This window comes from Hemibagrus wyckioides, linkage group LG13 (assembly GCF_019097595.1).
Source record: "Hemibagrus wyckioides isolate EC202008001 linkage group LG13, SWU_Hwy_1.0, whole genome shotgun sequence".
Classification (NCBI taxonomy): Eukaryota; Metazoa; Chordata; class Actinopteri; order Siluriformes; family Bagridae; genus Hemibagrus; species Hemibagrus wyckioides.
Genome location: NC_080722.1, coordinates 24381703 through 24449803, shown reverse-complemented (window position 1 = coordinate 24449803; position 68101 = coordinate 24381703). Strand labels below are relative to the sequence as shown.

The window sequence follows — 68101 nt, the reverse complement described above, 5'->3', positions numbered from 1 at the left end:
TTTGAGTCAGGCTAAAATTGTTAATATTTTCCCAGGGATCTGTGTGCCCTGGATTTGAACTCGGATTCTTGGAAAATTTTAAATTTTGATTAGGCTGGTTCCTCATTATGTCTTCGATGTGTCTTCCACATACTATCTGAAACTGAACAAAGAGCTATAGGTTAACAAGCCTGTAAAGATGACCCGCTTCCCTCGTTGCAGTTAATTAATTTGGCCAGTGCTTTTAAGATGCTATATTGAGGTCATAGGAGGTGATATGGAGAAGATCCACATTTCCAAACGTTCCACTTGTGTCCCACGAGACTCTACGCTTGGTTTTCTTCCATTTTCCTTCTTAGTGATGCATTATCTTAACAATTTTTCAACTAGAATTATGCTGAAATCATTCAAATCATCAGATACAGCTTTGTACATCCAACTACAGTATACTGCGTTCACAGAGTGACCTGTTAGTTCTAGTGTAACGGAGGCCAGCGGAAGGTGCTGTGCAGGTAAACCTCACTCCCCTCATCTCAAGAGGCGCACTAGTGCCCGCCTTCCATGCTGGAGACCCGGGTTCGAGACCCGCTCAGAGCGGGTGCGAGTAGGACCCAGGGGTGGTTACACTAGTTACAATGCGTGATGTCTTTCTCATCAAGTCACCTGCTGTCCCCTTTGGCCCACCACCCCTTGCCTTCATGGTCAGTGGTTCTCCAGCTTATGTTGTGAGATCTCCCCTGAACTTCAGGTGTTGGGAGGAACTCCAGTAGCTGGTGGATCAGGTGGGGTATGGTCCAAATGGCTGCCACTGATGTTCTGGACCTACTTGCCAAGCTAGAATTCCATTAACACTTCCTAGCCTTTAGGCATATCTGACCGGTCCAGTTGCCTCAGAAGTGGCAAGGATGAAGGATTCTCCAACCACATCATCTTTGCCAGTGACAGTGTACACTCTGTACTCCATCTCTTCTGAGCATCAACATTTGCTATTCATTTACCAGATCAAAGTATTCACATTTGCTCAGTAATCCCCGTGTCACACAGACATTTCCTTGCCACAGATCCAAATATAATATTTTGTTTTTGATGTTTATTCCCTCTTCTCCTGTTCCTTTTAGTTAATGTTCTTGTACTCATGCATACAGACACAGTCTCTAAGACCAGATAACTGGTAAAGATGAAGATCAATGGGTTCATTGGCATAGGCCAGGGTTCTCCAGGCTTATTCCAAAGGGCACATGTGGGCACAGGTTTTTATTCCAACCAAGCAGAAACCACACATGAAAAGTAAACTGAAAGCCAAGATCATCTTATTAAACCAGTGGAATCAGGTGCTTGATTGAAACAAAAACCTGCACCCTCACCAGCCCTTTCTGAATAAGACTGGACGCCCCTGGTATAGGCTTTTGGATATTTTGATGCCACCACACCCCCTAGTCTCTCACATGATGGTAGATTCGTGTGCTTTCCTGTTGTCCCAGTGTAACCCCTCTCCTTTATTCTGTATCTTCTGATTCTCACTTCATTTTACCTGATCAAGTCTGTCTCCTCTGCTGTGCAAGAGCCAGATCCTTGTGCAGAACCTCCCTGTAGCAGGCAGGGGTAGGCACAGGTTAGTGTGGGTCTGCAGTAAAAAGGGGTTTGAGGACAAGCTCGAGGCACACCTGTGTCCTTTTATCCCATGTATATTTATGTGATTTTCTTTTTCTTTGTCATTTTCTGAGCAGTGAGGTGAGTATGTGAGTCTGTGGCTCATAGCAAAGTCAAAGCCAAGCAAAAAGTGAGTGAGTTGGAAAGGTACAGTGAGATTTATTTAGGGTTCCTGTCTAAAATTGTCTATGTATTGTTTTGGGCTGTATAATGTATAAACTAAACAATATATTACATATCGTAATTACAATATGTGAATATTTTTCTATTTGTACAGACAGGACAGTGTATGAGGTGCTATAAATAAAATCTATGCAATATAACGAACAAGGTATGTGCTTGAGGGATCTTTTATGAGTGAATAAATTAGCCGCTAAAAAAAAAAGAAAGAAATGTGAATAAAATTAAAGGGGATGCCATCTTATTTTATATCCACTCCACTTGTTTCCTGTCTCTGGCTATCGCTCATGCTGCTACACACGTACAAGCACACACAGATGTTTCATATTTATTGTTTTTTTGTTTGTTTTTTTGTAGTGCATTTACTTTGACCTCGGAATTCATATAGCTAAATAATGCCTAGAATTAATGCTAATAAAAAATATTTATTTTAATTAAAGAAAAGAAAGAAACCAATAAATAGATAGACATAGCCTTTTTGGTCCTGGAGTGCAGATTTTGAGTAAATAATAATAATATTAATAATAATAATAATAATAATAATAGGGATTTGTTTTAGTTTGTGTTTTATTTTGTTGGTTGTGGTGTGGATTTGTAATGGTGCTGCATGTGTCTTTGTGTGACTGTGTAAATGTGTGTATGTCTGTGTATCTCCTCACAGAGCTTCATATAGCTTTAGGGCATGCAATTTTTTTGGATCTCGTTAGTTCATTCCTGTCACCCTCTTTTTCTCTTGCTTCATCTCTTTCTCTCTCTCTCTCTCTCTCTCTCTCTCTCTCACACACACACACACATACACACACCATCCTTCTCTCCTGGTCACTTGGTCTGTTCCTATTGTTTCTCTCTTTTTCATGCCGTCTCTGTCTTTATCTGAGTTTTTTTTGTGTTGTTGTTATTATTAGTGACATCACAACCACCACATTTCTTTTTTATTTCTCATATATTCTGTCTTTCATGCCATCCCTCGTTCTCGCTCTTAAGCTACATCCGTTCCTCATTATCTCTCAGTAATTGCTCTCTCAATCTTTTACTGATGATTTCATTTTTGTTGTCATTTTATCCTGCTTTCTTTCATTCCATAACTTTTGCATGTGACCGTTCGAATGTCGGGAGCCGAGCGGTCGTGAAGGGAGGTGGGTATTAGGAGTGGAAGAGTGCGATCACCATGGTAACAATGCCATGACAAATATTCATCAAGTCTTTAAAACAAAAAACGAAGGCAATATTTCAGAATGTGAACAGTCACATCATGTGAAAAAAGTGGCATAAACTGAGTAAGAGCCAAAATGTGGTGCATCTGCAGTATGCTGAGTGTTCTGTGTATACAGTAGGTGTCTACGTGCGTTTGTGGTTCTTTGCGCTTCAGCACATCAGCTCACGTCATAAAAAAGATCATCTCTTTTCCTTTTTGTGGAAGGTTTCACAACTTTTTCCCCCATCTTCATTTCCAAAACTCATTCTTCCTGCTGTTGTTTCTCTATCCCTCTCCCTTTTGCTTCCTCTTCCATGATTGTGTTGCCGCAGGCGACACCGTTGTGCATCGTCCCTCGCCTTCCCCTTCACCCCCCTAATCCCCCCTGTCCCTGTCACCTTCAATTGGGTTGTGAAAGAAGATGCAGAGCCTGGGGCTGACAGAGAGAGAGATAGAGAGAGAGAGAGAGAGAGAGAGAGAGAGAGGACAGTGTGGAAGAAAGGCAAGCAGAGCCAGACAGATATACACAGCAAAGGATACAAAGAGAGAAATAAAAAGACAAAAAAACATACAAACACTCTTTGACCTTTTTCTTTCCTTTTTCTTTCCTTTCCTTTTCCTTCTTCTTCACTTACAAGGTATATCTACAAAGTGAATCAGTTACCTGATGTAAAGGCAAATCAGAGAAGCTAGGTATACCTAATTAACTGACCACTGAGGACAGAAAAAGAGAGGGTGAGAAAGAGCTCAGAGAGAAAGACGTGTGATGTCATGCAGTGGTCATCTGGACTGAACACGTTGGGCTACGAAAATTAAGGGAACTGGAAAGGATTAAATCAACACAACTAGCTAAAATTTGGGTAAAGGGTCATTATAAGATGCCTTCAGTGTCCTCACTAGAATCAGAATTCTTGAAAATATTGTAGAGCCAAAAAAACATTTATGAATACATGTGTATTAAGAAATTTGCCCCAGGATGTACTTTCGATGCAGATTTTCTTTCTTTTCTGATTTAGTATAGTAGATTTCGGCATCGCACAGGCGCTGCTTGATCATATAAATAACATTAACCAAAAAAATGAATATTTCTCTGTATTTTCTCACAGTCATCTACAATGTACACCATATGGCCAAAAGTTGTGTATGGACACCTGAGCATGTTATACCCAATTTAGTCCAATTTAGTTTAATAATGTCCACTCTAGGGATTAGTGAGGTCAGGCACTGATGTTTGGTGAGGAGATCTGGGGTTTAGTCTGTGTTCAATGTTCAGTGTTCTGTGTCCCAAAAGTGTTCAGTAGGGTTGAGTCACGGCTCTGGAGGCAGGACACTCGAGTTCTTCCTCTCCGACCTTGGCAAACCGTGTCTTCATGGTCTGCTGTCCCAAAGCTTTGATCATATAGTACATTTCATATAGTGCCTTTGTATTTATGATGGATTTTCATGCATGTCCATGAAATTGCTGGCCACCCTAATAATAATAATAATAATAATAATAATAATAATAATAATAATAATTATAATAATGGGGTAACACCCTTTTGAAACGCCTGCATTTTAATATTAGTAACATCCTAACCACCCTATATTTACCTTAGATGGACTAAAAGGAGCTTCATGCACTGTACATACAGTATGTACACTTATATTTCTTATTTCTGTTAATTACAGGAATAATTGAGTGAATTCCACCATAATACGGTCAAATATTCTGGGTTTGTGAAATAATCTGAGGTCGCCTCAAACAATTCAACACTTTGCTGTCATCATTAGATGCAACATTTAGATAAAATCATTCACACTGTCTCTGTCTACCCTGGATCCTCCCTGACATTTAAAAAAGAGAATACAAGAGAAATAGTCAGTGTAATCTGTTATTTAATGTCTTTGTGTACATAATCTGCGCTATTTGGGGCCATTAATGATTGTAGTTTAACACACACACACAAAATAGTTCATTGAGTCATCCATGCTATTACAAATTTATAGGTATTTAATACACAGTTAAATTGCCCTGATTTAAGCTCTGTGTTAAACAGTGTTAACAAGGAGCAAGGAAAAAGAAGAAAGTAGAAACGTGAAGAGTATGCCAAATGGGGGAAATGGAAGAGGTGAATGGGTTAGCCAGGGCCTGAGCTAGTCAGAGGCACCACCCAAAACCATAGATGTAAAAAGATCAGGAGATCAACAGCATCACCAACAACATGCCTTAGTGAAAGTCAATGAGATCCTGATATTTCCATCATACTGTATGCATCATCTGTATGCATTATACTGGCCAATGATTGGCTGAATAATGTGTAGTTGTGCATGCAATCAGTTTGATTTGTTTTTTTTCTATACACCAATATAATATTTTAACGATTAGTAACCTCTGAGTGAGACATATCATTCATTATGATGTTAGCCTCCTGGGAAAAATTGCATACTATTGAATCAGACGTCTTTCCCGGACAACAGAAGCTGGTTTCTAGATATCTATCTATCTATCTATCTAGGGTGTCTTCTCTATATTCTGGTTCAAGCATATGGATCATGCAGAATAAAGTCAGTTGCCCTGAGAAAATGAATAGTGCCACACTGGCAAATTAAAGCTCTGGTACCTGCAGTGTGGCTGCTGCCCCAGCTCATGTGCTCACTTAATAACTATGGGGGCCTAATTACGATGATAAACAAGCTAAAGAAGACCATCACAATCTATAAGAAAATGGCTGAACCTCCAAAATGGCTCAGCAGCATTGGGCTCTACAGCTAAGGCATCCTCAACTTTCCAGTTTTTTAGTGGTGCACCAAAGTTCTTGAGATTGATGCTGACAGTCTCACAATCTTTGTAAACCTGGAGGATGTGGGCATTACTAAAGGCAACCCAGCAGGCAAAGATGGCACCCCAGCACAAAGATATATTCGGCCAGTTATATCAAGGCCTTTGTCTTGTAGCCAACAAGCTCTGAGCACCACACTCTTGTGATCGAGGAACCAGCTTAAAAAGAACAGGCTACAATGTGTATAAAATCTGTGACTGAGAAGGTAGAGAAGACTTCTTGGTAAGATGCATAGTCCATGTAAGCATTTAGATCCAGCTTCATCAACAGAGCCACATATGATATCCTGCCATATCACAAAACCTAAACCAGTGATAAGGTGAAGATCCAATGTGCCCTCTATGCCCCCCGAGCAGCAGTGAAACACATTATAGTTGGTTGCAAAACAAGCTTGACACAAACCTAATACACCTGACAGCACAACATTGTGCTTGTATGCCCAACAGCAGTGTTGGAACCACAGCAGATACACAGTGTATTACCTACCCCTACCTCCTGAAGTACGTCAGTTAACATTTTTCAGGGACGACCAGATTCATTCCAAGCTACACACAATTATAACAGAGTCCAGGAAGCTGGATGAAGCATTGGACTGGAAGAAGGTGGCCGATCTGGGCTAAAAGCTCTGTTTCCAATCTTTGATTGCCTTAACAAACCTCAGACCTGACTTACTGTTGGATTCCCCTTATTAGATGCTAAAGTTTGTGGTGGACACTAAACAACGAGGCTGAAGATTCAGAAATCATTCAGTAGTTTAAAGTTTTATGTTACGTTCAAATAGCTATGTACATTGGTAGCAAGTTCCAATCTGTGGATTAGAACGTGTTTACAGACAATTGTGGCTTTAGATATACTTTTTCTGGGAAGTATCTGCCTGACTATATTGTTGACATTGACCTATGGCCTTGGTGTCATCAGTGGGTGGCCAGAGAGTATATAAATCATTTGTGCCTTTTGCTGGGAGCCACTGACTGCCCTAGCTATGATTAAGTAACTCCTCTAAGAATGGTATGTAATTGAGGCATCAGAGTCAAATTCTGTCTGTTGCTTTTCAGAGCTTGTTTTCTCAGCCATGGTGTTGTGCAGGGGGAGTAAAGCACTATAGCTGCTTCAGTATTCCTCATGTCTCTTGGTACAGTGCACTTTCTTTCCAGGTATTGTGTTCTAATTTGTGCAACTATCATGGAATTCAATAATTTGGGTTTTGTTTTAGCTTAAATTTATCACAGGGTATGCAGTTGCTATGGTTGCATACAGGGAGTACTTAAACATAAGGTTATAATCCAGGATATTGCAGCCAGTTTACGATAGTTTGGGACCCTTTCTCTGCTAGATTATGTTGATATAGTTCCGTATTTTAACTGAATATATCTCTATCTTGTGTGTATCGCAGGGTGAAGTGCTGTTTGTGCAGTGGGTCACCTCTGTTTTCATGTTCCTGTGTTTCCAGCAAACTCTGTGGGGCTGTGCTAAGTGTCTGTTTGGATGTCTGGTTAATCTATTTATGTTTTATGTCATATTGTGTGCCAGTTTTATTTATTTTTGTTCTTCTTTTATGGTTTCTTTTCTGAAAGCAGTGATTGAGTTTTTGATTGTTTGTTTTGTTTAATTTGTTTGATTTTTTTTCGTCATTTGTCTAAAAGTCCATGGAATATTCATTTAGGTTTGTTTACTGGAAATGTGTTTTGCAGATCACACCTTCCTTAGATCACGTTTTGTGCTGACCAGTATATATAGACTATACACGATACTGAAGAATCATGTCCAGTATGTGTAAATGGAAATTTGAGTACAAGAGTGCAGGAGTCATAGTGAGTATTGTTAATGGTGTATGGATAATCCTGTACCAAGACACATGATTCTAGAGCTCTTGTATGATGCCTCAACCTGCTTTCTCTATCCGCATTTGATGCTCAACCAGGCCCTTGCTGCCACATACCACCTCCACCCATCTGGCCTTCAGCTAACTCCCCCATGCCTTGGCAGTAGAGGTAATCTACCACCACCATCTGTTCCCTCAGCCTGTGGACCACCTCTAACTAACCACCTTTGATTTGCAGCGCCAGATACCAAAGAGTTATCCATGCACTGGCATCCTTTTTGAGGTAGAACCATTGGAGCAGGTTGTTATCTAAACAGACAGTAAAGGGGTGCCCCAACAGGTGGTATCAGAGGGTCTTGATGGCCAGACACTCCTTCTCTATTGTGCTGTGCTTATTCTCCATCTGGAAGAGCTTTTGGTTGACATACAGTACAAGGTACTCCTCCCTTCCACCATCTGGCTGTGCCTAACCGATCAAGCAGCTCCTCAATGCATGGCATTGTTCATGCAAGAATATTGGACACTATGTTTACTTTTCTAAAGTCCAAAAGGACCCAGACTGACCCATTCACCTCGAGCACCAAAATCACACAGCTGCTCCAATCACTGTGAAACTACTCAATAATGGCCTTATCAAGCTCAGTTTAGAGTACGTGTGACCTTCCGAACTACCTGTGTTCAGGTATATGATGGGGTGGCTGTGTACATCCATGACTAGAGAAGTCTCAATGTTATGCTTAAGTTTGTGAGACTGGCACATCTAAAAACATCCCCTTGCAACCTGTGCTTCCTGGCATAGCAAGGTATGGTCTCCACAAGGGAATGGGATGGAATGAGCTAAGTTTTTCAATCTCCACGACGCATTGTCTGTGTTGTCCTGGGGTCTGGCTGACCAGTTGCAGCACCGCTTTTCTTTGCAGCATGTGCAACCTCTGTCAGCTCTGTCCCTTTCTCATTCAGAAGGGTTCATTCACCTTTGTTTTTCCCTTGAATAGGTGTAAGTAAACTTGCACAGGTGAGTATCATCATGTGATACCTGTTGGCTCACTCTGCCTCCTCTCCCTCTATAGCTAACATTCATCCATTTTCCTGCTGCCACAGAAACATTAGGAACAACAGCTGTCAGTGCAACAAAGATCACAAAAGACAGTGGTAGGCACACTGCAGCAGATTAATGTTACATTTTATCAGTGCTGTGCAAATTGCATGTTTGGGTGGATTGTCCAGATTCAGATATAGTAATTAATGATTAAGGAATCAGAAGTTCTGTGGGAGGAAGCTTGTCCTGAAGCACTCTGTGCTTGCTCTCCTGCTGCACTAGCATTTGCCAGACCGCAGCAAGAAGCACAGACTGTCATGTTGGTCATTCGTGTCCTTAATAGTTTTCAATTCTTTGTATTTTCTTTGTTGTGATGTAAATGTCTTGTAATCTCTGGGGAGCCACTCCTGGGATGCATTCTACAGCCTTCATGACTCTTTGTAGGGCTTGGTGATACTGTTTACATACAACGTAGTAATGTTCTTACTCTCTCCCAGTGATGATCTTGCGGTTTAGCAATTATTTTTCTTAATTCCGACAAGACACAGGTACTTACTAGGATTACATATACTAGGATTACATGTAGCCAGAAGTAGGCTTTCTGATTATATAGTAACTCTGAACGTAATTTCTGTTGTTTCTTAGTGTATAGCAGTAAAAAACCTTGGTGTGATTAGTGAGTCCAGTTGTAATCCACCATGAATACTTTGATGAAAATGTGCGGATTATTTGTTGGTACATCAAATAGGGAAGTCTACAACAAGGGGAAGATCTTTCTCAGTTATTAGACGGCCTTCTAATAAGTGTTTGGGACTCCTGTCCCCTTTTGGGTCTGGTTCCTTTCAAGCCCGTGGCTTGCTCGTTAGTATATATGGCTTGCTCATTATATATGTATATAATATAATATTGTGTTAGTCCCCCTTTTCCAGCCCTGACCCATCATGCACTGTGTATTCTGACACCTTTCTATCAGAACCAGCATTAACTTCTTCACCAATTTAACTGCCCATGACCCTGTTGTCGGTTCACCACTGTTCCTTCCTTGGACTGTTCCTTAATAGATACTGACCACTGCAGCCCGGGAACACCCCGGGAGAAGTTTTGGAGATGCTCTGATCCAGTGGTCTAGCCATCAAAATTTGGCCCTTGTCAAACTCGCTCAAATCCTTACACTTGTCCATTTTTCCTGCTTCTAACACATCAACTTTGAGGACAAAATGTTGACTTGCTGCCTAATATATCCCACCCACTAACAGGTGCCATGATGAGGAGATCATCAGTCTTATTCACTTCTATATATATTGTACAGAGGCCAGTACAAGGTCATTTATCATTTTAACCAGTGCTTTCTCTATGCTATGATGAGGCCTAAAACCTGACTGACATTTCTTATTACCATGGCATCTCTTAAGGGATGGGACCGTATTTGCCAAGTAAATAGTCAGCTCTTGAACTTGATAAGTTGGATGCAGAAAAAATGGGCTAAACTGTAAAATTGTGAAATATTTTGAGTGGTGTTTAGTGTATGCAGTGATTAGTACCTATCAAAGGTGGTCCAAGAAAGTACAAGTGGTGAAGTGGTGTCAAGCTCATGGCCACCCAAATCACACTGATGTGCACAGGTGTGTGAAGGCTAGCATGCCTGGTCCAATCACACAAAAAAGCTACTGAAAATCCTAAAGATGGTCAGGTTTAGAAAAGCTGAACACAGTGCATCACTTAGGCTCCACCTTACAACTTACAGGAAATGCTGCCTGAGAACTGGCAAAGAAATAAATGAGGGCAGAAGTGTAAAATCATCCGGTCAATTGCTTTGTTGACGGAAAAAAAAAAAACTTTTAAATATTGCTTAATCCGACAACAGAGTTGTGTGATCATATGTTTATATAAGGGGTACATAGTCTTTGAGTTTTATAGAAATATTATGGACATATAGCGACATAAAATTACTTAATGCGCAATTTATACTTGTTTTTGTTGCATAAGCATGTTTTTGGTTTTGTAAGCAAGCATCAGTGTTTTATATCTAATGCAGGCAGCTTAAGGAAACTAGCAGATGGGGGCATAGCCATGAGGGTGGTGTGGGAAAACTTGAGAATGTTGAAAACAAGTCATACAGCTGCATTCTGGATACATTAATCCAGTCTTGAAATGACAAGTAATTGAACAAGCACCCGAATGACCCTGTGTGGGAAAAAAAATGTAGATCAGTCAAAGCAATGATCAAGGAAAAGGACGGTTGATTGCCAATGCTGACCAGGGGATGAATCACATTGGATGATCTGCAGAGGTTGGGATTAGGTTTTCATCTGATGATCTCCCATCCATGATGAAAGACTTGCTGAGATCTGAGTGGAAACATGAATGAACATCTGAGAAGGTTTTCCTTGCTTCAACACACCCACATCAACTTAATTAGATGATTAGGTAAGGGCTATATACACGCTGTTCTGGTATGTCTGAGATTTGCAGCACTGGAGCTGTGAATCTCTGCTGTAATCAATACATAGGCTGCTATTTTTTATCACTCATGAGCGAGAGAGAGAGAGAGAGAGAGAGAGAGAGAGAGAGAGAGAGAGAGAGAGAGAAGGGGAGTTTACAGGGAAGAAGAAAACAAAAGGGAGTGGCGAATAAAATAGGTGTACTCATATGACTTCCAAGAATGAAAGTCCTGAAACTCACAGAAACTGACCTTAAACAGAAGCAAAACAGAAACTAGAGATGAATAGTGACTCAGATATACAAGAGTCTCTTTTTAGGATGAATGTGTAGTGAACATTTCAACTCGAAATTATAGTAGAACAACAAGATACAACAAGACTGACTGAATCATCGCCATCACGGGGAAACTCGTTACGTAACCTCAGTGTCAGCAAACTCATGTAAGACAGACCCCTACTCTAAGATTGGCTAGATGTGCACAATTCAGTTATATTTTGCTGTGTATAGTTCTTTAAACAATAGACATTGCCTTAAGCAGCTTTACAGAAACTGAGGTAGATTTATATTGAGAGCAGACGGTGTCAAGGAAAATTACCTATGACGACATGAGGGAAAAACCCATTAGACGAGCCATACTCCAAAAGGAACCAATCCACTGCTGTGTTCACCTGACACAGTATTACATCAAACAACACTAAGTCTCTTGAAGGTATGCTCAGTATGTGCATCACAGTCTTTATGATAACAACAGCGCTTACTAGTTAGTCTACAGTATCTAGTGAGATCTCTGAAGCTAGTTTTGGCTCATATATTATTTCTGGGAAGTGCAATATTCAGGGTGTCCTTATAGGACCATTCACCAATCTTAAATGTCAAAGGTAACTAGTTGCATCATTTATAAAATATGATGGTCATGACTGTTTGTTGCTGGTCTAAACAACACATTCATTCTTTGTCTAAAGAGTCTTTTCCTACCTTTTCTGGCGAAATTTTCTAACACCTTTTTTACGCTGAATCAGAAAAAAAAGTTATAGGTACAAGTTATTTCTCATCTAATGAGAAACGGTCAGGGATTTAGGCTTGCTAACCTTTATTTCTCACAAATACACACTGGCTGCCTACTGAACTGGTTTTTCCTGCTTTGAAGAAGTTATTTTTTCTCTCCATAATGTCTGCAGATTTCTTGCATTGAGTGTAGTAGTATATATCTATACATATACCACATACACCAGTATGCAATATTCCCCCAACAAGCTGATGCAGAATATCCAGACATGCAGGTGGTATATACATTTATATATTGACTCGTACCTGCTTACCTAAAATAAGGCCTCTATAGTCACGTGTCATTAAAATGAGTGCTGTGGGCGGAGTTTCACCTTGTGAACCTGTCTCAGTACAGTTGGTATTGGCCCTGGGCTCAATCTCAAACGCCGTCCTCTTGAATATTTAGTGCACTACTGTAAGGCAGAGCCACACCCTGTGTAGTAAACCTAAACAGGTAGCAGGTAGATGTTTGTAATTTGGCCCTGAAGCCGAAACTCGCTTCGTTCTTTCTTGACTTGGTTCTTGAACGAAACCTGGACTGGTCGGAGTTTCAGTGAAGCTTTTTCAGACTTTACATTTCTCGCTTCGGATCAGTTTTTGGGATTTTTTTCTATCTTTCTGTAATTATTCACCAAAAGGGCTCGCAGCTTTTAACTCCAAAAGAAGTCGAGCTTTTTTTCGCTTTCGTGTGAAAGGATGCAGAGTTTCCGCTTTGCTTGGGTTTCTTGCTTGTTATTGCTCGGTGAGTAAAAGTCTGGTCTTAACACACCGGGTATGTGCAGTTTCATAGGTTTTTATATTAAACAAACAAGATTTATCCCTCATGAGAGGTTAAATACGAACATTTTTAATTCTATTACTTATTTAGTATCACACATGTTGCTTAAATATAGGTGCACTACCTGTACGTTACCTGGGGTGGTACACCTCTATTGGGGATTTAGGAAGGTGCACGTGACGCTACTTTAATAGCTTTTAGAGTAAAGTTTTAAAGAATAAAGACTAAATCAGCTATATACCTTTTAATAATGATGCTGTATTATAATTATAAATAATGTAATAAAATGTATTAACGTTTCCTGGGGAAAGAGAAAGACAAGTAGGCTACGGTTGAATTAATTAATTTCTTTATTTATTTACTTTCTTTCTTTCTTTCTTTCTTTCTTTCTTGTGTGCTAGAGGTTTGAAGTGTACATGATCCATCATAGTTATGTGAATGACAATGTAATTTAATCCAGATAAGATTGATATCAATAAAGAGAACGATCAAAACAATGCAAGCATTATAATCTATAATAGAAAATGTAAGCACATTTAAAGTTCAGGTTAGAAACCCAGCCTGGATGAAGGTGCGAATGCATTGTTATTTCTCTTCTGGACAAAAATGTCCGGTAAATCAGCAGTTTCTGTTTTCTGTGGTTTCCTTTAACATTTTCTTAAAGCTCAGTCTCTTGTGTGTTATATTGTATACACAAGAATGTGTGTTTATGTGGTAGGAATTGTTTTAGCCTGTGAGAATTGACATGTTTTTTCTATCCCCCCCCCCCAAGGTCTTTGGACAAGTAATGCACAAGGTAAGTTAATAAGTGTGTGTGTGTGTGTGTGTGTGTGTGTGTGTGACCACTGGTCTGCTTCGGAAACAATGTTGTACCCCACCCCCCTTTAATTCGAACACACAGGACACAAGTATTTCCATATCTCTTTTGAGGAATGACCACAACTATGGGTAAAAAGTGGATTCGTTAGTAGTCCAGTTCATTTGAATTTAGGTCGAGAGATTCTCTTTACATTTGCATGTGCGCAATGAACACAGGCGTCTAAGGAACATCTAACAGACATGCTGAGTTTCTGAGAAAGTTGTAGTTCATATATTAATAGAAATAAAATAAACATTGACATGAACTTGGGCTAAAGCTGAAACTTCTACTATGATTTTCGCTCACACTAGTTTTACCATACATTTATCACTTAAAGTTTTTTTTAATTGAAAGGAAACTACTCCCAATTCAGTTATTGATTTCAGTTCATAATTTAACACAGGAAATGCATTTATTAATATGACTTTTTTAATGTATTTATTTTTTATTTTATTTTATTATTATTTTGAGTCTTTTTGTGCTTCTGTCCTTGATTTCTGTCTTGTTGTTCAGTGTGTTTCTCATTGATTTTTTTTTTGTTTTTGGGGGGGTGACCTTGTTGGTTTCATTCAACCAAAACCCGGTCAACTGTTTCTTTGTGGAAGCTTTATCTGAGCTTAATGATTTTGTTTCATTCACTTTAAATACCTCTCGATACCGTATTGTTATCTGGCCATGTTTTTCCCACCCAGATATTTGGCTAAAAGCATTTCATAGCATAGTTACATTCTATTGAGGTATATAAATTATGTAAACATTTTAGTGTTGATTTCTTGTAAGAAATGATCACACATGGTGACAGGAGAAATCCAACTTTCACTAAGTTTCTGTCTGTTTCTAAAACAACTGATTGTCTCATACAATGACTAATAACTAAATACAGATAAGACGTTTAACAAAACAGATGTTAAATATGTCGCATTCTTGGAGTTTTTCCTTGAAGGATCTAAATCAACACCAAGGTATCTGAATAGCTGCTTTCATGATGCTGTTTATTACTAGAAATGCTACACAAAATAAATTGAGGTAATCAAGTAGCTCCTTCAGATGAATGGGAAATCATTTTTATTATAGCCACTTTAAGGTATTTTAACTGAATTGTTATGCCTAAATAGCCAAACTTGACCAACAATAGCCTCCCGCTGAATCAGCAGAGTCTAACCTGATTTATTAAATATATATATATATATAAAATTTATTTTTTTTAGTGGTGTGCTATGGCAGTAAAGTCACACACTGCTCACCCGATCCTGAACACAGTCAACAGTCTGTTCAATGCCTTTAGCCAAAAATCTCAAAAAATCTAATTGTAAGAATTCACACTAGAACCATACTTCATTCATATCCACTACCTGAACGGCTTTCGCATGCTTGTGTTGCATTTCCTCAACGTTTTCTGTAGCACTGAAAATTTAGGTCAAATGCCGATAATGTGATATGCATGCATCAGTTGTGTGGTCACAGAGCTTGTGAAGCTGCATACCACCACTAAATAGCTTCACCACACAGACTGGCCTAGATGAAAACTGTCAAAAAAGTTGCCAGGCTGCATTTCTACTTATTCTTTGTGTTACTCTGCCGATCGTGTGACCATGAACTGTAGGAACGATGGGCTATAAAATCATGCAAACGGATTAATCAAGACTGCAAAGCAAATTAGTGCAACTTTAGTCTGCATTCATGCATGTGCGTGCAGGTTAGTGTGTCCACAGGCATTGCTGCAACTGTAACCAGAATTACCAGTAAATGGATTATGACCTCATATGTGCAGAATACACAGTGGATTTGCATGTTGTAGATTTGATTTTGCATGGATATAATCACCATTTCTCTTTCATCTACACACCAACAGTGCTCACTCTTCAGCCTAAAGACTTCAGTCCAGACAAACTTTTTCCTCATATGTCTTTTAGGCTTGTCATGTAATGGCTTGATTTATGGAGTGCTACACAGTAGGTTGTCCGTCCAACAGCTTCTTGACTTTTGGATCTTTTTAGACTGACTCTTGGGTTATTTCTTGCCTTCCTGACCAACGATCTAATTTCACATATGCCTAATTTGGCTGGTCATCCAACTTTAGGAATGTTGTTCCATGGAAGGTGTACTTCCATTTCAAAATTACTGAGGCCACTGTGATCCTGGCGACACTCAAAGCCTTAAGAATTATTTTATGTAACTGTTATCATCTGTGCTTTACATAAATTGATCTTTGGCTTGGATTTTGTCCTGACGGTGCCATAGAGGGCCCTTATAAAACCTGGAGCATGCCTTTCCAAACTATGTCTGATCAGTTTGAACAAGTGGACTGTAGTTGTGTTCTAGCTAATTAAAGCAAACAGGATGAACACAATCTGGCGTGCCACAGCAGAGTCTGAGGCTTTTTCAGTGGTTGATTTTTAATTTATTTTTGAAACTATAAATATATTATTTGCCAACGGTTGGCAGCGATATCCATTCAAAAGCTAATCAACAGCACAATAAAGTCTGCAACAAGTCAAGGGATCAGAATATTTTCCGAGCCTTCTTTATGTTATGGGTCTTATTAATGTAGATCGTGGATGTGGAATGTGATGTACTGTAATACTGATATTGTGCTGGATTTGCTTTTCTGAAATATCATGGGTGTTGTAAGAGCTTTGATATACACTGATTTAGGCACATTATGAGCAGTGAGAGGTGAAGTACTAAGACTGATGATCTCCTCATCATGGCACCTGTTAGTGGGTGGGATATATTAGGCAGCAAGTCAACATTTTGTCCTCAAAGTTGATGTTAGAAGCAGGAAAAATGGACAAGAGTAAGGATTTGAGAGAGTTTGACCAAAAGGGCCAAACTGTGATGGCTAGACCACTGGATCAGAGCATCTCCAAAACTGCAGCTCTTGTGGGGTGTTCCCGGTCTGCAGTGGTCAGTATCTATCAAAAGTGGACCAAGGAAGGAACAGTGGTGAACCGGTGACAGGGTCATGGGTGGTCAAGGCTCATTGATGCACGTGGGTTGTGAAGAAGGCTGGCCCGTGTGATCCGATCCAACAGACGAGCTACTGTTGCTCAAACTGCTGAAGAAGTTAATGCTGGTTCTGATAGAAAGTGGTCAGAATACACAGTGCATGATGGGTCAGGGCTGTTTTGGCAGCAAAAGGAGGACCAGTAAAATATTAGACAGGTGGTCATATGCCTGATCGGTGTATCACTGAACAACACTTAGACTGACAAGCACATGATTGGACAATAAATCCTTTGTACTGAATGTTTCGTTTTTTTTCCATTTCCCATGATAAATAATTGTTATATAGATTTTGAATGAAAGTATGATGAACTTTTTATTTAAGTGGATCTAAATATATATATATATATATATATATATATATATATATATATATATATATATATATATATATATATATATATATATATATTTATACTGTGTATTATAAAAATGTCTTGTGATTTACTGCATGATTTGTTTTTATTTTACTCTTGTCTGCAGTTCATGTGTTTTTTTTTTTTCTTTTTATAATTATTTCACTGTATTGTATAGATGCCATGTAGTAATTGAGACTTAAAAGAATCAGAGAAGTAAAATTTTTTTAATTTTTATTATTATTTTTTTTAAACGTGTGTTGCAGAATGCGGCCAGCCGCCTCTCCAGAGTAGAATAGTGGGAGGATATGACGCTGGCATAGGTCACTGGCCGTGGCAAGTTGATATACAGGTACAGTAAATAATGCAGTGCTCTGATTAGACGTGTTTATATGAAATGTTTATTTTATGATGCGCGACATATCACAGTTTATTGTTAATTACATTATTATGCATTGCATAGCCTACATTTAGGCTACCCTCAGATCTAACCTGTATTAGTCATGAGTGTAAACAAATCAATAAACGCACCATACAGTGATTGTAAAGTGCGGTAATCCATGCAAATTATATATTCTGAAGTTGATCCAATTGAGTTTTGTTAGATAATCATCTTCGTCTGCCAAAACTTTGGACACACTTAGAAGTTTGAGTGGAATACGATCTTTGTTCTTTGTGAATTTCTACTCCTGTAGAAATGCTCTGCCTTTGTCCTCACATCACATGTAAAAGATTTGTTTGTGCTACTTCTATTTATTTATTTTGGTCATCCACGCTAATGAATTAGCTTTAGCATACGGTAAACACTGCCTCAAAGACCTGCCTGTTTGAGTTCATGCTAATAACAATAGGTGTAATGAGTATCACAGTATTTCCTCTAACTGATTGTTATCAAATAGCTGACGTGTAATAAAATACAAACTGGGAGCGTTATGGAAAGTTATTTGAGACTAGACCTGGTTATGTGGTTGCTTTGTTTTGAACAGGGCTCATGAAATCTCTCAACCAGTTTTTCTGCTTAAAGTAAGCAAATCTACACGACAGCCTTCATTTCTGTACATACACACATATATACATGTCCGAAAGTGTTGGAACAGCAAGATTCACCCTCACCATGCACTGAAGACACTGGGTTTGGAAATCAAGAAATGAATATGGGCAATAGATCCGAATTTCAGCTTTCATTTCCTGAAATTTACATCTTTACATCTAGATTCAGTACCTTTTGAACCCACCCAATATTTGAGTGGGTTATTTTCAGAAATACTGTAACATGTGACTGACGGGTGTTTCTTTGATTGTGGAACATCTTGTCCCTGGGACATGTCTAAGAAGACTGCGTTTGTTGTTTAAAAAAGGCCAACGTGAAGGCCAGAGAGCTGTCTGCGGGTCTGAAGCTGAAAATATACAATACAACAATTTGGAATGTCCTGAAACAGTAAGAAACCGGTGTACTGGTAAGAAACAACCAGAGGTCGAACTGATACAAACCTCTCAGCAGCAATAAGGAACAGAAGGCCAGATTGGAATTCGCAAAGGAATACAGGGATGAAGCATAATATTTCTGGAACCAAGTGATGGAAAGGGGGAAAGTGTGGTGAAAGTAAAGATCTGCGCATGATCCAAAAACATATCTGAGAAACATGGTGGTGGTAGTGTCATAGCTTAGGTTTGCATGGCTACTTCTGGAACAGACTCGCTAATCTTTACTGATGATTGAACTCATGATGGAGGCAGCAGAATGAATTCAGAAGTCAGAAACATTCTGTATGCCAATTTGCAGGTGGAACTTCATTATGCAGCAAGCCAAAAATCCGAAACAAACACAACAAAGGACTTTATCGAGCGGAAGAAAGTGGAAGTTTTTAGACTGGTCAGGTCAATCAGCAAAGCTTCACCCAACTGAGCAGCATTTCTAACAACAGCTAAAAGAAGCCGTGGTACAAGCCTGGAAAAACATCACAAATAAAGGATCCAGCATGTCAGTGAGTCACCAGCTTGATGCAAGCAAGGCATATGCAATCAAATATTCCTTGCTATTGAAGCTCTTTGTTCCAATACTTTTGCAACCCCCCAAAATGGGTGGAGTGCCACCGAATGCACCATGTTGTTTAACACATCTGTGTATAATCATCAGTTATGGAAGCTTCAATCTATTGTCATATTCATCTTTTGATCTCATACCCAAATGTCTTTAGTGTAAAGCAAAAACAAAAGAATCTTTTTATTGGAATGAACCTGCTGTTCCAATACTTTAGAAGGGGATTGTATATACAGTATGTTTCTACAAGGAAACTTGCCTAGCCTAATTTATGCATGTAGGAACATGTTTTATTTCAGGTTTGGCTTGACTAAATTGTTCATGTTCCCAGCATTTGGTTTTTTGGTTGCTTCTGTTTTCCCTCACAACTAGGAACAAGGTTTTATTTTAAACCACAGAAAAAAGTATTTTTTTCTTTTTAATTTCTTGTATCCAAAATCAAACACGTATAGCTCAAGAGCTTCACTTCATGTTCAAATCAAACTGACTGAACATGGCATGGATTTTGGTAGCAGAATTTTTCCACAAACTGTTGATCTGAAATTTTCACACAAAATAGTCTCTAGAGTTTACACAGAATGGTACAAAATAGCTTTGTATATGCTGATATGAGAGAGATGGGAGGAAATTTGTCTAGACTGGTTTAAGCAGCCAGGATGGATATAATAACTCGAATAATCACTCTTTACAACCACGGTGAGCTGAAAAGCATCTCGAAATATGCAACACATCAAACCTTGAGGTAAATGAGCTACAATAGCAACAGATTTCAGCCATGAACACTGATCTGAGGCTATCTGAAGCAAAGACTCACCCAAACTGGAAAGAAAAATCACCTGATCTTTTTCCCAGTTTTCATCTGTAGCGTGTTAATTTGTAATATACGCTACACAGCCAGAAGTATGTGGACACTCCTGCTAACTACACTATATTGCCAAAAGTATTCGCTCACCCATCCAAATAATCAGAATCAGGTGTTCCAATCACTTCCATGGCCACAGGTGTATAAAATCAAGCACCTAGGCATGCAGACTGTTTTTACAAACATTTGTGAAAGAATGGGTCGCTCTCAGGAGCTCAGTGAATTCCAGCGTGGAACTGTGATAGGATGCCACCTGTGCAACAAATCCAGTCGTGAAATTTCCTCACTCCTAAATATTCCACAGTCAACTGTCAGCTGTATTATAAGAACGTGGAAGTGTTTGGGAACGACAGCAACTCAGCCACGAAGTGGTAGGCCACGTAAACTGACGGAGCGGGGTCAGCGGATGCTGAGGCGCATAGTGCGAAGAGGTCGCCAACTTTCTGCAGAGTCAATCGCTACAGACCTCCAAACTTCATGTGGCCTTCAGATTAGCTCAAGAACAGTGCGCAGAGAGCTTCATGGAATGGGTTTCCATGGCCGAGCAGCTGCATCCAAGCCATACATCACCAAGTGCAATGCAAAGCGTCGGATGCAGTGGTGTAAAGCACGCCGCCACTGGACTCTAGAGCAGTGGAGACACGTTCTCTGGAGTGACGAATCGCGCTTCTCCATCTGGCAATCTGATGGACAAGTCTGGGTTTGGCGGTTGCCAGGAGAACGGTACTTGTCTGACTGCATTGTGCCAAGTGTAAAGTTTGGTGGAGGGGGGATTATGGTGTGGGGTTGTTTTTCAGGAGCTGGGCTTGGCCCCTTAGTTCCAGTGAAAGGAACTCTGAATGCTTCAGCATACCAAGACATTTTGGACAATTCCATGCTCCCAACTTTGTGGGAACAGTTTGGAGCTGGCCCCTTCCTCTTCCAACATGACTGTGCACCAGTGCACAAAGCAAGGTCCATAAAGACATGGATGACAGAGTCTGGTGTGGATGAACTTGACTGGCCTGCACAGAGTCCTGACCTCAACCCGATAGAACACCTTTGGGATGAATTAGAGCGGAGACTGAGAGCCAGGCCTTCTCGTCCAACATCAGTGTGTGACCTCAGAAATGCGCTTCTGGAAGAATGGTCAACGGTCCATTGGTCAATGGTCCATGGTTATGGAATGGTCCATAAACACACTCCTAAACCTTGTGGACAGCCTTCCCAGAAGAGTTGAAGCTGTTATAGCTGCAAAGGGTGGACCGACGTCATATTGGACCCTATGGATTAGGAATGGGATGTCACTTAAGTTCATACGCGAGTCAAGGCAGGTGAGCGAATACTTTTGGCAATATAGTGTATATTGAGTTCAGTTACTTCAGCTACATCTGGGCAAATGGACAAGCGTAAGGATTTGAGCTTTGAGTTTGACAAAGGGCCGAATTGTGATGGCTAGACCATTGGATCAGAGCATCTCCAAAACTGCAGCTCTTGTGGGGTGTTCCCGGTCTGCAGTGGTCAGTATCTATCAAAAGTGGTCCAAGGAAGGAACAGTGGTGAACCGGTGACAGGGTCATGGGCGGCTGAGGCTCCCTGATGTACGTGGGGAGTGAAGGCTGACCCGTGTGATCCGATCCAACAGACGAGCTACTGTTGCTCAAATTGCTGAAGAAGTTAATGCTGGTTCTGATAGAAAGTGGTCAGAATACACAGTGCAGGACGGGTCAGGGCTGTTTTGGGACCAACACTACATTAGGCAGGTGGTCATTATGTTATGCCTGATCGGTCTACTTATAACTGCTGATGTGATGAAGATGTGATTATCAGGTGTCCAAATACCTTTCAATACCATATAATGTAGGTGGACCATACAGAAATGTTTACTAGTGACATTTCCTTGCATCTCTTTTATTGAAGTGTTTTTTAATAAATTGGTTACAGCAGCTTTAAGACTATCAATACACCATGTGTTTCCAGAGCTCTACAGGACATGTATGCGGAGGATCACTCATCGCTGAGAACTGGGTTCTGTCAGCAGCTCACTGTTTCCCAAAGTAAGTTTCGATCTTTTTTCCTTGACATGATTCTTGAGACGTTTCCATGCGTCCGAATTCTTTCAAATCTACATTTTATTCCTCCTGAATGTACAGAAAGCTTGCATCTTTGCACAAAGCTTTTCCTCTTACTAATATACAAATGTGATCATGTTTAAGGAATTAAAATAATAATCACTGCTAGTGCCTTTCATTAGCAATCTGTTAGCTAATTTGGTGTGTTCCATCTAACTTTGAACTTATATAAACTCTTCTTGCCATCTTACATATCAGTGTAACCCTATCTATTGAATATCACCCTATGTTTTAACTATATTCAAACTTTTGCCATAATATAGCCATTGAAGCTAACATGGCATTAAAAAAAATCAATCAATCAAAAAAAAAAATCCATCTAACTTGTGTTTCTCGTTGTGTTTTCAGTCCTGCGGACACGGCCCAGTACATGATCTATGCAGGCCGTCTGCAGCTGAATGGCTGGAACCCACATGAGACGTCGCATCGGATTAATCGTATAGTGGTGCCATATGGCTATACGGACCCACAGCTGGGCCAGGATATAGCTTTAGTGGAGTTGGCTTCTCCGGTCAAGTGGTCCGATCACGTCCAGCCCGTGTGCCTTCCGAATTCGGATGTTTCTTTTCCTGGAGGAACCATGTGCACCATCACAGGCTGGGGAGACATTAGAGATGGAGGTGAGTGTAGGTTTTGAGAAGGAAAATATAAACCTGAGTGAGTTTGGTGCATGTTTTTATTACTCAGTGCAGTAATTGTAGCCATGAACAGGTAACAGAATTTCACACCTATCTTGGTGTAGGGCCACTGCTAAACTGAGGATTCGAGTTACTGATAGGCTTGTTGACAAAAGAAATTCTGCAGCTTAGGCAGATCTTTCAGTAAAGAACTTCTCATTACTAAGGTTTCATAATGCTACAAATCAGGAAGTAAATAGAGTCCCGACAGCTCTGCAGTCTCGCCATAACAGATCATCGGATGTTTGACTTTGGCACAGCTTTTACGCAAGATACCCTTCCCGACCAGCACTAAAAGCTAACCCCTCAGTGGTTGGGTTGGATCCCTGCCCTAGTATCAAACCCAGGAGACGTCAGTAAGAGCGTGCAATTTTGCTGCTGGACTATCAGGGACCCTGTATTGAGTCAAATTTTTTTGGAAGTTCCAGTAACAGTTGTAGAAGATGGTTAGAGAACACAAAATAGGAATGGGATGAGAAGATGTGGCTTAGTGTAACATTTTCCCATCTTCTAGTCTCTTTGCAGGGGGTGGGAACTCTGCAGCAGGTGCAGGTGCCAATCATCGATCAAGCCGCCTGCCAGGACATGTTCCAGATCCAAGCCACAGAGCAGGTTAATATTCGCTTTGACATGCTCTGTGCCGGCTTTCAGCAGGGCGGAAAAGATTCTTGCCAGGTAAGTGTGTGTGTGTGTGTGTGTTACGTTGTTTTTTAAAGTACATTATGAAAAATACTTCAATTCTATTACATAACCTTGTAACAGTTCAAGATCCTGGATTTTGATGAATCATGAAGCACTTAGTCATTAGACTAAAACAAATTATATATAAAGAATATAATGCATTGTGGGATTTTGTTAGTGAGCAAACGGTCCGGCATACTGGAAGGATTTTGCAATTGAGACAGCCTTTAATATGGTCCACTCCCTGCCCAGTGCCTTGACTACTGAACTAGGGAGCTGATGGAGATGCAGGGTGTCTGAAGAGCTGGAAACCAATTAGAACAAAACTACATGTGCTTCATTTTGTTTTTATTATTTACCACATACTTATGTTCTACATGTTCATGCTTATGCTGATTTGATTGATTTTTCTCAGCTGATGTACCAGGAATTTGGGGTTTTGCTGAACATGTATGGATGGACGTACATGTTGGGGTCTGAAGATAGAGTTTAATATGGGTATTATACGTTCCTGGTTGTTCTTGTGATAGACCTTACTGAAAAAATATCAATCTTCTCCTTAGGGGGATTCTGGAGGACCGTTGGTATGCCAAACATCTGGTGGCATCTGGTTGCAGGTTGGCATTGTGAGCTTCGGCCTGGGCTGTGCCCAGCCAAACCGTCCGGGTGTCTATGCTAGAGTATCAGCCTTTTCCAACTTTATTCAGAGCAATGTCAAGGGACTACAACTGCGTGGTGCAGCGGATCACAACTGGACCGGCTGGCTCATCGTACTCACCAGGACTGTAATCGTACTAACTATGGCACAGCTTCTGAGATAGTGACAACTTATCTAATGCCAAGGGAAGGATTCATTCACTACATTCACAAACCTCAGGGGACATTAATAAAAGGCAGTGCAGACTGTGATCACTTTTTTTTTAAACTGTATGTTGAATAATTTTTTCTACTTGCCTTTGCCTTCTGTAGCTACTCTGTGGAATGTGTATAATTAGTCTGATTCTAGAAAAGTAAAATAAAACGTTTAGTCATAAGTGATATGCAGTTTGCACAATTAAACTCGTAAGCATACTATTTCATGAATTCTAAGTAAAATTGCAAGATATGACAAGAATTGAGGAAAATAGTTAGGTTTTAATTGTGGGATTGTGTGGTCAGGTATTTATTAATTTTTATTTTTTTTTTTAAATACATCTTGCCTTTTTAACTTGGAACTTGTGATCGTGTTCAATAAAGAATCATGTACAGTGTGTTTGTGTATGTGTGTGTGTGTATATATAGATTAGTGATAATGCCGACTGAGAGAAAGGTGTCCGAACACACAGAGCATCGCAGTTGAATGCTCAGTGTGCCCATGCTGACCCCTGTCTGCTGCTGAACATGGCTACAAGGGAACTGGATCATGTGGATGGTGTGTGTGTGTGTGTGTGTGTACTGTTTATCTGGGGAAGAGATGGCACCAGGAGGCACTATGGTAAGAAGGCAAGCAGACAGGGTGTAAAATGATGATGCTCTGGGCAATATTCTGCTGGAAAACCTTTAGTCCTTGCATTCATGTGTGTAGGCTGAAATAATGAAACCATCTCCAATGTTTAACATTTTTCTTCCTTTATTGCAAACAAACATGTTATTTGTCATGCTGGTGCAAAATCTATGATCTGAACACTAATACTAAAAACGTATTCATAAAATGACCAATCGAAACTGCTCAGTAACATCTACCTAAGCTCTGAGGGGTGATCAGCCACCAGTTTGACATGTGCTTGGTGATGTTCATGTTCACACGGTTCCAAAACTTTTTCAGTCTTATGTTCTTCTGCACTGTGCTCAGTGTGCCATCGGTGCCACCTCAGGAACACAAGTACAGTCCTTTTATAGTGCTTTAACTTTACTGCAATTTGTCGTAGCTGCCAGTAGGCAAGTCTTAAGTTTCTGTCTCAAAGATTCAGACTTTCAGTTTTAATATCGACATTGTGGCACAAGAGAAAATTGAGATCAACCTACTGCCTGTGACCCAGTTTAAATCTTTTCTTAGCATATTTAAGATCATATACTTCATCTGAAATGCTTTGTTTTAGCACCAAATTAGCACCACGATGCTAACTAGGCCTCTAGTCTTGGTCATAAAAGGTAACAATTTAGAGCCATGTGTTAGACTAAATTAATCTATTAGAGAACCTACAGCATGCCAAACTTGTGAAGTCATTTGGAGAAGAAAAAAAACTACATCCTATAAACATGGACTTGTAACTTATTCAAAGTCCAAATCATGTCTGTAGTGAAGTTGGCACTTGTTTTGGAGGTATAGCACACAATCTTGAGTAGAATAAATTAAGGTGCCATATTGCCAAGATGGAAACCAGGGAGGAATGAAGGCTAGAATCTAGTCTAAGGGAGGTTGGAGTTGTCAGAAAGAATCATGGGAGATCCAAGCTGAAGTTCCTGCTGAAGTGATTCCAAGTCAGCTGGGGTCATGCGGTGTACTTCCAGCCAATCTGACAGCAAGGATGCGGAAAGGGGTGCAGAGTCGTTGTGACTGTCATGAAAGGAAAAAACACATTTTAATCACTTTGTAAGCTCACAGGAACCATTTAAATAAAAAGAACAACTACATACGAATACATTTGTTTTTTAAATGAGGCATGAATGACCTTTCCCTGAGGTCTGAGTGCTGGAGGTCAGACAGCGACTGAGTGAGGAGATCGTCGAGATCAAAGCCGACGCCATATCCAGCCCCACTGCCTTTGGGGGTCACAGAAAAAACAGGAGGCAAAATATCTTCAACCTGGAAAAACATGAGCAAAGGGGAGCTTGAACAATTCAGAAAATCATCAGCATTCAACAGATGCTCTTATTTGGGAAAAGAAAATATCCTCACAGTAGAACAAATCAGTAGGACCAAATCTTAAAATACCATTATTCTAAAGGTCCAAGCTAAAACTTTCATAATCACAACATACCTGTGACTTAGACAGCTGTAGTGTGACTGTGTGGATGTCTGGTGCTCTGCAGCTTCCTGGTAGCCCTGTGTCTGTGAGGCAAGTCTGGGCTGATGATCCAGGTGCCTCATGAGAAGGTTCATGTGAAGGAGTACCATTTTGCTGCTTGCCAAGTTCAGAACACAACTTCTCCAGGGGCTCAGAAGCAACTACTGAGTCCTGGGTAGGGAGAGACGTGCTGGTGCCCTGAATTCCATTCAGAGGTTTTTTGATGAAGGAGTCTGATGAGAAGAGTTTGACAGGCGGGTTAGCGATGGCCATTTCAACGCTAGGAAGAGGTTGAGTCTGTTGGGGGTGCGGAAGGGACTGGGTTTGAGTGAGCAGAAGTGACTGCTGGGGTAAGCTCCCATGGCTTAGCTGTGGAGGAGAGAGCTGGATCTGCTGAGACTGGTGCTGGATTTGTGCTTGCTGCTGCTGCTGTGCTGTTCCTCCACCTGCCTGGTTTCCTGTCCAGTTCCCTGCTGAGGTTAATACCGTCCCACACCCCTGGAACTGGGTCGGAGGTTGGGGTTTTAATGAGTCACCTTTGGCAAGGGTACATGGGGCTGCAACCACACCAAGTGTTCCACCTCCAACCATGGTCAAAGCTCCACCCCCTCCACCTCCACTAACTGCTACCATCCCAATATCCCCATTTTGAGCAGAGTCTACAGGGATTGGCAAGGAACTGAAGGTGGCACGAGGATGAAACATGCCAGAAGCCACACACTGGCCAATCTGAGGCATTTGTTGGGGTGGTTTGAATGCCTGCAACTCACTTCGTTGTTTGTCAGGCACTGATTCTACAGCGTCTGAAGACATCAGGCCTTTTCCCACAGTTGCCTGCATCTGACAAGAACCTGTCTTATTATTATTGGACTTGGTAGTTTTATTGTCAATGACCTGTGATTTGTCCATCATTCTTCCCCACCGCTCCAGCAACTTCTTGTCATTGTCACTCAGCACGACACCACCCAAGGACTCGCCTGATTTGCCTTCCTTTTTCTCTTTTTCTTTCAGCTTTTTCTTTCGCTCCATTGCTCGTTCATGTCTTTTCCTTCTTTTCTCTTCTCTCTCCCGCTGTCTCTCTTGTGCTGTAACAGGTCTCCTGTGTTCTGGACCAGACGATGAAACCAAGGAAGAAGAGTTCCCAGTCACGCTGCCTAGGTCTATACCCAGGGCTGCAGCACTGCCATCTGTATATCAAAGAAAAACAAATAATTATTTAGGGTCTTTAAAGCATTCAAGTGAATGCAAGGCAGTTTAAAAGCAGTTTTAACAACAAACACTGTCACAATGCAGCTGAATAGATAGGATAGCTAAGATTATATTGAAGGGCTGCACACCGGTACAGCTCCAGAGTCCCTGGTTTGATCCTGAGCTCAGTTTAAAGTCTGGGCGGGTTTCAGCTGGGTTCAAAAACAAGCAGACTGCCTAGTTTAAATTGCTATAGGTGTGAAGGTGTGTGCACACAGTGCCCAGTGATGGACTGGCGTCCCACCCGATGTGCCCACCTCAAGCACATCGTTCCGGTGATATGCTCTGGATCTACTATGGCCTTGACCAAGATAAAGCAGTTACTGAAGACGAATGAATGAATGAATGAATGAAAACTGAGCTTAATATTCACACCATAAATAGCCCTAGTCATGGTTAAAACCAAATTATTGCCATCATTGTAGATGTCCAATCTGGGACCAAGACACAAGAATTGACTTCCAGGATATAAACAACACCTTGAAGGTGCACTAGTGTAGAAAGGATTCTTATAATAATAGAGATGAAGACAAAAAAAATGTTGACGATATAAAGGAGTTATATTATGATAAAAAATTAGATTTAGATATTTGAAATTTCAACAATTTCTCTAAAGTTCCCCATCTGTAGCACACGTAAAATGGTTTATGTATGGTTACTGTATGGTTACACATACCTCGTGCCTTCTGTCTTAGTGCTGACTTGAGTAAAGCTGCTTTGAGTGCTGCTTTGGTATCATCAGAAATTGCCCCTTCCTTTCTAGTGGTTTCTCCAGAAGTTCCTTTCCCCCCTTTTCCAAGTGAACGAGAAAGTGACTGAGAGAGAGACTGAGCTTGTGTCTGTGATAGTGAAAGAGAGACTCTGGATTTTGTGATACTGGATTGAGGTGCTGTAGGTGCTGATGGCTGGTGGAGTGCCTGGCTCTGAATTGTCTGGATGGCAGGAACAAGGTCCTCCCTCTTGGTGCAATCTCCAGTTGGTTCACAAGGTGGTGTGCCTTGGCTGGATGTGGGAGTGGTAAGGTCTATGGTCTCTGGTTGTCCGTCTGAAGTTGCACTGGGCATGTCCACATCCTGACAATTTCTTGTGAACGGTGTCAAAAAATTGGCAAGATGTGCAAAATCAGGTGGAGGAGCTTGCTTATTTAAAGAAGGAACCAAGGTAACTGAGCTTTGTGGCATGGCCAAATTTTGACTTGCTTTCTGCTGCTGAGGGTGCGTCACATTTGGCTGGTTTTGAGTACTGTGCACCATTGGATAGATATGATTACCTGTGCTCCCTGCCACTTGTCCCAGTCTCTGGAGCGGTTTGAACTGGATCTTCCTGCCACCTTGTTTCTTCTGGTGGAAGTCCTGTATTTCAGCAAGTATTGCCTCTTTGATCTGCTCTCGCCCCATGGGCTGTCGGTCAAACTCAAAATCAAAGGCAGGAACACACACAGGCTCATCATCTGAGTCATGGTACTTGGCAAGGTAGGGGTGCTCTAGTGCCTGGCACACACTAATCCGTTCACGAGGGTCAAAATGGAGCATGGCATTCAGAAGGTCCAGTGCAACAGGTTCGGCCTGTGGGTACAGTTTGCTGAGGGGTACGGGTGCCCTGGAAGGCAAGCTCTGGACGTAAGAGCGCACCCTTTCAGCTCCAATAGCACCCACCACACTCTCAGGTGGTGTACCCAAGACAGAAAGAATCAGCTGCAGCTGGTGCACATAGTGCTTGCCTGGGAAGAGCTGCTTGCGACCCAGCATCTCAGCAAAAATACATCCCACTGACCAAAGGTCAATGGCAAGGCTGTAGTGGTGAAGTGAAAGCAAGAGCTCTGGTGCACGGTACCACCGAGTGGCCACATACTCTGTCATGAAGGAACGTGACTCCTCCGCATGGGCAGCACTCAGACCCCGGGCCATGCCAAAGTCCCCTATTTTCAGCTCACAGTTCTCGTTCACCAACAGGTTGGACGGCTTCAGGTCGCGGTGAATTACATTGGCTGAGTGGATGTACTTTAGACCTCGCAACAGCTGGTACAGAAAGTAGCGTGTGTGCTCAGCGGTCAAAGGCTGTCTTGAGTGGATGATCTGGTGTAGGTCACTTTCCATTAGGTCAAGGACTACATACCTACAAAAAGGAAACAAGGATTAACAAACAAAAGGCTGAAACAATTCATACATTTTCTGGGCTGTTTATCCCACACAGGGTCAACGTCCCCAATCCCCAGGGATTCAAGGTACAACATGGGGGGACACCCTGAAGAGAATGGAAACGCATCACAGGGCATAACTGCAAACACACGCCATTCACACACAGATGAGTTGCAATTTATAGATACCATGCCTTTGAACATGGTGCCAGAGGAAACCCCTGAAGCACAAGGATAACATGAAAACTGGAGGAAGGATTTAATCTCCCAGTCCCAGAGGTGCTAGGCAAACCTGCTAACCACTAAGACACTGTGCCTCCCAGCACACTTTATATGCAAATGAGACAATGCTCACACTTACACCGATTTGAAGGCTGAAGGAGGCACCACAGGCTGAAGGATGTCCTTAATTGCAATAATGTTGTCATGTTTAAAGTGTTTCAGGATCTTGAGCTCTCGAAGGGTGCGTTTGGCGTTCGTCACAACTTCAAATGCATTCGGGATCTTCTTTATTGCCACCTGTTGCCCTGCATAAAAACAATTAGTCAAAATGAATTGAAATGCAAATTATGAGGACCATATCCCTGCAAGTAAAATGCTTTAGCTTGACATCACAATCTGGCTTTTCTCACTTTTTTAGTGACCTATAAATCCACCAGTGACACCGTTGGTAAGGTTAAATTTACTAAATGGTGACTCCATCAGTTTTCATGTGGAACTGTTATCTCATCTAAAATAATACAGCACATGTGTGAAAGTCATGTTTCAAGCAATCAGATCCCAAGCTCAAAGTAGGTGTCACTGTAATATCAAAGAGATATTTTAAATATGCACAATTTGTATATAATATTTGTTTACTTTAACATTATATTAGTTAAAAAAAAATAAAAAATAAAAAACACTTTGGGGCCCCTACCGTTGTCCCGCCTCCTGGCAGACGACACAACACCATATGCACCTGTGCCGATGGTCTCAATAATGTCATACTCTTCACCGACCTCAAACTTCACATCTAAGGAAATGGCTTTAAGAAGTGCCAGGTTCTTCGCAGCCACAGTGCTTGCATCTGTATTGGTGGACACATCGTTGACAGGCTGGGAGTGATCCACATCAGGTACCTGTTGATTCTCCTCACCGTTACTCTCCCTCTTACTTTTGGCTATGGAGTCTTTTGATTTCTCAACGTCACTGGATGACATCCTGGACCTTTTAAATGCAGAAAAAACTCTAAAAATGTAACACCTCCGGACATGCCTTGCCAATTTATAACAAATACCGTGTTACTGATTTATCGTACACTGCATACAGAAGTTAAAGGCTACTGTTATTGCGTAATACCTGTGTAATTGGATAACCATTTTATTGTTCAGTTACAAAATAAAACAATCTGTTGTTCATATCAAGTTAATATTTCAGTGACTTTTAAGAATGGAGTGAATGATCAGCAGGATCTTTTCATCAAGAGTATTAAGCGAATGCATATAGGTCAATGAAAATATGTATAATATATTAGAGAAGACATTTTATAGTCATTTTTTAGTCAGAAAACGAAAAAAAAATCTGAATTATTGAAACTTTTTCTGCATTTTTTTCCATTTCATTCCAAGACACAGAAATAGAGACGCTGTAAATGATCTTCTGTTTAAACGTAAGGTCATTATTTAATGAAGCTTAAAATAACACAACATTATGGATAAACAGCAGTTATGCTGAAGATAATAACACGATATAGGATTTATTGGCTTCATAATACAAGGCAGGACGAGGCTTCAGCACAGGGGCGTGATGTGACTGCACAAGCAATCTGCGCTCTTTTAATCCGTAAAGAATTTAATAACAACCATCTTGTGTCTATTAAGTCTCGTAGTTTTAAAACACAACCCGTTTTACCTTCTCATTATCAGGATAGCGATGATCCTGGGAACGTTTCTGTCAAAGCATGGCTGCTTGTCTCTAGGCTCTCTAATCGCAAACCTGTTTTTACTTCCTTCTATTCTTCCGTGTTGTGTGTGAGTGACAGCGCGACTAGCCAATGGGGTGTAAAATGTGCATAGACCAGCCAATAGTCTCTGAGATATGTTCAAGAGGCGGGATCTTTTATCTATTGAATAGAACCATTGTTTGGGCGGTGCCGACCTGAAATGAGTCGCGGGTAAACATTTTCAAGGAGCCAAAAGGGTTTTTTTGTACACACTATATCGGACACGCGTTTTAGACACGTCAGAGAAAGCCGTGGTTAAACTGTGGCTATGTAAAATCCTCCCAAATCTAATCTGTTCCACTGTTTACATAGCCTGCGACTCAAACTACAGTGAAACGGGGCTCCTCCCACTCGTCTGCTGATAGTGCACAGTAAACACACTGGGATCAAAGGCTGCGCGCGCACACACACACACACACTGCAGAACTACATGGTATTTCAACTACATTAATTATAGCATGTATAACTGTCACAGTATTAAGACAATATCTTGTGTATGAAAACTGTAAGAAAAAAAGTTATGTTATGGGTTATTACATTTACATCTACTGATTTTATGCTGGTGAACTGTTACAGGCCTTACCAGTGATGGCAAATGAGCTCAAGAATATTTAGTTACTTTCTCAGAATATGTTCATGTCTTCATTGTAAATAGCAGTGATATTGCGGCATGTTTGATTTAAGCAGCCATTATTCAAAAAGTCAAACCCTGATCATTCAGACGTGAATAATTAAACAAAGATCTTAATCCAAGTCCTGTGTCTTTGGAAAGTTCTAAATCTATCATGTTTAGGTATATTGTACTACTAAGTCCAACCAATATGACTTTGTGACTGTGGACTTGAGAACTCGACAGTACTAGTTTTGCTCGGTTTTCTTCTCTACGCTTCATTATATCATTATCATTTAAAAACATAATATCTTTTAGCATTTCTGTACCAGTGATACACAGCTGTACTTGCCAACACCCAAATATATCTGGTGATAATGACCCTGTAATGCCTTATCATGCTAGCCTGAAATTTTTATTACAATTTGGTAGGCAATAAACTTCCTTCAGCTATAAGTGAGCAAGAGAGAACTCTCTAGGTCTTGTGTTCGGGTGTCTCTAGGTCCTTTAAACAAATTACTGTGCATCTTCTTCTTCTTCTTCTTCTTCTTCTCCTTCTTCTTCTTCTTCTTCTTTCAGCTTTTCCCTTCAGGATTGGCCACAGCGAATCATCTCTCTCCACCTATCCCTATCTTCTTCATCCTCAACACTTACACTCACTAGCTTCATATCCTCATTTATTACATCCATATACCTCCTCTTCAGCCTTCCTCTTTGCCTCCTGCCTGGCAGCTCCATGTCCAACATTCTCCTACCAATATACTCACTCTCCCTCCTCTGGACATGTCCAAACTTAATCTGTCCTCCCTAACTTTGTCCCCCAAACATCCAACATGAGCCGTCCCTCTGATGTACTCGTTCCTAATCCTGTCCAACCGTGTCACTCCCAAAGCGAACCTCAACATCTTCAGCTCTGCTACCTCCAGCTCTGACTCCTGTCTCTTCCTCAGTGACACGGTCTCTAAACCATACAGCATGGCCGGTCTCGCCACTGTCCTGTACACCTTCCCCTTGATTCTCGCTGAAATTTTCCTACCACACAGAACTCCTGACACCTTTCTCCACCCATTCCAACCTGCCTGCACTCACTTCTTTACCTCTTAAACAACTTACTGTGCATAACCATATGAAAATCTGATTCTAACTTATATTTTGACAAACAGATTAATCCTGTTGTCCATGCAAGTTTGTTTCAACTTTGAACCGTTCAGATGGTGAAATCTTTTCTCACATTTAAGGACTGATAATTGTCTGTTCATGCTTTCAGTTCATCCCCATACAACTATTATGATTCTCTTTTCTTCAGGCTTAGTCAGTCATCTCCATGGTTCAAAATGTAACTGATACCAGAAAGCCAGCCAGTAGAGTGTATCTCCTGGACTTGTGTCTCTTTGCAGGCTACAAGTTAAGTTTTAACCGGTTTTGTTTTCTAGACAGTATGTGTATTAGCACCAATTACATTCTACATTACCTTAAGATCTATAGATCAAGCTCAGTCAAGCTCTTCTGAATGTCCCATAATAACAATTAAGGGTAAACGTGCCTTTCCAACTGGAGCCCGTGGAATAGTTTATCCACATATCTACTGATCTCTGATATCTACTGAAGGTTGGGAGGTCCATCAAGCTGCCACTGCTGGGCTGCTGAGCAAGGTCCTTAACCTTCAATTGCTCAGGTGTATGAAATGAGATTAAAAAGAAAAAGTAATTCACTCTGGATAAGGGTGTCTGCCAGCAATGGAGTGCATCTTTTGTATTTTTCATTTATTTGATATATTTTGTCTTTCAGCAAAAGCAATTAATAATTTTTTTTATTCTCCCATAGTAGTTTTCCTATTACATTTTTCAGTTTCTTAGACAAATTGTACTTTCACACGTGGCGTTTCCCCATACCAGGCTGGGATGATGAATGGGTCCAGCTTTCAGAAGGGGTCTGCTTTCATTTTAAACACGATTTAACCATCAGCAAAAAAGATAGGATGTGAATATGGTATATGGACACACCAAAGGTTTGGATGTGAGGAAATTATTGGCTTTAAAAATCTAAACAACGGAATTTATTAATACCAATAACAAGAACGCATAACAACTGTCCAATCAGAACACGTGCCTGCACCGACAGCCAGCCAATCACATAGCGAGCTCCGGATTTTTCCACGTAGCTGAGAAGTCTCCTTTCCCTCAGCTGATTTATCACCGAGAGGAGTCCCAGAAGTAAATAAGAGCTCAGAATAAGTGCTCGTTTTTAGATAAGTCTGCATTTTAGCATGTCTGCTAGTAAATCCCAAGACATTGTTCCAAAGTGGGAAAGATGGGTTCGAGTCGTGCTTTGTGTTTTTGGTTTAATCTTGTCGGTTTATGCTCTTCACGTGGAGCTGTCTCGTGAAAGCGACCCGAATTACAGAGCTATGTGTGACCTGGCTGAGTCGGTGAGCTGCTCCAAGGTTTTCACCTCCAGGTAAAAATATCTCCAAATACCTTATTTAAGTAACTTATATAGCTTATATATATATATATGTATAATAGTATAATATGTATATATAATTTTGAGCTCCGAAAAATATCAGCACACCACAGCACTAAAGCTCATGCCACGTCTAATAGCTTTCTCACTTCATTTCAGGGGAAACTAGCTCATGTGTGCTCAAAAAGTCCAACCGACGTCACTGGCTAATTTGCATATTTATTATTTCGTCACACTCATTTGCATATATCACATCGTCTTACATGAAGAATGAAGATTTTCTGAAAACACTTTACATCATAGAACGGAGTAGGGTTTTATTTAATATGGTTTTTAATAGAAAATAATTCATATTTGTTTCGTGTATTCCAATAAAGAAAGAAGTCATGGACCCACAAATGAACTGTTTATGCGTTATACACATAGGAAACAGTTATGGGTGCAATTACTCATTGTTATTACTGTTAATAATACAATTATAGACACTGGGCTTCAAAGTTGGTGATTAGTGATGTAAAACTTTGTTGATTAGTGATAGAACTTTGGGATGAATAATGTTTGTTGATTGGGTTTTGGGAAAAACTGTTGAAGATTGATTGGGGCATTGGTGATTATGGTGGTTAGCATTGGAAACTGATGGACTGGGGATTGGGAACAATGGTGATTAGTGATTGGATAATGGTGGACTGGGTATTAAAAACCATAATGATAATTGATAAGACAGTGGTGGACTGGGAATTAGGAACTACAGTGATTAGTGCTTGAACAATGCTGGATTGGGTATTGGGAACTACAGTGATTAGTGCTTGAACAATGGTGGACTGGGTATTGGGAACTACAGTGATTAGTGCTTGAACAATGGTGGACTGGGTATTGGGAACTACAGTGATTAGTGCTTGAACAATGGTGGACTGGGTATTGGGAACTACAGTGATTAGTGCTTGAACAATGGTGGACTGGGTATTGGGAACTACAGTGATTAGTGCTTGAACAATGGTGGACTGGGTATTGGGAACTACAGTGATTAGTGCTTGAACAATGGTGGACTGGGTATTGGGAACTACAGTGATTAGTGCTTGAACAATGGTGGACTGGGTATTGGGAACTACAGTGATTAGTGCTTGAACAATGCTGGATTGGGTATTGGGAACTAAAGTGATTAGTTAATAGACAGTGATGTACTGGGCATTAGGAACTATAGTGATTAGTGATTGAACATTGGGAAAAATGGTGATTAGTGATTGGGCTTTGAGTAAAATTGGTGGTCAGTGATCAGGCAGTGGTGTTTAGTGACTGGGTGCTCGTGTATTCACAGCTCTTTGTGGCTTTGCACACTGGTGGTGAATCAACCAAACCTGCTCTCTCAACCTATATAACCATCAGCTGTGATGTGAGCTGGAGAGTTATATTGGACCGTCACTAATGCCTGCTCTAAAAGTCACTAGATATGTTGCTAGACCTTTTTTAAAATAAATTTAAAAAAAAAAACACTAAAGAAGTTTAAGACTCATCCGATCGAATGAAAAGTTTCTGAAGACAGGCTTGGTAAACATCACACCCATGAAAGTTCTGAAGGTATATTTCACAACTAAACAGCTGAAACAAAGGTGCTTATAAACTGTGCTAAACCACACATACATAATTAAACACAGGGTGACACAATTAGAATGATGGTGACTGGGATCGTGGGAGTGCAGCTGGTTGCTGGGAGTGCCAGTCCAAGGCGGCTATGTTTTTTGGTCAGTGTCACGTGATGATGTGACATGCAGTTACTTTATTGTACAACAATTGCACCTGCTTTGTACAGGGTATAACAAATATGTTTTGCTGTTCTATTTGTACCACTTACTTTGAAGCAGTTAACATTACTCGACTTTAAAACAACTGTCCTTAAAACGCAATGAATACAGAAAGGGTTCACGCCACTAATCTCAATTCAGACAGTTTCTGGAAATAACTAGCTAAATGTTTTTATTGTGCTTCGTCACTACTTGGTTAACAAAGTCGCTCATTCCTGGAAAAGCAACGTTATTAAAAAAATAAAAGCTCAGCTAGTAGTTAAGCTAATATCCTTGTTGCTAGCTTCTCTTCCACTCTGATATCCTGTGCTTGTTTTGGTCAGGTGGGGACGTGGATTTGGACTCGTCCAGCTGTTTGCTGAAAAGGACAGCATTCTGAACCAACCAAACAGTGTACTGGGCATCATCTTTTACACTCTGCAGCTAGGGCTGGGTGGGTCTTTATGTACATATAGAGCCAAGCGTTCTATAATATCGTTATATGTGCAGCTTTAAGATTATTGCTGTAATTACGACGGATCCAAAACTACTCAATTTTTAGCATTTAACTTATAATTAAAAGTTTTAACAAACATTGGAACCTAAAGTTTTATATCTTTTCACTTTTGCAGGCCAAATGGTGTCCAGTACAGCAGCACATTTCTTGGTCATGGCATCCTGGGTGTCAGTAGCTGGTTCCATCTATCTCGCTTGTATTTTAGTATTAGTTCTGGGAGATTTCTGCATGGTGTGTGTGTCGACGTACATCATCAACTTTGCTCTCCTCTACACCAACCAGAAGAGAAAGGCAGGCCTCAGGGGGAAGCAAAAAAGAGACAAGACAAAATGAGATTTTGTGTGTGTCTGTCTGTCTATCCTACTTTGTAAGTGATGCAAGGAACAGCAGTGATATTGGATTCCAATTGTCTTACGATGAAGCCGAACACAGTGGCAATGGCATTCCCTCATAACTCGTCCTGCCTGCTGAAACCTCTCTTGCTTGTAGAGCAGACTTTTTTGTTACACAAAAGCATGCAATCTGTTCACTTAAAAACTCTTTGCCTCTTTGAATAAAAGCTTATTTAAAAAATAACCATGTATTTCTTGTGTTTGTTTTTAATAAAGATATATATAGACCAGGGATTCTCAAACCAGGGGTCACAACCTGACATGATTTACTAATGGGTTCATGGCAGAAACTCCCCTCTTTTGTGTTTATAATTTAATATTAGAAATATCAAATATGGGTATTAATTTAAAATGTTACTGTCCCATGCATACAAATTACATTTCAATTAAGAGTGGACATTTTATTTTAGTCTTTTCACTATACTTAGCGTGGTTATACAAATACTAATGTTGTAATGCTAATCAAAACTCAAAACAATTACGTACTATTCTAGAATATATATATATATATATATATATATATATTATCAGGTCAGAGTAAGAGAAAATGGAATACAGCAAAAATAAATAAATAATTTCACCTGACAATAGAGAGTATATCTCTTTGAATTCATGCAGAATCAGCCTAAAAACTCAAGAAATATATTGTCTAATTTCGTACCATTAATATCATTAATACCATTAATAGTTCCCAGAGACCCTGTATATAACGAGTGGACAGGATGAAGGCTTAAATCCCAGACAGAAAACTAAAACTATTGTAAATGATTTATTGATTAACTTTCATTAATTATTAAAAGTTTGTGGATTTTGGATGGTGTGTGTAAACGTGATGATGATGTCCACTAGCTGTATTACTGATTCCAGGACTTGAAATAAACAGAAATAAAATTTCTGACTAGATAATCCATTCAAAAAAAAATATTTATTTTGTTTTTTTCCATCGCCACACATTAGGCTTTGTGTTTAGCATGTCTGAAAAATACAACAAAGTATAGTTAAGGTGTGAACACATTTTAGTAACTAAAGTTCATATGTACCTCTGATATGTTCTACATTTCCGTATCTGCAGTATAAAAAGGTGACGTCTGTCTACATGTAACAACAGGCACACATCATTGTCATCAGATCTGATAAGCAGAAAGCACTTAGTTACAAGAAATAATAATAAAATACACATGTTGGTGAATACAGCATGCCAAACATCATACTGTGTACTGCAAGCTTGCCAAAAATCACTCCAAGGTGCAGCAACTGTAAGAGAAAGTTAACACTATAGCTCTAAGCAGGTTTTCTCATTCTCTGAGAATTTCCATTTGACCACAAAAATGGAAATTGGTTTGATTTTTAGCATAGATTTTTAGAATAGCATTGTGTACTGTCCTGAAATATTTCAGGAGAATTAGGGTTAGGAACACCTGACTCTGACACTTTATATTACAATAATAAATCTGCAGTGTTAAGTGTAAAGCAGAGCGATCACTCTTCACTCTGCCCCTAAGTTGTCTCCGGCTCCATCGGCTTCTGCTCCGGCTCCTGCTTCCTCCAACATCTTCTTATAGTTGCTTTTGAAGAACCCAGCCTATGTGTGATAGATAAGGTCAAACTACATATTTACAAGACCCCAGAAGGTTTCTGAAGGTTTTTAGAGCATTATTTGAAAATATAAAAAATGGTAACTGACCTTGTAGAGAACAGCAGTGATAAGAGCCAAAATCACAATCCCTCCTACAACACCTCCGATTGTCTCCTTAAGTGGGAACTTTTCCTCATACAGCTCCACCTGGGTATTAATCTGCACACACAGTTACAATAACAAGTCACTCTGACAAGTAAACTCAGACTCTATTAAAGGATCTATTATTGTGTAGGATAATAATGTACCAAGAAATATATCAGGTTAGCTAGAAGCTGAGTCTGGCATGGTGGTGTAGTCTAATCTATTACAAATAACTTCCATATTAATCTTTAGAATGAACCCACAGTCTTCAAAGGCTTCCAAGGTTTATTTTGTAATAAAATCCTGAGGTTTCTTTAGTTTTACTGACATATTGCTCTATTTTTACGTTGGTTAACAGTTTCTCTATTCGACTACCTACTGATAATGGTTCAGGTGGAATTCAACCTTCACTACATCTTCACCTAAATAGAGCAATGCAGCAGATTTTCAATCCTTTATTCTGTCCAGCTGTCTATCTAGATGTAGCTCAGCATATTTATTGCTTGTACACCACCTCTCACCACCAAAGGTCCATGAAAGTCATGTGACTTCAAAGTTATTTATTTCAATGCCAGCATTACAATTTTCAGCATTGATTTACTGATAAATAGCTTGTATAAACAGCTTATTATGAACAATCTGATTACTGAATCTGAGTCTAGTTTACCTTGCCAACAGGTGCAACATTTACAGAATCAGAGGAGTAGTAGATATATGTTGTTTTGTTGTAGTCCAGTGTTGCTGTACTGACCAGCTCAAAAAGTGCTGATCGCAAGCCGGTCTAAAAGTGAGAAGGTGTACACGAACGATTAATAGTACACTTAATGTGGAAAGTGTGGAAATATCAGTGATGTGATACTAATTTACCTGTTCAATCCATCCAGCGCTGACGTTACCTGAGATGTTGTAGTATTTGGTTTGTTTTTTACTGAGCCTTGCAACACATTTAAACACTCTGCACACAGCTACGGAGCAATTCTAAAACCCAGCGAGTTTCCACACACCACAAATAAATAAATGATATGAATTCATTTCTGGGAAGAATCTCAAGAAAACATATAAAGATTCGCTGTTAAATTTGGAAAATGTTAGGTGATTATACTCACCACCTCTGGCTGTTTTTTCAGCGCTGCCACAAAATCTGGGATTTTGGGCTGCTCATTAGGGATCTCTACAACGCAGTCTTCAATCTAAGGTGATACACAGCAAGAAGTTTCAGAATTGCTTGACTTGACTCTTAAATTCATAATTCTAGTTTGTACAAAAATGCTTAAAAAAACAATATCAACCATTAAACGTGTCCACTTCATCCCCTGTGTAGGTGGATAACCCCAAAGCCACCATATCCTCAAACCATCCTAACTTCAGTCAGAATATTAGTTCTGTTAAACCTAACTTTGTTTGTATATCACTTTTATTAACAGACGTCACAAAGCTGCATTACAGAAAAACGTATGTAAATTTTGATCTCTAATTAACAAGCCAGATGTGATAGTATCAAGGTATAATGAACCCCTGGAAGCAGATGGAGTAGAATCCATAATACGGAGTTTATTAGTAAAATAATCCTTAGGGCTATAATACAAAACAAGAGACAAAAACCTAGTCAGGGAAACAGGCACAGTTCATGAAATCAAGCGCAGTCAGCAAGGCAATCAAAACAAAAACACAAATCCAAAGAGCAAGTAAGTAGTGCCATAGCTCTTGGTTGAGGCATTCTGCTTGGCCATTGGATTAAGGGTGGTACCTCTAGGCTAGGCTGATGTTTACACCAAGGTGCTTGCAAAAGGACCTCCACACCCTTGACGTGAACTGGGTCCCCCGGTCAAATACAATGTCCCTTGAAGGGCACTAGTCTCCAGGCCTTAGGAAACCGGTCTATGATGACTAGGATGCCTGTGTGCCCATGTGATTTGGGAAAGTCTGTGACAAAATCTACTGCTATGTGGAACCATGGACGTTGCAGTATCGTGAGGGGTTCTAAGAAGGGTAATTGACGGGGTGTCTTGGACTGTGCACAAACATTGCAGTCTAGGACGTAATTCTTGACATCCTGTAACAGTGTGGGCTACCAGAAGGTGTTCTGTATGAGTGCAATGTCCATCAAAAGATTCTTGCAATGGTTACGCACCCCTAGAATGGGACCCAAGGTAAGGAACCGGGGTCTTTTCTGCATAAGAAGGGTACAACGCCTGCAGTGAGTAACCCTTATGACCCTAAGGGGATGCCTGTGTGGATGAAAGCCACACCCCTGATCCAGAGCTGGAGTGGCCTCATGTGAAGCAGACCCAAAGGAATAAAGTTGGCTGCTGCCTCCATGAGGCCGAGCACTCTCTGCGTCTCGGCAACAGAGAGTCTTTGGCCAAACCGAATAGCTTTCACTGCTGACAGGATGGAAGCCAACCAAGCAGGAGACAGAATGCTCATCATGAATCGTGCTGGAATCCCAAACTACCCCCAAGAAGGTGGTTCTCTGAGAAGGAGAAAGCACATTTCTCTGTGTTCAACTTAAAGCCTAGAGACCTTATATGGGCAGGCACAGCATCTCAATGACTGGCCGCCATAGCCTTAGACTGGGCCAGAATGAGCCAGTCATCCAGGTAATTCTAGGGCTTGTCCACAAGGAAGAACACAATACTGGTATGTTTCACCCTTGAACGTGAACCTGAGGAACTTCCTGTCACAATGCCAATGTGAAAATAGACACCTTTGAGGTCTTTTGACACAAATGTCTTCAGTTCACAGTTCAGATCCCGCAGCCCATATCTTTCTTGAAAGCAGCAAAATACTGTCTGTAAAAGCTTGAGTCTTGATCTGGGAGGGGAACATGTTTTATGTGCAGAAGTTTACACGCTGCCAGATAGTATGAACGATAGGTCGACCTCTTGCTGATCTTCCTGGCACCCTGAAACAGCGAGCTGGCAGGCACTGGAAATGGCAGAGAGGGTGGACTACTCTACTTTGCTACAAACTTTTCTAGGATCAGTTTGATATTGGGTTATAGTTGGACAGCTAACAGGAGTCAAAATCAGGTTTTTAGTAAGGATGCACTTTTTTGCGTCCTACACTGGGGCTTCCCCCATCTCTCCTAACAGAGATCAGGATGAACAATACGTCACTCAGTTAACCACCATGAGCAATTCAACACAAAGCCACCAGAGGGTACCCTTCCACATAAATTCTTATTTGCACATAATTTCCTGTGTTTGTGCACACTAGTTCAGTTTCTCGCTTGATTAGTCTTCATGGTCTGTCACTTCCACACCCAACCGAACACCCACCCCCCCTGTAGTTTGTGACTACTGCTGTGAGTAGTCATTTGAGAGTAGTCAGGTGTTACGGCTGTGTCCTATATTGGAAATGAATGAAATAACAGAAGATCAAGTTCAAAAGTGGGAGAGTGTCCTGTGGTGGCTGGGCAGTGAATTCATCATGGTGGATGTGACATTTTATAATTGTAATAAATAGTCTGTCAAGATATACAGCTGCATATCAATTTACAGTACCTGCATGCTGTTACTGGTCCAGATGTCTTTAACTCCTAATTTTATGGGTACTCTGATGAAAATGTCGACGCTCAAATCTCTGAGGTCGTTCTCCACCTGAGAGGAAGTGAGGATTTAATAACCACACTTTGTTCTTGACAAATGAAAATGCCATATAAAAAGGCCATATATTTATATATACCTTGAATATTTGGTGGACTGGTTTCTGAAGGTCATTTTTTCCTGCAGTAAAGTTAATGTGGATAGTGGAATTCTCATGCCTTGAGGTAAAATCATAGAAAGTATATTACTCACAGACAACTAAACAAACATCAGAAGATGAAGACATATAAAAGCTATAAATATATGGGTGTATATGTGTGTTCTCCTGGCAGATTACAATATTTGACCATTTATTGTTAGATGTTAACAAGAAGATTGGCAGAATTTTCGCATTTATAATTACAAAACAAAATCATTTGCAAAACAAAATCAGCAAAACAAAAAAAAATCGACTAACCTGATCATTGCAACGTAGATGGCATATTTAACATCAATGCTTTTTTGTCTGAACAGTTCCTGGGCAGGTGAATGTTCGTCATTGTCACTGTAAAGGTCGAGATATTTCTATCAGATCAGTAAAAATCAGTGTTTTACAAAACACAGTTCTTGTTCAGAAATTCTTTGATGAGATCTTTTCTCTAGGTTTATAAATCAGTGCAAATAAATCAGTACAACTTTTCAGAATGAATGAAGTGTTATTGATCTTCTTTAGCCCAGACTTTATTATGACTCACTTATTTATCTTAATCTTATACCTACTTAATTCATAGATAAAAAAAAAAAGCAATTGCAAGTAGTGAATGAGTTGCTATGTTTAAATTATGTTTATATGATCAGACAGATATCTTTTTTCTTACAAACGTCTGCATGATTTTTTTTTTATTTTTAGATCTGTGTGGATAAAGATAAATTGTTTCAAACCAAAAGATTTGCAGATTTTATCTGATAAAGTGCAAAAAAAAAACCAATCAGTGTAGGTACTGGCAAATAAAGACACTCATTCACTTTCTCTTACTTTCAGAAACTGCTTTGTCTAGGTCAGGGTTGCAGTGGATCGAGAGTCTATTCTGGAAACATTTGGCGTAAGGAAGGAATACACCTTGGATATGTCATAGAATAGTGCCAATCCTTCCAATTGCTTATTTTTGGGAGGTGGATGGAAACTGAAGAACCCAGAGGTAGCCCACATGTAAACAGGGAGAACACGACACAAAAATTCCAGGCAGACAATAACCCAGGCTCAGGGTCGAACCTCGGACAGCTACAAATGTACAGCTCTGCAAATCCCAACATTCCCACCAATCACTGGTCTCACCATTGTTGGCTCCTGTCCTGGACCCACACATCACACGGTACAGCAATACCAGGTAATAGCTCCAAAAGCTAGTTAGCTGCTCCTTTCTTAACCTGTTTGCTGACCTCCAGAGCAAATACAGGCTTTGTTTTCTATCATATTCATCTGTTGCTTTCATGATGAAATAATTCTCATGAATAAGGCTCATGTTTTTAAAAATTGATATTGATGTTCGCCTGTGAGGTGTTTGGGTTAAAGGTGCGTTATGACTAAAGACAGATATGCTAATAAAAATAATATAAGAACATACCTGGAAGCATTTGCAGTGAACATTACCATCCTGTCAAAGTTACTGTCTTTGTTTATGCTATATGTAACATCAAAGGTAGCCTATAGGGGTAATACAGGAATTGAGAAATTGCATTATTTCAGAAGTTAATGAGAAAACAATGTAAATCCTTTGTAAATGTATTAACTCCAACTCCAACTTATTTTCCCCATAATTCTATTTAACCAGCCAGTAATTTCAAATCGACAGTACTGTCATCTTTCATCTTTCATCTTTGTCCTAGGCATAACTTAAAACATAAATCCACAGATTTTTCTTACTGTATTAAATGCCTATAAAAGAATACATAAATTATAAACTAATTTACACTTACCAAACCATTACTCTTGAAGATGGGCTTACTGATGTAACAAATAGTGTCCCCCAGTTTAGATCTTTCATCACTGTCCACAGATACACACTCCACTCTGCCCTGCTCAGACAGAAAACAAGTTTGCTCCAGTCATTTAGACTGAAATTAAACAGCATTTCTATGAACCAAATGCTTTTGCATTGTTTAAGGCATTGTATTGTAACCATTCCCATTAAAAAATTTTTACCTCAATAATTAGCACGGTTGTGGTGTTTTGTGGTGTCACTAAACAACTGCATAAATACTTTATATAGCATAATGTTTAAAGATTTTATGGCTTATCATGCCTTTAATATTATAAGGTTATATCTGGAGTACGGATCGAATGCTTGCCTTTATTAATGCTATTAATGTGTTCTACAAACCCCAGCTACGCAGAGAATAGTGGCGTTACCAAAATATCTCTTTGTGTTTATGTGCATGCCTGCTGAAACCACAAAATTGCAGAAGAACAATTGCTGTCCCCTGCAATACAAGCGGTTTGCTTACAGCAGTTGCTTTCTAGTCTAAATAGAACATGTACCAGGCATTGCATCAAACAAGTTGCATGGTCGCATGGTTTTTCATGTTGCTTTGCTACTCAACCTGTAAGTTGACTGACATAAACTTGGTGATATAAACTTTAGATAGAAATTCCAGACAGAAACACACGCTCACCTTACAGTCATCAGGCCACCAATGCTTAAAAGGCATGCCTAATGCCAGAGCACAAAAGCAGTTTTCAGAAATTCCCATTTCACTTCAGCATATTGCATAGGATCATAATGGGGTCCTTGGGGAGTTTATCAAAAGAAACAGCCCCACCCATGAGTCCTAGCGAATTATGGTGGATGAAGGCACCTCACCCTTCAAAAGGGTAACAGTAAAAAGTAATAAGCCTATGAGTCTCCAGAGAATTACCACCCACTCTCTGCAGTGGTGGGCTGTGTGATTGCACACATTCAGTAAAGATGGGAACTTTCAACTCTATACCATGAGGAAAGGGTAGTATCTAGACAATGAGCTCAGTTCAAAGAGCTGAGCACCATTCACAACCCTGCTTCTGTCTAAGGCACGCTTGTATTCAGGAGTGTTACATCTGAACAAGGGGTGAGATCAAGAGAAACCAAAGACCTGGCTGAGGGAGACAATCAAGAGACCACAAGCAGGAGAGTAGAGGTTCAGCAGTGCCTCACCAAACATTTCTCAAGTATTACTATAGGTGCATTCGCAACTCTCCTGGACTCATGTCTGGAGTGTCATGTCTTCAATGATTTGCACTCAGTAAGGGGAGATTCCAGGGACCTTTATGCTATTTTTTCTACTGACAAAACATGTCTCACAATGTTTCACAACTGTTCAGAAGAAGATCTACACTCCCTCTACCCTTATCACACTTCATAGCTCCCTAAAATCTACACTCCCAGTCATTAAGTTTTCTATATCTCCAGCAAGCCTGTGCTTGAACACATTTTCACATTTGGAGTTTATCAATGAGCGCTGGACCCCTGAAAAGTCTTGAGGGCCAGAGGTGAAGTTGTAGTTTGTATCCCTAAAACCTAGTCATCAGGACCATCTGATCTGATGTTCACTGAGTAATATCTTCACATCCGCTCACCTAGCAGCAATCTGAGGACATGATGTAGCCTGTCTAACGTTTGTTTGAAGGACCCTTGTGGGAGATGGTTCTCTTATGAGAGTTATAGGAGCCATAGGAATGCTTCAGTGATTGTGTTCACCACACAGTGTGGATTCTACACACAGGATGGATTATACTAAACACACAGAGTGGATTTTGATAAACACACTTTATATTTTGGCCTAGGTGTCCCACTGATAAATATGTTCCTTTACATGGGAGACCCACTGCAGATCGGAGAGATCGTCCCAATGCTGACAGTAAAACATTAATCAGTGCATATAGGACTTTGGCACATTTTGGACTGTTGAAAGTTACAGTCAGCGACCTGACACAAACATTTAGAAAAAACCCTTATCGAGAGCAACTTGCATTTACCTCACTTATACAGCTGAAGGTTAGTATAAGTGAGAGGCTTGCTCAAGAGCCCAGCAGTATCAGTTTTGGTAGTCCTGGAATTCAAACTCACAACCTTCTGATCAGCAGATCAGCACCATAACCACTGCACTAATATTTACCACAAGTGTATATGGTGAGCCATCTTGTGTTCACAATAAACACTAAATTAAAATCATGAAAATATACAAACAGACGGTAACCAGAGGGATCAGGGAACTCAAGAAGGGGCAAACTATCACTGTGTCACCATGCTCCTATCAATATTAAGCAAAAGTAGTGACTCATTGGTTAAGGCTTTGGGCTACTAATTCAAAGGTTCTGATCACAGCACTGCCACTAACCAGATCCCTTAACCCTGCTCAATTGCATTCTGTCTTTTATTACAGTCAGACATATGCATACTTATCTTTTATTGTAAGTCAACGGAACCAGGAGAAAACCCATGTGCACACAGGCATATCTCCACAAAGATAGTAACCTCAGTTCAGGCTCAAACTTTGGACCCTGGACCTGTGAAACAGGACTGTGCTGCACCACTGTTTTTTTTTGTTGTTGTTGTTGTGGGGTTTTTTGTTTTTGTTTTTTTTTTTATAATTAATCATTATGCATAGACAGTATAACTCAACTCTTCATGTGGCCAAAATGTACATTTTTTATGTGATAAACTTGCCTCTTTAGTGGTGGATCTCCTAAAAGACAGTCCAAAAGGGTACTTGAGAATTACACGAGTGTTGTAGGAATTTTCCCCTCTGTTCTCTATGAAGACAGTTACATTCATTTCTTGCATTATTCCAACTTGTATGACTGAGTGTCTGAAAAAGGAAAAGTTAGACAAACAAAGCAAACACAAGGTCAAATCATCTGTCTCAGGACTGCACTGAGTGTTTTCACCAATCATACCATATAACAGTGTTACTGTTTTTACCAATTATCTTACCCAGAAAAGTTAAAATCCACTCTGAGATTATCAGTGCAGATGTTATCATCTCCACACTTTATTTCAAAACCCAGCTGTGGAAATAGTTTACACAGTGAAGAGTCACATGCATGGTCTAATATTAAAAGGTTTATATGATTTATATAGTGAGTTGAGAAAATTAGATAAACAGAACTGAGGTGTAAAAGGACATTTAATTGTAAACATAATGGAAACGATCATTAATCCTTTAGACTCTCAGTACTTACGTTATAATCTGTGGTATTCCTTGTATTAGGAGGTAGCATCGGTCGTAAATTGTTCAGTTGATTACTAGGGAGACCCTCAAATGTATACACTAACTCATTAATTATTGGGTTAAGTGCATCATTAGGGCAAGCCTGTAAGGCAGGAGAAAACAAATAGAATAAAGTGTTCCAGGGATTGATTAAATAAATAAATAAATAAATAAATAAATAGAAAGACATTTCTTAGGCTGCAATAATGCTAACTGAATATTTCAGATTTTATTTCAGTTGTTTAAGACTGGATAAATCAATATATCATTATAGATTCTTCTAGTCTTGAGGAACTAAAAGGGTACAAGTTACAGTCTCTCTGGATCCTGTTTATTATTTATTAACCCTTTGTTATTCATACACTCTCATTTAGCTCTAAATGTGTGCAGGTAAATACATTTAAAAGATTTAAAATGAGCATTTCAAATACCTCTATATTAAATTCATGTTTAATGCACTTCACATTTAGGGACACATCTATCGTGTTAGATAGAAGACGGTTTTTCTCTGAAAAGAAGGCCCGGTAGCTTTGTCGTTTGGCATCAAGCTTTAATGAATAGTTTAACTTGGCAGACAAACCTAAACAAACAGAAACAAATAACAATCATAAGCTTCCTAAAGTCAACAATTCCCCTTGTTATTTTGTGGGAAAGGTCGATAGGTTATGCATTTAAAAAATGTAGGAACCTGTGATGCCAGTCTTTGTTGTCATTGTGAAACACAATGTTATGATGTTTTGCAAAGGACTGCTGCAGTCAGAGTCTTTGATGGGGATTTTGGATGGTAAGAAACTTACTGTGGTCTGCAAATCCACAATGGGTCTAGATCTGAACATTTACACAAAACACAACACACAAGGCAAATATGTAAAAGGAACATCAAACTAACAGTATGTTCACATTAAATGGGATTTGACCATATTATTACACTGAAAATCCAAGTTATTATGAGTGTTAAGCAGACTCCTAGCCTGCTGTTGAGCAGATACGTAAAACCTTAAATTAGTTCTGGTGCAGCCATTTGCTATTAGAAGCCACATAATTCGCTGATCTGTCTTTAATTATCTTCAGCGAGTTTCACATTATTTCATTATAAATATACCAGTTTGTGGAAGGCCCCTGGGATTATCAGAGAACATACCTACATAAATAGCATCATGTAAACAAAGTAGCTGTCAAAAAAGAAAAAGGACTAAGTTTGAAATGTTTTATAAAGAGCTTGCTTATCAAAAAACAAAATAAAAATTAAAAAAATTAAAACATCCGCTTAAATGCATCAGCTAAAAATAGAAGTAATATGGCACAGCAACGGGAGAGCCCAGAAATTAGACATTCACTGACATTCAATGACTGGGTAAGGACGGTGTTAGAAACCAAGGCATCACAATTGACCATGTAGTTCCTGGTGAGATCCACAGCGTAGGTGGAAGAAGCTGTTTGCCTGGACTCTCCACAAAGCTGGGTTTACTGAAGAGTGGCAGTGGAGCCCAAATTGGGGAAAATAGCCATAAGAAATCAAATTTGAGGTTTTCTACAATCATGTTGGTGATTCAAATGCGAAAAGATATTCAAAGATATAGTGGGAAAGATATCTAGCAGCTAAAGGTTGTTCTATTAAGTATTGACCCACAGAGTCAATGTTTGCCCAAATATATTAGGCATATTGTGTACACCAGATTTTGAAAAAAATCAATTCTCACTTGTACCAGGACAAAATGTGGAAAACGAGCAAGAGCGTGGAATTTCCGTAAATTTCATTGAAATTATACCACATACATGTTGACTACTTTATTGAACCTTGTTAGTCCACTTTAATGTTATTCATTGTCTAAGACTGTTGCTCTTAGCGTCGTGGCTAGAAAAATACTGTATTGTTGGTTTCCAGACTGCTGTAAACCCAGCAGTGACAAGGAAAGCTGCTGAACCTGATCATTTCATCCCAGTATAACCCACATTCCGAGAAAATGCCAAACCTTAAAAGCAAGACTGCTCCTTTGGAACCGACAGCAAGATCTGGCAGTTGGTCGTTACTATGGTCCAAAGCAGACTGACTCAGAGAAATACCAAAAAATTGCAGTCCACTGCTTACAGACGAGCCTGTGATTCTCTGTCAGTGGAGAAACAAGACAATATTATGATTTGTTATCATTTTTGAAATAATTATTTTTCAGAATTATTTAGTGTTTAGCGTACATAGTGTTTAATTTGTATTTTGTGTGTGAGTGAGTGAGTGTGCTGCGTTTTTGATGTGTTTGACTAGGATCTATTTTGACACTGATTTAGAATTTGTTATTAAAGACCCTTGTACATGGATTCTGACCAGAATATCTCAAGACCAGTTGTTGAGTGTATATGCTCTGCTTCACAAAACAAAGTGCCTCAGCCATACGGTTATCTCAGTCTGGTGAGGAAAGATACTGCCCACATACCAACATCTCAATGCTAGTGTGAGTAAACAAATGCAAAACACAAGACTGAAAGTAAGATAACACCCATATGTGGGCTGTCAATTTTCAAAAGTCTTAGCATGTTATAGAACTTGTATTTCCTTTTTACTGGAAGTGACCAAGGATGGTGTGGAAGATTTTAAGTGAGCTGCACAGAGCCTTAAACTTAACCAAGTCACATGGAAAGCCACGCATCCTTACTACATGCTGCAGAAGGAGCTTTGCAGTCACTTGGGCAGCGGTATAAATTTACAGGCCTTTGAGAACCTGCCCACAACTACACGTCTCACCCCATCACCTTGTCCAGGGAAATGTGTGGCCATACATGGGAAGAGGGACCCTGTTTCAGGCCACCAGAACCAATGCTGTAAGAACACCAAAGTTCTGACCTCTCTGTGGGTAGACAGACAGAGAGATTATAGAGCCTGCCTCCTCCTGAAGTGCCCTAGTGGACTGCTTCTTCCAATACTTCTTCTGATACTTCGCCCTCTCCATTACAGCCCCAAATGCCTCCTTTACCTCAGCCATACATGTAAATCTGCACTGTTTTGCCCAGTTTTCTTGGTCAGTGGACAAAGTGGGGTGGCCTCAGTACTGACATTCTTCACAAAATGCTGGAAGATGTTTGTAAAGGCCAAGAATCACTGGACCCCACCATCACACATTCATCTCCTGCCCTGATGCAAACTAAGATATAGACATTGTGTAGGTCTAGTTTAGAGAAGACCTTAGCACATTGTAAGTGGTCAAGTTCATCAAGGGCAGGGGGTGTATTTATGGGTCACCTGTATAGTAATACAGAATATAGCATATAGTATAGTATATAGTATATATGTTATACATATACTTTATATAGTAATCTCCAGTATAGTAATCTATACAGGGGCACAGGCTGTTGTAAACAACACAGAGACAAATCTGGGGACCAATCTATCTGAGGTTATGCTGCTGCAGCCAAGGAACACCCATGACAAAGCAGCTCAGGTGATGTTTAGAACCACACAATGTGTAGTGTCCAATGCATAGGGTGAGCAGCACCATAGTCGTTCCTCCTCCATGCCATGCGACTCTTTAACTCCACTCTGGGTGGGAGAAGTCAGTGCTGACACTACTCTCTGTCCTGAAAAGTCAGTGCTGACACTACTCTCTGTCCTGAAAAGTCAGTGCTGACACTACTCTCTGTCCTGAAAAGTCAGTGCTGACACTACTCTCTGTCCTGAAAAGTCAGTGCTGACACTACTCTCTGTCCTGAAAAGTCAGTGCTGACACTACTCTCTGTCCTGAAAAGTCAGTGCTGACACTACTCTCTGTCCTGGAGTTTTGCACAGGACTCATAAACACACAGTTTTTGCACATAAACGGTTTTTGCACATCACCTCACTACATCTGTAGATTTTTTATGCACATTACTTATATTGTATTCGTCTAATTCTCTATATTTATTCCTCAAATCTCTATATTTAGTATTTTTTGGTATATTTTGTTAAATGGTGTAATATTTTGTTATTTTGTTATTTGTTATATTTTTTGTTATATTTTTGTGCCCTTAATTTTGGGTATTTTAGTATCTTTTGTTATATTCCTTCTTATTTTATCTATGACCTGTGTTTGTGGATACTGCTGGAAACTGTGAATTTCCTTTTTGGATGAATAAAGTATCTATCTATCTATCTATCTATCTATCTATCTATCTATCTATCTATCTATCTATCTATCTATCTATCTATCTATCTATCTATCTATCTATCTATCTATCTATCTATCTATCTATCTATCTATCTATCTATCTATCTATCTGTCTATCCATCCTGGTGGTTGCATTAACATCAGAGGCCACTAGTCACCCATCCAGGCCATAAACAAGCAATGTGTTTGAAGCAATGTGTTAGACTGTGGGCCGAACGCTAATTAATGAAATTGCTTGTGACCCATGAATCAGTACAGAACTGCAGGCTCAACTGTCTGCCCTCACCTCAAAGTTTGGGTGATAAGAAGCCACAGGTGTGCGGGGTCACATTCTGGGCTGACCCAGACCCCTTTGTCTAGGAGGGTCCTTGTATTTTAAATTTTTGAAAAGGCAGGCAGCCTGGCTCTGGTCTAACTGCCCATAGTCCTGAGATGACAGTATATCAATGTGACAGGCCCTTCTTGCCAGAATAAGCAGCACCCAATTGTATGGGTTCTAGTGGGGTCTAAAAGTGGTTTGGATGTTAGATGGGTCAGCCTCTAAACACACTCAAGTAGTTAGCCCTGTTTGACTGGGTGCTCCAACCAGCACTCCTGAAGATGGTTATTCAGGCAGATGGGAAGGTTATACAGGTCCTCCAGGTCCCCAGGAGGATCACCCTATCTGGCTCTGGAAGGCTGGATCAGGGGCTCTCCATGGGGACATTGCACATAGAGGATGCAGCTTAGGTCTACAGCATTTTGAGATTCCCTACCTGAGTAAGATCTATGACTGCTTTATAATGAAGTTTTGCGTCAAATTACCCTCACTGTGTGTTCTGTTGTATGTACATTTCCATGGCAAAATTAAACAGTATATGAGACATCAGGGTACTGGGGCATTTATCAGTGTCAACTTGCTCTTTCACAATACAATACATTACAATGCATCTTAAATAAGTCTTAGTCATAACAGGATGCTGTACACTTGTTCCTGTCTGACCTGAGAGAAGGTGGGGGCAATGTCTCCATTTCTCCCATTAAAGATGTAGATGCTTCCCTGGTTATTCTCTTCTAGAGGTGCTCCTACCACTACATCCACCAGACTGTCTCCATTTAAATCCGCAGGGCTTGCCAACGTCAGGCCAAACCTCCCCCTTTGTCCTGGGATTCCTTTCACTGACCTTAGGTGTTGTACCTGTAAAATGTGCATAGAATATAACAGAAACCGTACCAGCCAATATTCTGGTACAAAAAACTACATGACAAGGTAGGAAAACTAATGCAGTTCACAGTAATAAAATATTCAACTTGGTTTAGTTTATTACTGTGTACTACACTTCATAGTCAATTATTTATATTTGTTAACTTCTGTAGGCATCTTTGCTTGTCCTGTTCTTACATACAGTATGTATTTTAATAAGTCTTTGGTGGCTCAAGATCACATGACCTCTAAATAGTAGTGTGAACATCAACTTGTAGCCATTTTATGCACTTTATCCAGTGTTGTGACCGTTTAAGGGTGAAGTTAGTTTTGGGCCAGAATTGGGTGAATCTGAACTCTTTGCAGGAAGTCCTGTTCTTATATATTGTGCTGAGTTTTTAGTATCCCAAGATGATTTAATCCCCTGTATGTAAACTAAGCATTTTATGCAACATAGCCAAGTACTTTCAAGAGCGGTTAAAAACAGGAAGCAGCTTTACTTTACTGATCAAATTTCTTTTACAAAGCGAAAAAAAAATGTCTAAATGGAGACTTCTGAGATGAACGGGTATTTTCAATAAGATGTTAAGAATAGCACTGTTGTGTTTACTCTTTACCTGGGACCCATACAATTCTGGAAAGGTGTAGATGAAGACTTTTCCTTCCTGATCCCCCTCATTATGCAGTGGAGCAGAAACAAGTAGGAGGTCTGCAGACTTGTCCGAATTCAAGTCCACCACACATAACTCAGCACCATAATAGGAACCGATCTGACGCTGAAAAAAAATGGTGACTGGGTCTGAATTTCATCTGAGACTGGGAAATACATAGCTGTTCACATCTATAGGTCTGAACACTGTGTGCAGGAGCTGTGAGGCAGAATTAATACCTGGGGAACCACAATGCAGAGTTTTTCTGTATGTTTGTTGCTAATATGAGCTGTAATTAAATAAATAAAATTACCTCAGGAGGAAACAGTGTCTGAATTACACTGTCTGTATTGTCAGATATGATCACTGCCCCCATGTGGTTGTCTCTTGGTGCCCCCTGAATGATGAATTGATTATTGACTGTTTTTGCTACGGCCATGGAATAACCTGTGAACACAGGGCAAGCAGTCAGTTTTCTTGGTCATGTTACATGTTTGCTCACAAATCCCTGCCTTATATTATCGCACTATGCAGTATTTAGAGGCACAACATATATGGCAATACAAACATATCAAATTTCTTACTTTTTCTATCTTTAACCTATCTTTAAAATTCATCATTATAAGGAACCCCACCAGACCCCCAATATATATTTTAAACATTTTAAATGCTTTAAATCCTTGGTTTAATTCATTCAAAGCAGAGGAGCATCTCACCTAAATAACTTTCATTACTGTTGCCCTTATGAAAGGAGTTTTGAGCTATCCCTTGTGTATTGTACTTCTGATAACCACCTTTCCACTGAAATGCTCCAACTGCACTCATTATCATGGCATCCTAAAGACAAACAAAAACAGCATCAAGCATTCAATACTGTTGTAATACATGGAGCAATCCAAGAATCACAGAGGTCCCAATAGAATAGGTCAAAAGAAGGAATTTGGGCAACACATAAAAACTAAATGTTTAGAAATGCAATACACACAATACATACCTACATATAGATAGATAGATAGATAGATAGATAGATAGATAGATAGATAGATAGATAGATAGATAGATAGATAGATAGATAGATAGAGTAGGGAAAATAAATATTTGATCCTTTGCTGATTCTCACTCACAAAGAAATGAAGGGTCTATAATTGTTATGGGTAGGTTTATTGTAACAGACAGAGACAGAATGTCAACCAAAAATCCAGAAAAAACACATGATACAAATGTCATAAATTGAGTTGCATTTCAGTGAGTACAATAAGTATTTGATCCCTTACCAGCCAACAATAATTCTAGCTCCCACAGACTGATTATGTGCTCATGTGGTACAAAGATTAGCCCTGTCAATTTAAGGAAGTGCTCCTAACTACAACTCATTACGTGTATAAAAGACACCTGTCCACAGAACCTCTATCTTCCATTCAAACCTCACCACCACCAGGTGCAAGACCAAAGAGCTGTCAAAGGATGTCAGGGACAAGATTGTAGACCTGCAAAAGGCTGCAATGGACTACAGGACCATCAGCAAGAAACCATCTGATGTGGAGACAACTGTTGGAGTGATTATTTCCAAATGGAAGAAATATAAAATAACTACCAATTGCCCTCACTCTGGAGTGCCAGGCAAGATTTCGCCTCATGGTGTAAGGATGATCATGAGAAAAATGATGGATCAGCCCAGAACTACATGGAAGGAGCTTGTGAATGATCTTAAGGCAGTTGGGACCACAGTCACCAGACAAACCATTGGTAAAACAATACGCCACCATGGATTGAAATCCTGCAGCACCCACAAGGTCCGCCTCATCAAGGAGGCACATGTATAGGACCGTCTGAAGTTTGCTAATGGACATCTAAATGGTTCAGAGAAGGATTGGGAGTCAGAGAAAGTCCTGTGGTCAGATGAGGCCAAATTTGGGCTCAACTTGTCGTGTTTGGAGGAAGAAAAATGCTGACTATAAACGCACCGTCCCTACAGTCAAGCATGGCGGTGGAAACATTATGCTTTGGGGCTGTTTCTCTGCTAAATGTACAGGCCAACTTTGCCTCACTGAGGGCCCAATGGATTGGTTGTGGATGGGTCTTCCAGTATGACAATAACCCAAACCATACCGCCAAGGCAACAACTGAGTGGCTCAAAAAAAAAGCACATTAAGGTCATAGAGTGGTCTAGCTAGTCCACAGACCTCAGTCCTATAGAAAATTTATGGAGGGGGCTGAAACTTCAAGTTGCCAAGTGACAGCCAAGAAACCTTAAGGACTTAGAGAAGATCTGTAAAGAAGAGTGGACCAAAATCCCTCCTGAGATGTGTGCAAACCTGGTAACCAATTACAAGATCACAAACATCTTACCTCTTTGTTTGCCAACAAGGATTTCTCCATCAAGTACCAAGTCATGTTTTGCTTGGGGATCAAATACTTATTTTACTCACTGAAATGAATGAAACTTAATTCATAACATTTGTATCATGTGATTTTTGGTTGATATTCTGTCTCTATCTGTTACAACAATCCTACCACAGCAATTATAGTCCCTTAATTTCTATGTGAGTGGGCAAACCTCCAATCAAATATTTGGGATCAAATATTTATTTTCCCCACTGTACATAGACACATTGATAGATCTGGCCATCTGTATTTGTTTACCCACCTACCAGGCAATCAACTCAACTAAACCAACTAAAATCATTTTAAACAATGTTCTTGCCCCATGTAGAAATCAGAAAATGAATCTGAACTGATGTGTTAAACATTATGTAGAGTAGTACAGAGGTGCCCAAGATTAGCAATATTTAATTAAAAGTGACAAAAGAACCAATGAAAGACAACCAGTGCTGGTTCAAAAATTGACCTACATTTGAAACAAAGTCTGCACTGAAGCCATCCTGTGCAAATTCCATTCTAGTGGCGTCTCCTGTAGCCTGAGTTCCTAATAAAGTAATAATATCAAGAATGACAGGTTACTGTGAACAGCACAAGAAAATCAAATCTTTTTTTTCAGTAGCTACAGTAGATAATTTTACTTGTATACCCTCAATTGCAATGATATTCTCTTCCAGTGTTTTTTGAATTTTCTTTAATACAGAAAAGTCATCCACTTTAAATACATGTGTATCGTCTGGATCCGATGCAATAGTTTTCAACTCGTCTTCTGCTTCTTTAATGTTAAAGGCCCTTCCAACCTAGTGAAGTAAAAGTTTCAGCATAAATAGATACACATATACAAATACACACACAATGTATTTTAACTTTTAAATCGCTCCTTTAAACTAATACATACTAGTACTTACTAGGTATTAACTAGTTCTAAATAATATCATAGTATGTTAGTAGTTGTCTTTATAAAAAATGTTTTACTGGGTCTCATCTGGATACAAAAAAATCTATTTGGAAATTGTTCACAGAAACATTTACATCATGTGGCATTCATGAAAACCCACTTAGTTCTTGTTATGAAATTCAGTTGTTTAATATCAATATATCAATATCAATTACTTACCCCTATAGCATAGCGAATAATTTTCTTTCTGTCTGCTTCATCAGCAGCAGAAGGCAGCTTTTGTCGATCATTTGACTGACCATCAGTGATGACCACCAACACTCTGTTGGCACTGTCCCTGGCCCCTGCCTGAGGGGTAAATAATTCATCCCTGTGCGAAATAAATGAAGTGTTTGTGAACATGGCATCCACTTACCTTTTTTTAATAACAAAGTTCAATAGAGAACACGCTGGCTTTTAGATGCATTCATAATACTTACACAACTTTTTTGATTGCAGTGGCTGTGAAGGTCCAAGAACGGAATTGTTTAATTATGCTTATTTGATCAGTGCTTGAAAACGTGTTGAATTTTATGTGTATTTCACAGATATCAGAATATTGTGCAACTGCAAACTGAAAAAGAAAACAACATTCACAATAAATTGTATTTCATTTTTTACAACAGAGTCATAAAAATCTATTTTTAATAATGAGTCCCATGAGTCCAGAAGGACATTTTGTTCAGTAAGTTTACAAAAATGAATGATTTCTTGAATGCTAGTGTGTTAGCCAGATAATTCTATTTTTTTGTTCACCTGGGCAGTATAACGATGAACATACATTAAACGCCAAAACAATTGTGGACACCTGATAAATCACACCTACACATCTATTCCATTATAGACATTTAAATCAATCTATTTCAAGACTTATTTGTTATATAGGGGACTTGGTACTGTGTTCTGCTCTGTGTTCCTTTCATGAAGCACTAATGATGGCCAGCGATTCTGCCACCTTAATAAGGTGTTTTTAACTATTTCTTCTTAACAATTTTATCTTGAAGTTGTGTTTAGAATGTTTATAAAGACATAAATTTGCTTTCATTATATTACCGTATAGTTGCATAAACATGTAGCTGTAGCTTCTGGCAACAGGATATTTATTCTCATAAGTATAAAAACATTCAAACATATCGGATAGGCAAAGATGTTTCTGCACATGCCTGAAAGTCTCTGTCTTTGAATTCGTTAATCATGCTTATAACAAAGTTCTTCATTGTAATAAAATCATGCCAGTTTACACTTCCAGAGCCATCCAACAAGAATGCAATGTCAGTTTTCGGGCAATCTAAAGAAAGCATGAGAAACAAAATATAAGAATAGAGAACATTATAAAACATAAAAGGTTATGAATGTTAATTGGTGCTAGCTCCTCATATGAAATACCTCTCAAAGTGCGTGGAATAGGTTCTGATGGCTTATTGTTGGAATTCAGAATAAAACACATGCCATAGTATGCAGTAAATTGCTTACACTGCTTGGGAATGGTTGGGCCACAGACCTGAAAAATAATGTTTTCCCTTTTACTTCATACCAGATTGATATTTTGAGTAATAACCACTAATGTACAGTTGAGCCAACTGTGATGAAACAATAATGAAAATGAGCCAAAAACGTGTCAGATGGTTAGACTCTTGAATGGACATTACACTGAAAAATTTCAATTTTGATATTTATATAGAAGCAAAACATGCAATGGGATATCAGACCTACAATTTAAGCTCAATCCTTACCTGAGTTGAAATACAGAGTTTTTCTGTACCTGACTGGAAACACCAGTGTAACTTACCGCTAAGTTTGAAGTTGTGGGATCTTTAGTCACTGACAGTCCAAGTGACATGTTGATAGCCTCAGAGGGCACTGTGACAAGATTTAGCATGAAGTCAAATGTGGGTCAAAGGAGTACCCTTTCTGGAATAAACTTTTGATGAAATATGGCATAGACTTATGATTAATAAATATTGTGTATGCATTAGTACCATTGATTCGTATTGGTGAACAGCTTTCGCTGCTAACAGTACAGCTGTACAATCTCCCTCTTTGATTCTGACTTTGGATTAAGGGATCACTCACAATCACACTGAGAAGAAAAGGGAAATGTTAGCCATATGAACCTGAATTTTTTTATAAACATAACTGACTGTCATTATCTGCTTCTTTTTTTTTTACACTTTACTACTGATTTTATTTACTGCATCAACAAAAACATATTGTATAAATCTAATAATAAAACTAACCACACTTTTATTAGATGATAAAGCAACAAATGTATTTTTTACAGTGATGACTTTTCAAAAATGAAATAACACCAGATTCCTGCTGTGGTCGGGGTCAGGAGTGCGCTCGGGTTCCCATTGACGAGCATTTGATGGCTTCAGCAGGAAAGAATTAATGTTAAAACTGTAATGAATTCAGTAATGATGCTCAAAAGCTTCTAGTTACACAACTGCACTTGAATGTATAGTGTACAGTTATAGAAGGGAATTATTTATAATTACACTCTGCGGTGTCACAGAGATAAGGATGGGTTCCCTTTTCACTCTGGTTCCCCTCAGGGTTTCTTCCTCATATTGTCTCAGGGAGTTTTTCCTTAACACCATTGCCTCTGGCTTGCTCATTAGGAATAAATGTACATTTATATTTGAAACTTTAACAACAACCTTTAGTTGTCTTTATTTGTCACATATAGATTACTGCACAGTGAAATTCTTTCTTCACATATCCCATCCTTGGGGGCTGGGGTCAGAGCTCAGGGTCAGCCATAATGCAGCACCCCTGGAGCAGGGTGGGGTTGGTGGCCTTGCTCAAGGGCCCAGTGGTGGCAGCTTAGCAGTGCTGGGGCTTGAACCATGATCTTTCAGTCAACAACCCAGAGGCTTAACCACTTGAGCTACCACCGCCCCATACAAGTCTATAAAATACTATAAAAGTGCTATACAGGTATAATTGTACTGAATTGAACTGAATATTAGCAATTGTTTCTTCAGGTGCATGTGATACCTTTCTTCCTAAAGAGAAAACAGACTTCTGACATCTTGATAGGGTTGCTTGGATTTTTCCAAGTGTTAAGGACAAAATGATACTGCCCCTTAAATACAGTGGAATAATGCAGTACAGTCCCAAATCATTTCTAATTATCGTAATTGGCCAATCAGATGATTCTAAAAGTCACTTTCCAAACTGCTTCGAAAGAGTCAACTTAGTGTATGTGAACATTTGACTAGAATTCGGGGGTGAAATAATGCTAAAACCAGTTGTTTTAAAATGATAGACGTTGTAATTCTCTTTTCACTAGAAATGTATGTAAATGTATGGGCCACAAAGTTCAGTAGAAGGCATGTGTCACTGGAGCATTGGAGTGTCATTATGTCTGTTGTGTTTCTCACCTCATAGAATCTTTCTGTATCACTTTGTAGCCGAAGGCTATGCTTTGGGGTTGGGTGAAATTTTTCCATGGATTTGTATCAATGTTGAAAGCCAACACTAACTGAGATACTAGAATAATTAAAAAAAAAAAAAAAACAGGATACATGAATTAAAGTTTTAATAGTGTACAAAATTATTAAATTATTATATAATATTATTATTTAATATTAGAGTACATTTGAGTATAAACATTTTATTTTTACTGAAATTTGAAAGAAACTAAGAATTCTGGTCCATGTTCAAAGTTGAGTTAAAAACCCCTTTGATAGTCGTCAATCATTCATAATTGTAGCACTACATTTTCCTCCAGTTGGGAGTGGGCTCTTCCACCCCATGCACTCCACATGGATGAGGGCTTACTGAACAACTTAATGAAGATGAACATGATATAGACCTTCAGGATATCTTATGGAAAAAATGTCCAGGACAGCTACAGAGATGTTTAGTACTGTTGCCAATGCCTTATTAACATGCTTTATGTTTGTTGAAAAATGCTCCATCCTACAGGAACCACCAGAATCTCTCACGAGCAGTCACACCCACCTCCTCAATTCCCACCAATCATACCCTCCCAGTTTATTGCCTAATAATTACACACACTTTTTCCTTGTTTTAATATGTAAGAATTACTTTGACCCTTGTACTTTTTTTGGACAACCTCACTGTGCTTATCGTTTTAGAATATTTGTTAAATAAACTTGCCTTTTTGGTTTTTCTGTACCCTTTCAGTCTAAATCACTCTGTTTTTTTCTTTCATTTGTCAACCCCTGTAATTAAAATGTGTAAATTTATACTTATTTATACTGAAAAACTCGGAAGAAAACAACCCAAGAATTGGATTCGGGTGTATGTTAGAAGTTTTTTTGAAATGGCTTTGAGATTGCAGAGGATCATTCAATCAATCAATGTGCATTAAAAGGCATGCTATCATAGCAGAGGTGTGGCCAAGAACAAGCAGTATAGTTCACATACCTGTGATTTATATTGCTAATGATTTGCTCTCTCTTGCGGTAATCTCGGGCAGAGATAAAGCAGGAAGAGAGAGCATACTGACAGAGAGAGGAAAACACTGCTGAGCTGTGCATGTGCACAAGCATGTGTGTGTTCCATAAAATTCTGAAAAGTGAAAGCAAAATAAGCTGCCTTGGCTGATTTGAACTTGTCTGCCTCCAAAGTCCTCGTTTCCCTCCTTCACCCACTGGTGCCAAAACCCGGGATTTTTGAGGACAGGTGAACTATCTTGGATTCCACTGACTTAGATGGTGAAATCCCTCGCCAGCCTCCATGCTGCCCAACAATGCTCAAGGACCTGCATGTGGACCAGGAGCAGCACTTCCAGGCTGTGTTCCAGAAACAAGAAGAGGATTGTCAGTTGCTCAGGAGCCTGCTCCAGTACAATGATATTCCAGCCACAAACCCAGCAGCCCCATCCCATTTCCTTCTTGCAAAAGCCCCAGCGATGATGGTGAGGCCTTCATAGAATTATTCAAGCAAACGGCTGATGCACTGGCAGCCATCCTCACAAAGGTCATCCAGTTGGTGAAGGACCAGGGCGGTGTACCCTGAGCCCTCTCTCGACTTCTCCCTATCCCATCAGTCTCTCTCTCTCTCTCTCTCTCTCTCTCATATCTCTCATCCTTCTTCCCCTGCTGTTACTCCCCGCTCTTCCCAGGTTCCTGTGCCTCAGAAACAGAAGCCTATTGCTCCAAAACCGGCACCGCAGACCACGTTTTTCCTTTTCTCCTCTCTGGATAGAGGTGAGGCATTGCAAATTTACTATCTCAACCTCCTAAAACTATGGAAAGAGATCCCCATGGCATTGGCCAAAAGGAAGGAACTGGGTCCAGAGCTAAAATTAAAAGCATCAAATTCATTTACTCTAGACCACTTCTTACTGTCCCAACTCATGGAGGTTGCCTAGTTGCAAAAAGAAATTCATGATGTGTTCTTGCCTCTCCCTGGCCACACTAACCTTATAGAACACCACATTAAGACACCCCCAGGGGTCATGGTGTGCAGCTGATCTGAACACAATAAAGGTGGTTTGGGATGAATTTCAGGCCATGTGTCAGGAATCACTGGGACAGTTCCCTGCCAGACCACTGGAGGGGGTGCTGGCAGGTGAATCGGCGGAGCCTGCATTTCTGTTTGTTCTCCCGTGTACTTTGTGCCAGGCCCTCCATATTTTTTATATCAAGGCCCTTGATGTGTTGCCATATTTATATATGTTTGTTTCTTCCATGTTTCTAGTGTTGTCAGTCTGTATGGCAGATCGTCACATTTTGTTTATGATTAGTTTTGTTTCATGTTTTGTTTTAGTCTTGTCTTACCCCTGTTAATAAAACAATGCTTTGTTCAATCCTGTGCATGGGTCTGACTTTCCATGGCATGGGGTGCATGTGGTTCCCACAGAGGTTCAGGTTCAAGCCCCACAAGGATTGGGGGACCCGGATGTTGCAACCTGTTTGAAACGCGGGTAATCAAGGAGTAGCACAGTGGGTGATCCAGCCCGGTGGTCCTGGTGCAAAAGTCTGACAGGTCAGTACAACTCTGTGTAGACTTTAGAAAAGTCAATGCAGTGTGTTAATTTGATGTGTATCCAATGCCTCCAATTGACAAACTGCTTGACCGGTTAGGTGCAGCTTGTTTTTAATCAACACTGGATTTACTTGACTCCAGTGTCCTGCAACAAAACAGCCTTTTCCACACTGCTTGGTTTACACCAATTCTTCACCACTTCCTTTTGGTTTGTTTGGAGCCCTAGGCAACATTTCAGTGGCTTATGGACAGAATGCTCTAGGTCATGGGCAGGAGCACCCCAAATTGACAAGACCAGAGCTATTGCGGCATACCCGAGGCCCAAGATCAAAACGGAGCTGAGACAGTTCCTGGGGCTGGCTATTATCTATACTCATTCTCTTGGCAAAGTTATATCCTCTCTCTTACCACAGCTATACTGTTGACACTCAATTTATCTTCTCCTTCTCTCCCTCAGATACCACAGCTTCTGCTAGGATCTCAGCATGTCTGGCAGACATATCATCATGGATGATGGCTCATCAGCTAAAACTCAACCCCAGCAAAACTGAACTGCTGGTCATCCCTGCTTGTTCAGTCTCTTGTAATTTCAAGACTGGACTACTGCAACTCTCTACTGGCCATGCCAGCAGGCTTTCACTAAGGTAAAGGCTGCACTCTGTGATGGAATGCTTTTGCATTCTCCTGACTTCTCTCTCCCTTTTGTTTCTCAGACATGGGCTGGGGGCCCTTTTGTCCCAGGTGGTCAATGGAGAGGGGCACCCTGTGCTGTATATTAGTTGCAAACTATTGGTGAGAGAGACTAAATACAGCAACAGTGAAGGAGTGCCTGGCCATCAAGTGGGTGGTCTTCACCCTCAGGTACTACCTGTTGGGATGGGCCTTTGACCTCTGTTCGAAACACCCCCAATGCATGAAGGATGCCAAGATCACTCATTGGTATCTAGCTTTACAGCCTTTTAACTTCCAGATAGTCCACAGGCCTATTGCATAGATGGCTGTTGCAGACTTCCTTCCCTGCCATGGGTGGAGTCAGCTGCAGACCAGTCAGTTCTCTAGCGTGAGGCAGGAGGTGGGGGTATATATGAAAGCAGAGGCGTAGCTAAGTGCCAGTTTTTGAATTGAATTTGAAAACTTGAAAGCAAACTAGAGCTCTCTTGGTTTTAAATTTAAGAAGATTAAAGGAGAGATGGGTAAAAATAAACCAAAAAATTGTAATAAAAATACGTCTGATAATGTGTCTAAAATGCATTACCAAAAGGGAAAGGAAACAATCTCATCTTTAAATGCAGCATATTAGTAGAAATGTATATGAACATTTTTACTATTGGTTTTACACTATTTTGCAAACTGTAGGAGTGTGCTGTTATAGAAAATTGTGGTGGTGTGATGTGGCCCAACAGGAAAAGACGTTATTACCACTCTGATTTAGATTACTTTCCAGTATGTCCTGATGTTCTATTACATCACAGCAATGCTCAAATGATTCTAAAAATAACGCATCATTTTTATCCACTTAATGTTTCATTTTTGTGGAACAAGTTAGTTCCTCATATCACTTGCTATAACAGCTATAATTTGTAGTTCCTTCACAAGCTTCTCGTTTCTCACTGTCCTTGTTAAAGTTAATAAGACCAACACTTGCTGCTTGTCGTGTTGATGCTGCTGTGTAAAGTCTTCTGTTATGAAGACTCCTAAAGGAACAGTTTTACCTCAAAACAGTAAGACCTACTGGTGCAAGGAAATTATCACTGGTTTAAATGATTTCCACAAGATGGCATCCCAGACCATCATGAATCCCACACTGTTCTAACTGTTAGACATGTTGTAGACACTACTGAACATAAATCAATCCTCTCTCTCTCTCTTTCTCTCTCTATTTATCTCTCTCTCTCTCTCTCTCTCTCTCTCTCTCGGAATAATCATAATAATCACTTCAAAACACTGCCCCTGCTGCACCAGATATATGTGCTGATATTATTTGCATTTGAGTGTAGCAGTAAATTATATGCTTACTGGCCACTTTATTAGACACTTCTATTCCATTAGAGAGTAGTGGTTCCTCACACTGTGGTCCAGTATCCCCAAGGGTGTGTGACTATTAGCCTGGTTGACTACCTATATCAAGGCAAACGCTTGGGACCTAAAATGTGTGGTACGTGTAAAAAGAAAAATATGTATTACCATGTATATTTAAATGTCATTTATGTTCTGTACTTTGGAATTTATTTGATAGTTAAATTGGTTACTGGTTGCAAAAAATTTAAAACAGAAACAGAAAGTTTCAACATGGTACACACTAGAACCCATTTAGTATGTTTAGGACCCTTATCTCTTTAGAGAACCACGGATGGAAGTGTGTTCCATTTTGGTACACGTTGTACAGGTAGAGAGACTGAGGTTAATCATTCTTTCCTGCACAGTTTGCTTATCAGTAGCAGACTAACTGGAGATTATTGGTTGACCACAGCAACCCAACCCAACAGTGAAACGATGTCTAAAATAAACTCAGTGCTACAACACTGCTATGCTCAATGGGTAAAAAAAAAAGGTAACCATGAGAGAACAGCTCAATATAATCTATCTGTATGTGTATGCATCTGACTATTTATGCATATCTGAAGTACTCTATATTGTTTATTGTAGATTTAGTCACCATTTTGTCCTATAAAAACCTTCATTAGGTTTAGAGGAACTGTTTGGATTTGTTTTATTTATACCGGATATCATAATGCTATATATGGTATATGTAATAAAGACACAAAACGTGGTGTGTGCTGTTAAAAAAAATGGTGTAGTGCTAATCAGAGTGCTACCGGCTAAACGTTTCCTGTAAGTTTTTTTATGCCACAGCAATTTGCCTCACTCTTCTCACTCTTCAAGATGAGAAAGAATAACTTTTCATGGTCAGAAACTGATTCGTCCTGAACTTTTTCTCGTAGGGAAAAATCCACATTATACCTTTACCTCAGGCTTGGAGTGGAGACTCCTTCCAAATATGTTCATCTAAAAATGATTATGTTGCACTCTAAAATCTGATTTCATGAGCCACGTCTGAAGCCATTGCAAAATGTATCCTAGCGATAGATAGCTATTTATATGGATACATGAACAAAATATGAAGGACGGATCGGTTAGGGAGATGCAGGCAGTGCTGACTGTGAAAGACTGTTCTGCGAAGAGAACATGCATCAGGCACTATTTTCTGTTCTGCATCTGTACTCTGTACTTGGAATTGTGTTGTCATTATTATTGTGATTACGTTTTAAACTCCCACACGGATAGACGGATGACTGAATTGGATTTTAGAGATCTGCATGAAAGCTTTCAGATTTAGAGGGGCTCCCACTACACACATCATCACTGGAGAATATTAAACGAGTGTGAACATTAAATCATTGTTCGTCCATGGAAATGCCCTAATATTTGTCTGTTGTGTTGCTTAGCAACCAAAGCTTACTGACCAGACTGTGTTGTAAGAATTGTTTACTGTGAAAACAATTCTTACAACACCATAAATAAAAGATTTATTAAACACAGGATTTATTTTGGTCATGGTTTTATAAAAGCAACAAGGTGTGCATGAACCTTACTTCCTGTGGTACCAAATAATACATATTCCCATTATAAAATCACTGTAACCCACACCCTCAAGTGGCATATTGTTTAAAAGAATCTCTCTGCAAACTTTTTTTTATGCTTTGTTGTGACTGTGAAGCAGTGAATGATGAAAACTGAAAATGAGAGAAAAAGAGAGAAGAAAATCAGGAAGTGGCTAAACCTTGTACATTCCATCAGCTTCCATAAAAGGGCATTCTGTTATGTTTAAATGCTGTGGTCAAAGCCTATTTACATGCCATGTCACCTATACAAAATTCACCAAACATACAGTATATATCAAAATTAACACGTATTACATGTAAATACAACCCAAAACCAGATTCAGCAAATCATTCATTGTCCTTAATGTGACTGTTTATGAGACCTGCCATAGCAATAGACGAGAACCTGAATTTCAGTATATTTCTTAGATAGAGTTATATCAGTGATAAAGATAGTTTGATCTTACCAGAAATCAGGAAAATGTACAATGCAAAAGTCCAGTCCATTGTCAGTGCTGTCATCAAGTTCAGAATGACTGTGGAGATGGAGGAAGTAGAAACACAAGAAGAAATTTTTTTTTTGTTGTTGCACAGTCGATTTAGTAAACCCTACACACCACTGTGGGAGTGGCATAAATCGACTAGAGGAAATCAGTAGAAACACAGTAAGAAACTGTCGCACACCATATTGAGTAGTAGAGTAGAGAGTACCTTTTGGGGCAGAAGACCATTCCAGTAAATTCTACACATACAGGTGATAACACCTGTGTTAACATTCACAGCATAGCTGTGACCTTGATAGTGGTGTGGATGTCGCCTGAGATGTTAAATGCATTCACACATTAATACCAACATGATAATGATGTTATTCTAAGTGCTGTAGGGTTTATCTGAAATATGCATATAGGTTCTTATAAAGGTTTACAGGTTTTTGCAGAGGTATTTGCACAGTATTATCTGTATTTTCAATAAAACACATATGGAACCCAAGTCAAGGAATTATTAATAACTGTTACTTTGATGTATTGAAGCTTTCGGATGTAACAATTCATCCCAGAGATGATCAGTGGGTTAAATCTTTGTAGGTATTGTTAGTCCA

General features: G+C 39.7%; 4 protein-coding genes across 4 annotated transcripts; 2 read left to right on the top strand and 2 right to left on the bottom strand.

The window, feature by feature from the left end:
* The first annotated feature begins 12644 nt into the window (after positions 1-12644).
* zgc:92313 (uncharacterized protein LOC436869 homolog) lies at positions 12645-24797 on the top strand. The gene is made up of 7 exons (XM_058406305.1): positions 12645-12918; positions 13727-13750; positions 17442-17527; positions 22038-22114; positions 22538-22809; positions 23381-23541; positions 24111-24797. Exons 1-7 carry the CDS (start codon positions 12873-12875, stop codon positions 24366-24368), a joined length of 924 nt encoding a protein of 307 aa, XP_058262288.1. The 5' UTR covers positions 12645-12872; the 3' UTR covers positions 24369-24797.
* A 337-nt stretch (positions 24798-25134) lies between these two features.
* On the bottom strand, positions 25135-31962 carry mapk7 (mitogen-activated protein kinase 7). The gene is made up of 7 exons (XM_058406304.1): positions 31810-31962; positions 30836-31125; positions 30281-30446; positions 28459-29897; positions 26508-27721; positions 26199-26332; positions 25135-26083 (listed from the first exon to the last, which is right to left on the bottom strand). The coding sequence occupies exons 1-7, from the start codon at positions 31815-31817 to the stop codon at positions 25936-25938; spliced, it is 3399 nt and encodes a 1132-aa protein (XP_058262287.1). The 5' UTR covers positions 31818-31962; the 3' UTR covers positions 25135-25935.
* Positions 31963-34672: 2710 nt separating this feature from the next.
* On the top strand, positions 34673-37844 carry vkorc1 (vitamin K epoxide reductase complex, subunit 1). The gene is made up of 3 exons (XM_058405593.1): positions 34673-34967; positions 37096-37205; positions 37384-37844. The coding sequence occupies exons 1-3, from the start codon at positions 34777-34779 to the stop codon at positions 37599-37601; spliced, it is 519 nt and encodes a 172-aa protein (XP_058261576.1). The 5' UTR covers positions 34673-34776; the 3' UTR covers positions 37602-37844.
* A 722-nt stretch (positions 37845-38566) lies between these two features.
* LOC131363788 (integrin alpha-X-like) lies at positions 38567-67538 on the bottom strand. Its single transcript, XM_058406651.1, has 30 exons — positions 67470-67538; positions 60823-60931; positions 59416-59516; positions 59226-59296; positions 58823-58937; positions 58600-58724; positions 57877-58010; positions 57617-57767; positions 57149-57299; positions 56973-57046; positions 54837-54957; positions 54434-54567; positions 54088-54246; positions 53270-53464; positions 50128-50261; positions 48843-48982; positions 48586-48734; positions 48126-48257; positions 47878-47951; positions 47611-47752; positions 44885-44983; positions 44533-44612; positions 43386-43472; positions 43068-43146; positions 42887-42982; positions 40487-40570; positions 40248-40358; positions 40048-40161; positions 39345-39455; positions 38567-39242 (listed from the first exon to the last, which is right to left on the bottom strand). Exons 1-30 carry the CDS (start codon positions 67522-67524, stop codon positions 39147-39149), a joined length of 3423 nt encoding a protein of 1140 aa, XP_058262634.1. The 5' UTR covers positions 67525-67538; the 3' UTR covers positions 38567-39146.
* Between the last annotated feature and the right edge of the window lie 563 nt (positions 67539-68101).

Bases quoted from the DNA above. Each gene is read 5' to 3' on its own strand.
- vkorc1 (XM_058405593.1), top strand. From the start codon at position 34,777: ATGTCTGCTAGTAAATCCCAAGACATTGTTCCAAAGTGGGAAAGATGG. The intron at 34,968-37,095 runs GTAAAAATATCT...TGTTTTGGTCAG, and splicing joins TCCAAGGTTTTCACCTCCAG to GTGGGGACGTGGATTTGGAC. The intron at 37,206-37,383 runs GTGGGTCTTTAT...TCACTTTTGCAG, and splicing joins CACTCTGCAGCTAGGGCTGG to GCCAAATGGTGTCCAGTACA.
- zgc:92313 (XM_058406305.1), top strand. From the start codon at position 12,873: ATGCAGAGTTTCCGCTTTGCTTGGGTTTCTTGCTTGTTATTGCTCG. The intron at 12,919-13,726 runs GTGAGTAAAAGT...CCCCCCCCCAAG, and splicing joins TTCTTGCTTGTTATTGCTCG to GTCTTTGGACAAGTAATGCA. The intron at 23,542-24,110 runs GTAAGTGTGTGT...TCTTCTCCTTAG, and splicing joins GCGGAAAAGATTCTTGCCAG to GGGGATTCTGGAGGACCGTT.
- LOC131363788 (XM_058406651.1), bottom strand. From the start codon at position 67,524: ATGACAGCACTGACAATGGACTGGACTTTTGCATTGTACATTTTCCTG. The intron at 43,147-43,385 runs GTTAGTCGATTT...TTTTACCTCAAG, and splicing joins ATCTACGTTGCAATGATCAG to GCATGAGAATTCCACTATCC. The intron at 39,243-39,344 runs GTCAGTTACCAT...TATCACACATAG, and splicing joins TCACTGCTGTTCTCTACAAG to GCTGGGTTCTTCAAAAGCAA.
- mapk7 (XM_058406304.1), bottom strand. The intron at 29,898-30,280 runs GTAAGTGTGAGC...TCCTTTTTGTAG, and splicing joins CCTTCAGCCTTCAAATCGGT to GTATGTAGTCCTTGACCTAA. The intron at 27,722-28,458 runs GTATGTGTAACC...TTTGATATACAG, and splicing joins ACTAAGACAGAAGGCACGAG to ATGGCAGTGCTGCAGCCCTG.